Here is a 69434-nt window from a genome sequence, read left to right on the forward strand (position 1 = left end):
TATTGAAATGTATTAATGTAATCAAATACTGTGTGTATTGATACTTTTCATTAAATCATATTTAGGCTTACCCATTAAAATTTAAAATGGAGTCAGAAAGAATAAGATACCATCCTCATCCTGAAGGGGGCTGCAAACTAGTTCAAGAGCCCAGATATATAAATAAGGAATAGCTAGTAAGACAAGGCATCAGTGGCAGAGATAACACAAAGCAGTCCTGATTAGCTGCCTCCTCCTTCTTGTCAGTAACTGCTTTAAAGAGAAAATAATCAGTTCAATGATATTCTACGAGGAAGTAAATTATACCTCTAGACACCTTTAAGAAGATCATCCAATTACAAATGTAGAATCAGGGACTTGGTTAGGAGACCTTCAAGGAGCTTAAAGATTATTTAGTTTTTCTTTATTAGTTTTCAGGTAAAGAAATCAAGGCCTAAAGATAAGTGATGACTCACCTAACTTCACAGTAATAGAACCAGGACTACCAGATAATTTTAATGACTTCTAGTCTAGAGTTCTTTGTAAATAAACAATATTTCAATAATCAAAAAACCCCAACATTTTGACAATCACTACTTTGAACTTGAACACTATTTGCTTGCTTATGACTTGGCCATGCCATTGCTCAAAAATCATGAAATCACTACACATAAATTACTACAAATTAGAAGTAAAATATCTCATTTCAGAAAGATATGCGATCCAATAATTCTCACTCCTTTGCTGATTGAGAAATAGGATACAAGATTTAAGAAAAGTTGACCCCCTTCAGAAAAGGGGTTGAGAAATATTTTAAATATTATTATTTAAAATTTTGACAATTAAGCTTCAGAAGCAAAGTTTTATTATTTTTCTTTAAAATTAAGTTTGATCCTAGTCCCCACAGGTAAAGATAGTCATAAGATCCAGTATCAACGGGAAGCACAGTATGGATAGGAAAATGGTGGCCACTGGGCCTCTCCAACACCTTCAGTGGTTGTTAATGCTGCTCTTTTCAAGTCAACAGGGCCCATTTGTAGTCAGGTAGCTCCATTTTCCCCATGCCACGCTGTGCCACAGAGATCCTGATTCAAGTCCCAAAGCCATAGCACATAGTGCATCAGTTAGTTTTTCCGTGCAATAAACAACCTCCAAACTTAGAGATTTAAATAACCACCATTTGTAGTTAATGACTCTTTGGAATGACACTTGGGTCTGAGCTTTGCCAAGTAGGTTTTCTGACTTGATTGGGGTCATATACGCCCCTGTGATCAGCAAAAAAGCTCTGTTTCTTGTATATTGGCTGTTGGTTAGAGGGTGGGACAGGGACAGGGTCACATGTCTGTGATCTTCCAGTAGGTGTCTCAGGTTTGTGCACCTGGCAGGTTTGTAGGGTTCCAAGAGAAAAAGCAGAAACTCATACACGTGCAAGGCTTCTTGAGGCCTAGATTCAGAACTAGCATGGCATCATTTCTGCTGCATTATATTGGCTAGAGGAAGTCACTATTCAGCTCAGATTCAAAAGGTGGACTCCACTTCTTGATGAGAGGACCAGCATGTGGCAAACATGGAAGGTATGAGTCTCGTGCCATTGTCACAACCTACTGCACACAGACAGAGGCTGTGCATTTCCCGAGTCTCTGCCTCATTCCCCTTTCTAGGTTGCAGGGGTTCTATCCACCTCAGGGGATACCTCTTCAATATATAATGACAATACCTCAAATTTTCTCTTTGAGCTATCTTGTTTAATTAATGACATAGAAGTAAGCCTTTAATGACAAAGATGTGTCCAGGAAATTCCTGCCAACATACCCTTAACAGCTAATTACTTCTCCTTCTGGCTGTTCACCACCCTAAGAAGGTAAGGCTTCCTAGATAGAAGGACTCCCAGGCCTAGCCACCTGTCCTGTGAAGAGAATACTTCATTCTTCTATGATCCCTGTCAGAAAAAAAGGAGATACAATCATTTCTGAGGAACTTTTCAGTCATAGTTAATTCTTCTTGGTTAATCTCCTTGTTACAAGGGAGTTAGCATAATTATCACTGATTTCCAAAATAAATTTTGTAAACAATATTGCATCCACAAAGGTATTATTAATGTCCAACAAATATGACCCTCACAACTTATTTTTACTTCTATTTGTTCCTTTAGTTCCTTCATAGTCTAAGTATGTATGTGCTTCTGGGGGGAGGGATCCCACATCCTTACAAAGCACATATTTAATTCTAGTTGAAACAATTATAGTTGAAGTACACTGTTCTTCATATTGACATGACTTCTTGGAAGATGTAATTTCTTGATTTTATTTGCTAATGGCCCTTGCAGAAACAATAGTTTTCCTTTGTAATAGCAAAGACGTCTTCAAATAGAAGCTTATTAAACTCAAAAGTTCCATGAAGTGCAAATTCCATAGTAGCCTAGATGAACACCATGTCTTTAGGAAAGGCTGGAGTAGAAGAAAGAGAGGGAGTGGATCTTTGTCTGAGACTCACTGTAACCTAGGGACTGTGCTAAAGACTACACATAGTTTAGATTAATGTTTACACTGATCAGAGGTAAATATGATTGTCTTCTGTATTGACAGAAAAAGATAGCATGGCCATAGTGGGTAATTTGTATCAATTTAATAAAGGGACTATTTACAGAACCACAGGCAGTGTGAGTGGAAACCAACAGAGAGGGAACACAGTGCCCTGGGAATATAAGCAGCAGGGAACCCATGAAAAGTTCTAGCCAAATGGGTCAAGGCCCAGGAAAAGAGCATTTAGTGGAACTAGGAGAAATTACTACTGAAAATGGAGTCTGTAGTGGAAGCAAACAATCAATCTTCCCACCCTCTGCCTCCTGCCAGCTCCACTTTGGCTGAGCCCAATCAGAATCTGGAGCTGGAGCCTGTGGGTGCAGCTCCTGTCCTCAGCTCCCTAAGGCAGAGCCTTGTGGAGAAGGGCACAGAAGGAGGTTGAGCAGGAGATAGCAGCACACCTCCTTTTCCTGCAGTTTTAAAGAGGAGCAAATTGAGAGCCAGAGGAAATAGCTTTTGTAGGTCAGAGAGGTCAAATAGCATGTAAACTCAGGTCTCTATAATTCTCGTTGCATTTTATGTGTTCACTACCCTATCAAGTTTAGTAAAGAGAAAAAAAAACATTTTCACCATAAGTAGTATTTGCCAAAATTCGAACTCCATTCCTCCATTTAACTTTCACTTCCATATCATCCCCAGGACTACAGGGGATGATAGTGAGGGATGATTACATTTTTTTTTATCATATCATCACATTTTAACTGGATCCTTGAATTATCTCTATACATCATTTTTCTTTCATCTGCTTTGATTACTGTTTCCTAAATTAAATAACTTCACTACCAAATGTTTTATTTAATTAAGTCAACAAATACAGTACATATTTATTGATTTCCCGATATATGCTATAACTGTTTTTCCGTTTTTTGACATTGTAGAGAATACAACTGATACATATGGCATAGTCTGTACCTTTAAAGGTACAGTGCTTATCATCCTTTTTTTTTTTTTTAAGACACTACATGATATAAGAGACCAGGGATCTTCTCTGACTTTTTAATCAGTACATGGAAGAGTGCCTAGCACATAGTAGGTGCTCAACACATATTAATGAGTTAATGAATAATAGAGACATAAAATCCTGGGAGTCGAATAGGATGAAGTTTATAAATATGTGGCACACATAGTAAAAGTTAAGAGTCTTGAGAGGATGAAGATCAGGAATGATTAGCAAAGATGAAGGAAGCTTTCTTGAAAATGGAGGTAGACAGCAGAGCTTGATAGGATAAATGGGGTTTAAAAGATGTACTTATAAATGGGAAAAGCATTCCATAGAGGTCACTATACTTTTCTGGCAGGAAATCAGGGCAAACATGGTAAGGGAAAAATTTGCTCTGGAGGACCTGCCTATACCCTTCCTTCGTTCCCTCTCGCCCTCCCACTATGGTTTCCTCCTTTCCATGGCACTCTCTGCTGTTTTACGTTATATGACACCTGTATTGAGGCAAACCCACCTGCCAAGCCATCCCTCTCAGCATAAGGCTTTCTTCAGTGGCTTCTGGCACTAAGAATTTGCTTATTTTAAGATTTCAGCCTAGCTGTCACTCCTCTGGAGGAGTTTTTCTCAAGCCTTCAAGATGGCAGGAACATTCCATTTTGTGTCCCCATAATGCTTAGAGCTTTATGACAGTAAAGCTACCATGACAGTACTGAAGGGTGGACTGAAGTGGTTTGCACATTAGCCTCTCTCCCTATGGTATCAGGCAAGCAATCCAGGACTAGCTCACTGCTACCATGTGATATAGGATCAACTCTCTGTTACCAGTAAGCCACAGGGCAGATTTTAAGTTATTTTTATAAATAGAATTCTATTTATCTCTTCTCAAATGCTGTGATCCAAGCTGAATGAAAATACTTTTTTCGGTAAAGGGGTTTTTGGAACCCTGAAAATTACATGAAAGTTAAAACTAGGATTAGGACTAACTTGGTTTGGGAAATAGGATAAACGACCATCCAGATTTAACCCGGGCTGAGGAGAGGAAGTCTTGGGACTTAAGATTGTCAACATTAAATCCTAGAAAGACCAAGATAAACCAGGGCAAGTTTTTCCCATCCTATAGGAAAATTAAAAACAAATAATAGTAAGCTTCCTCTATGCCTTCTGCTATATTCATAAATGCTATCCAACATCATTATAACTTCTGATCTCACTTTCCCATCCTTTGATTAAGGGAATACTATGTCAATACTAAGGGAAATAGTATTCCCCAGGAAAGCACTCATCCTGTGAACCATAGCCAGTGGAGGCTGAGAATCCTTAGACTGTCAATTTATGTTGTTTTTAGCATACCGCAACAATGGATTCTCTCAAGCCACTCATTGTGCTTGTGATAGAACTGACTAAGAACTTTCAAGCAGGAAGCTTTCCCTTTAGGTGTTTCATCACAGATGGATTCATAAGAGGAGTTTTTGTGGGTGGTGGTGGCTATTCTTAACTCTCAGAAGCTACAAGATTTACCTTCATCCCTCAAGAGGAGAGATACTGTGTTAGAACATAGTATTCAGACTTCAGCACTTCAGCACCATTTGAATTGAACCCAAACAAATTGAATTTTGGTCCAAGTCACTCCATTATCTTTTTTATTGTGTTTCTTGGTTTTGTCTGGAGAAAAAAAAATGGTGTTAGTGGATGATAGAACAAAGATGAAAAGTGATAGAAAATTTTAAGAAATTTATTTTCTTATTCAGCAAAAAAGGGATGGAATATAGAATGTTGGAAATACTCTCTGGTCTAACACTCAAAGCCAGGAGGGAAGGCAGCTCTCATTCTCTTGAAATCCAAGAAATGATTATAAATTTCACTCATGCAGCTCAAATGATTTTCTAGAACACCAGGGATGAGAATACACAAGAAAAAGTTTTGCCCCCGGTGAACTCTATGTTTTACCAGCCTGCGGATGATTTGAGACTTGGACTGCTTGCTGACTTGTTGCCTCATTCTCATGGATCACAAGCACATCTCAGACAAAAGCAAATCTAAGTCAATCTTTTTTAGGCAGAAGTCTACCAGAATTCTGATAATAAGAATATTCTCTTATCATGGAGGTATCTGGTATTTATGAATTACTTTTGTATTGATTAGGTCATACATTTTCAGACAAACTTGGAGGAGAAGATATGCTGTTTTTAATTATATTTGTACTTCCATTGTTGGGGGGTGGCTAATGAGACATTGACACATAGATCCTTCTTGTAAGGATTGATAAATTTATATATAAATATGCAAAGGTGTTTAGGTATTATTGCATTAATCTCTGAATTATCCTGTTGTTTCTCATTAATTCTCTTATAACTGATTATTATAATGCTAGGAGTAAAAATTGGTAATTAAATGTTGTAAAGTAATATCCTTATATTTGGACTTTATGGCACCAGAAGAGTCAGGATCTAAAGCAGAAAAGTAATCACTGGGGTTAAAAATTATTTATTACTTGGTTTTCAGAAGGAACTAGGTATCTTCTGATAAAACGTTCATGAATTCCTAGAAAAATCATGATGTTTGCTGTAGATAGTAGAAGGCCCAAGTTTAATACCCAGACAAAACCAAAATATCCCTGAAGTCATAAACCAAAAAAATTTCTAAGTAGTTAGTACAAGTCAGTGGGTGTTAGAAAGCTGATTCTACAGCCTCCAAAGACCTGAATGATTGTTCAGCTACTCCATTTTCAGAGCGAGAAATGCCGATTGGTCTCTAGGCTACTGTGAGCTTTTATTTTTCTTCTGCAATACAAGGTCAACATAGTTTAGGAGCTATTTTTCAACGTGCGTCCACTGTAAAAGGCTATACTAATAGGATTGATGGTCAAAGGGACCAGACGGAGCTGAGGAGCCTGGACAAGTTATTGAACTCTGTAAGCCTCCAGGTGCTTGTCTGTAACATAGGAATAATGCTAAGAGCTACATCATAGGGCTTTCACTCCCCCACCCAAGATTGAATGAAAGGATATATGTGTGTGAAAAATGCTTTAAGCCTGAGAAACACGTGCAAGCCAGATCATATTAGTATAGAAAGAGATCAGTTACAACTTACAAATGAAAACACATTGATACTTTTGGATCCCAGTGACTTTCACATTCACACATGAATCATCATCTAGGTCATACTTGAACCTGATTTAAAAACCATTGTCTGCTGTTTTGAAGGCTCCCTTTTCTCCTCCCCACATTGAACAGGTTGGACTAGCTCCTGGTGATATCCCAGTCTCTTTCCTGCCCTCTCTCCACTGCCTCCCTAGGGATCTCATCCATATCCTAGCTCCAATTTCCATCTACATCACGATGGAAATTCATATTTTGAGCCCAAGTCTTCTTCTGTTTTTTAAACTGGCATAGCCCAGAGGTTGGTCGTTATCTCCATCTGTATTCCCACAGGTACTTCAAACATAGCAGATCCAAAGATCCCTCCTCTGCTCCACACTCGCTGTTTCTTCTGTGTTCCTTATCTTTGTGAAGGGTCCTGTCATCCACAGACTTCTTCAGGTCAGGAATCGTGACCTGACTTTGACTTTTCCATCTCCATCATTCCTCAGATCCATTCAGTCACCAAGCACTATTCACTCCAGTCTCTAAATACTTCTTTACATAAGTCCTTCTCTCCATTTCCACTGCTTCTCCCAGACCAGGTCTCCATCATCAGCCATTTGAAATATTTCTTCCAGTTCCCAGCCTCTAGTCTCTCCTGAGCTATTCTCTACATTGTGTTCTGAATGATCTTCCCAAAATCTAAAATTGAAAAGTGTTACCTATACTTAAAACCCTCAACTGATTTCCACATGCCCAGCAACTTCACACAACTCACAAGCCTTTACAATGTAGTTTCTGCTCATTCCCATAGTCTTCCTCACGCTCTATGCATTAGCTTTACAGAGTTTCTTCTAGTCTTCCACTGCTCCTTGTTCCCTCCCGTCTGTAGACTTTAGCACAGGGTAGGTCTTCTTCTTGGAGTGCTTTATCATTGCCCTTCCTGAACACACACACACACATACACACACACACACACACACACACATTCTCTCTGTCTCTATTTCTTTCACTTAGTTCTTGACTTAGTTAACTTTGCTAATTTTTTAACTCTCAAATGAAACTTTCAGTTCTCCAGGAAACTTTTCCTAGCCATACTGCTCTGAAGTTTGGGTTAGATATTTCCCTAATATATTCTCTGTCCTTTTACCATCATAAAATTACATTGTAATCACTTAGCTACTCCTGTGGCAGTTCTACTAAACTATATCACTGATAGGAACAAGGCCTGCACCTGTCTTATGCATCCCCCTCTCCTCAGGCATTAGTGGGTTCAACCATAGTAATAGAATTAGTAGGAGCTATATATATTTAATATATATTAAAATAATATATCATATATATATATAAATATTGTAATAAAGTTACTTATGTGATTGTGGGGACTGGATAGCCACATCTGAAACCTATAGAGTTGGCAATAAGGAAGGATAGGTTGGAACTTTCAGGCATGAGTTGCACTGAAATCTGCAACAGAATTTCTTCTTCAGGAAAGCAGCCTCAGCTTTGTTCATAGGGCCTTTCAACTGATTGAGTCAGGATGCCCAGATTATTTAGGATAATCTCCTCTACTTATAGTAAACTGATTATGGACTTTGATCACGTACTAAATATCTTCAGAGCAACACCTGGATTAACATTGGATTGAATAACTGGGGATGGTACCCAAGTCATGTTGTCAAATGAAACTAACCATCACGCTTTGGCACCTGGTATAGAGTGGGTACTCAATAAATATTTATGAAGTAGATGGATGTATGGACTATTTTGTTCAGTGAAGGCACTGCTGGGGGACGTGTGACATATTCTACTTTGTGCTGTTATTCATATTTCTTGTTCATCAAAATTTGTGTTTGTATTTCCACTACATTTGAAAGAAAAAAAAATTATATGATCTAGGCTATTTTTGATGCTTCAGGTTACTTCAGAAAAAATCAATTCACATCATTGAATGTACCAGACTTTGAGCTTCTTGAGGTCAGGACAGTGTTTTGTGACTTGTGTGCCTTCCCAGGCCTCCCTCAGTATATGTGTGTAGTAACTACTCAAAACATTCCTGTTAAAAAAACTAAATTAGCCTGTTTGGAATTTTTAAAAGATAGATTTATAGCATTTTATATTGCATGTATAAATACTTTTGATTGATCTTGGACTCATTGTAGTAAATGCCTTAAAAGAAGTAAAAATATGCATTTGGGAATAAATGAAAAAAATATTCTTCAGCATCCATGCAATACAAGATTACACAGTATGATTAGTAGTCATGAAATAATGCTTAATGTAGTCATAGTTTCTTTTACTTTATCTAAACCATAGTCCAAGTTCCTATTTTACAAACATATATACATATATATAGCAATACTGTGAATACAATGTAATAGTTTTCAAAAATCAGCTAGAACAAAAATGTTTTTAATATTACATACTCTTTGATTTGATCAGAGGCAAGGAGAAGGGAGATTAGCATATTTCATTGTTCTAAGATGCCATCAATTGAGTGCAAGATAGACCATTATTTTATTTACCATTAACAACAAAAGAAAAAATCTTTGCCAAACAACCCTGACTCCTTATCAACTATAAGTTGCATTCCAAGTTCAGATACATTAAAATGTAAAAAATAACATTAAAAAACTGCATCTCAGAATCAATGAAATGTGATGTGATTCATAGTAATCCTGTCTGTCCCATCAGAATGACAATCAGATATTGCTTTGCTTTGTCTTAACTAGAACATCTAATCAGTTATCATCTTATGCTCATCACCTGGTCACTTTTTTCTATATTGATAGTGAGACTCTATGTATTTTAAGTACTTTTAGGGGATGCATCATTCTGTCTTGGAACTAAGATAGAACTGCTGCTAGGCCATAAACTTGCCCATAAGACAGAATGTACATGTTGGACCGAGGAGATTAACATGCATCTTTCTTTCCCAGGAGGCTATAAAGAGCAGTGGTCTAGCCAGACCAACAGATCTTAGTTCTTTCTTTCTAGCTGTAAATTAACTCATTTCTCTGTGCCTTGATTTCCTCATCTGGAAAATGGGTATGACAATACATTACTCATATTTTATGAGTCAATAAGTTTACATAGGTAATGCTCTTAGAAAGAGTCTGATGCATAATATGTACCAATAAATGCCAGCTTCTGTTTAGTATCTTACTGGTTTTCAGAGAGGTGGGAGAACTTTAAGAAAATAATTTTTTCTTCTCTTATGCTGCTGTTGTAACCTCTACATAAAACAGGCTACTGATGAATAACTGGCTTCCTCAAATCTGACCACATAGAACACCTCCTAGCACAAGTTGCTACTGTGCTGTTTTCTGCTGAGAACTCAGAAGATGAATTCCTCTGACCAAGCCATTACCATGAAAATAGCAGGTTATTATTATTGCCTCCCCTTAGCTTCTCATGTCTTAATGTTTTTGTAGCAGTTTTCCAACGTTGGTCAAGCTGCTTTCACTAGAACTGCTACATAAGCGATCTACAGCATTAGTTGGTGCTGTTTACTCTCTGAGAGTGAAACTTGAGATACAGGGACAGGCTGCGGGGCAGGGAGTATGGAGCAGCACGCATTCAGTGTCAAGGGTTTGATCTGAGTAATCGGACAACCCGGAGTTGGAATCCTAATTCTATCCACGTGCTAGCTTTGTGACCTAGCATAAATTATTTTTCCCTGAATCGTGATTTTGGAGGTAACTTTTTTGTTTGTCACAGTTTAGAACTTGCAGAAAAGTTGCAAAAGGGCTACAGGAAAGTTCTCACATTCTCTTTACCTCAATTCACTGATTGACACGCTCACGTCTGCTCAATCACTCTTTGTGTGTGTTTGTGTACACATTGTAAATGTATAAATTTATAGATTTTTCCTGAATCTTTTGAAAGTGGAAAAGGATAATCTCTTATGTAACTAAAGCACATTTATCAAATTTAGGAAATGTCGCATTCATATAATTAATTCTGTTACCTAATTGACAGGTCATCTTCAAACTTTATTCAGTGACAAAATAAATAATATCATTTATTGCTCTTTTTCAAGCCCTAAATCCAATCATAGGGTTCACACATCTTACTGAGTTGTCATGTCTCTTTCACCTTTTTTTTTTTAAGACACAGTCTCACTATATTGTCCTCAGTAGAGTGTTGTGGCATCACAGCAACCTCAATCTCTTGCTTGGGCTTCAGCAACTCTTGTGCCTCAGCCTTCCAAGTAGCTGGGACTACGCCTGGCTATGTTTTTGTTGCTGTCGTTGTTGTTTAGCAGGTCTGGCCGGGTTCAAACCCATCTGCCTCTGTTTGTGTGGCCAGCACCCTAACTGCTGAACTATGGGCGCTGAGCCTCTCTTTCAGATTTCTTGAATCAGATTTTGATTAACTTTCTTGACCTTGACATTTTCAAAGCATAGACGTCAATTATTTTGTAAAATATCCCCCAGTTTGGGTTTGTGTGAGTTCTCCTTAGGATTAGCTTCAGTTATGCATTTTGAGCAGGACTAGCACTTGGAGATATGGACTCCGCATCCCATCAGGGAGTGCGTGAGGTCGATTGGTTTCAGTATTGGTGATATTAAATGAACGCTGGTTAAGGTTTTTACATTTTATAGTTATTATGTCCTATGTAATTAAAAACTATTATGTGGTAATATACTTTTTGCATAATGTGGAGATATCCATCAAACATTCACCAAGTAGGTTGAGAATCCATTGATAATTCTTACTGAATCAATGATAACTATAGCAGCAACAAAATAGTGATTTTTTTTTCTAAAAGAGGTGATTTAAAAACAAATTATTCTTACATCCACATTTTTTATCTGGATTCTATTGGTAAGAAGATCTTTCTCTTCTTCCATTTAGGAATTCCTTTATTTACTATCAGTGTGGACCTAATATTCTTAGTAACATTTTTATTCAACGATCTATAATTCCTCATTGTCATTATTAAGTTAATGTCCCTCATCCTAGGATCAATTTTCAAGGCCATTAATTTCCAAAGGAAATTTCTAGACAACCCCATGTCAAAAGAAGAAACCTTACCCTACTATCCACCACAAACAGGGCTGTGTTCTAAGCTGAATGCTACTGAACGCCAGTGGGAGGAGCAGTATTTTTGAAGTTGTTCTGGGTCCTTTTTTTTTTTAATTAAAGCATAATCTAGATACACCAAAATTCACCTTTCTAGTGTACAGTTGTGAGACTTCTGACAAATGCATATAGTGGTTTATTGCCAAGAAGGTTATCTGATACACATCTGTACATCCTGCCCCTTCCAACCCAAATCTAGCAACCAGTCTTTAGTATCTTCCTAGAGTTTTGCTTTTTCTGGAGTGTCGTATAAATGGAATCATACAAAACGTAGCATTTGTGCCTGGCTTCTATCACTTGGCAGAATGCGTTTGCAATTTCATCCATGTTGCTATGTTGGTGTAATTGGTTCCTTTTTCTTGCTTAGTGTGAATCTATCAGTTTGTTTCTCTACAGTGGGCTCTGTTTCTGATGACTCAGCCCTTAATTCTTCTCTTCACTCTTTCTCAATCCTTTCTTCTTTCTGTCTATCACCATCTTCACCCTCAAGGGAGCAAGGTACTATGTAGTCAGATAGGAGGAAGCGTCTTTGATCTTCTTTTGTGGTGGAAGCCTTGTGAATAGACACAAGTTTATGCTAAGTCCATTTTTTTTCTCTCAAAACAGAGTTGTGAACGTTAAAGGAGAAGACCTCGTCTGTCAGTATCCCAGCTCTGCCACTTACATGCTGAGTGACCTTAAGTTGCCTCATTTATCTGTACCTGTGTGTCCCTATACTTGGAATGGAGATGAGAACAACCTTTGGTCATGACCGCTGAATAAGTTCACAACTGCAAATGGCTTAGAATAGGGCCTGGCATGGTTAGGGCCGCCTGGAGGTTCCCCGGGCCCCCAGTTCCATGTTAAGAATAAGCACTAGTACAGAGTCAAGCCAATGACTGAGTGATCACAAACACAAAGCATCCCCCCCCACACACACACAGTTTATTACAGGAAAAAGAGAATGAAAGAAAGAAGGAAGTTACACAATGTGAAAATACACTCCAGAGAAAGAGGAATGGAGCAGTCTCTGGGAGTGGAGAAAGACCCAGGGTCTAAGCACACAGATGCCTTTTATAAGCTGGCTAGTTTGTCCCGCCTTTCTTCTGATAGGATTGGTGGTTGTTTCCCGCCTTTTGATGTGATTGACTGGTGGAGGTTATGTGCTAGATTACTTCACAGGTTTGATTAGATAGGAGTGAGCTCTAGGTCAGTCACAGGTCACAAGGAACTTTTATGATATATGTTCATAGATATATATTTCATTAAATACGTTCCCACAGTGCCTACCTGCAATTTGGATACTGTGAACTCTTAAGAAGTGTTGGCTGCCATTATTTAGAGCTATTATGACACGTGGGAGGGATTCTATTTTGAATAAAGATGTAGCATATACACAAATTCATTTGTGTTTGGCCCTATTGCAGGAGCAGAGCAGTCCTATGGACAGGATGGTAGGTTTGAGCTGAGGGAGAAAAGAGAGAAGGTCTCTTGGCCATGAGCTCTGTGGTGGCCCTGTAGGTGGGAATGAAGAGTTTTTGTATTCTTTGCCTCATTTTGCTAGTAGAAAGCTGACTAATACACCCTCATGCCGTGTTCCCATTGTCCCTGCTCTGAGATAATTGGATTGGCCTGGCTGGTCTAAGAGCTCTGTCTGGGTGAATTACGAGTTTAACATTTATCTGACTTACACGGTCCCCTTAGAAATAGAAGCACAGAAAATATTGCTGCCTTAATCCTTGTGTGGGCTCTCAGGTCGTGTCACTCCCGTGGACACCTTGCCACCTCTCCCAACGGTATTCTGTGCACATTTTCAGTCTTTGCTGGTTGCTTCTGAAAAACGACAGAAAGTATTATGGGCAAAAAATAATTTTATTTTCCCCCTATTCTGACCTCTTTGATCTTGAAATATTGATAAAATAAGTTCTGCCAAACTAGCTTGTAGTTCCTGTGCCCCAGTACGAGTTTTGTCAGTTTCACTGCTGTGCCTCCTTTCCTGGAAGATATTCCCTTTGTGCTTATTACTCAGTATGCCTCGTATTTACTTCATTTATACACTCTCCCTGTGGGATTTTAGAAGTGCGTTTTCTTTTTTGGATGTGGATCTATAGTCCATGGGCTTCTATTTTTATAAACAGCCTAATCTCTAACAAACCCTGCAGAAATCATAAGATAGTATCAGAATAAATTATCACTGTGCTACAAGCTTCTGATATAAAATGAAAATCTTTTCTGTTTTGGTCTTTTTTAAATGATAGAACATTTTTATACAAGTTACATGAATATCACTTATATTTTAAAAATTCATGTAAACAAAAGAATAAAAAATTACCTAAAGTACCATTGCCTGGAGATAACCACTTTTAACATTGGATTTTTTTTTCACAATTATCTATGTCTGTCTATGCATAAAGTAAGATATTTTTACCTGAAGTTCCCATGCCAATAAATGTTTCTACATGATTTTATGTCATTTTCATCATCTACTGAATAATACTAATATTCAGTAATACTAATATCTCTATGGATACTTTAATCTGCTTATTGACCTTTCACTATTTCTTCAACTTTCTGTGTACTCCAATGCTACTTCTTTGATACTTTAGTTTTAGTAACTTTATAGTTTCTTTAATGCTTGATTGAGAAAGTTCCCCCCTATTGCTCATTTTGAAAATTTTGAACTAGGCCAGGCATTGCAGCTCATACCTATAATCCCAGATCTCTCAGAGGCCAACGCAGGTGGATCACTTGAGCTCAGGAGTTTGAGCTGAGCTGAGCAAGAGCTAGACCCCATCTCCACTAAAGCTAGAAGAATTATTGGGGCATTGTGGTGGGCATCCCTAGTCCCAGCTATTCTGGAGACTGAGGCAAGAGGATCACTTGAGCCCAAGAATTTGAGGTTTCTGTGAGCAATGGTGCCATGACACTCTACTCAGGGCAACAAGTGTGAGACTCTGTTTCAAAAATAAAATAAAAAAACCCAGAGGATTACTGCTCTTTACGTGACATCTGTGTAGTCTTAGAAGAGAGTTGTAATTTTAAATGATACGCCTTTCACACTCCATTACACAGATTTCACAAGTGCATGCACACACATATACACACATGTGCACACACCTCAAAGCAGAACTACTGTAGGAAAATTAATACTAAATTCTGATAATTATGTACAACGGAGCCTTAATCATTCACAGAAGTTACTATTTGAACAGTTGATAATGAGTCTGGTAATGAGCAAGTGAAAGAATTGCAATAGGGAAGTGACTTTATAAGAAATTGTTTGGGCTTTAATGTGACCTCCCTGTGCAAGATAAGTTGCAAAGGAAAGTGACTGGCAAAGAAAGGAATCAGCCGGGTCAAAGGTGAATAATCCCGGAAGCATCTGAATCACCTGCAGAAGGCTTAATGAATGCCTATGCTTTGTAGACGGGGATAATTAACTCCCATCATCTTGAGGTAAAGGTTGTATGTTTATGTTTTATTTGTTTGTTTTAAGGCTCTCCAGGTGATTTTATAAGTTATTCATTGTGGTAAAATCCATGTAACATAAAATTTACCATTTTAACCATTTTTAAGTATATGATGACCCAGAGATTTTAATTTGGGTTTTAAAACAGTTTTAGTTAGGAAGATGGGGAAATGTATATGTATTAGGGAGGTGGAAAGCTTTTGAAAATACGCAGCTTATCCTTAAATGTAAATTAATCTACGACATCAGTGATTTTTAGCTAACCATGTGACTCTCACTACATAATAACAACAATTGAGCTATAAAGCCTAAAGAAGTAATAAATTTGAGCAAATCACTTACACAGGCAGAAGAAAACTTTACATAAATTATTTGTCCACCTCATGGCTTCTTTGGATTTATAAGCGCATCTCCACTTTAGTAATGAAGGCTTTTCACGTGGGATAGCCACATAATTTTACTGAGTTATAGCCCTGCTTTCTAGCAAACGCTACATGTTTTATATCTCACACTCGTGTGTGTGTGTGTGTATGTGTGTGTGTGTGTGGTTCTCTCAATGATTCCTTAGATTTTCACCACTATTGTTAAAATATTGCTATTATTGTTAAAAGCTGGCAGGCAGATGCCTTGAAGCAAGTATTCCCAACACATCTGTTAAATTTGCAGATGTAAAAGCTACGGTGTTCTCTCTCTTCCCTTCCACTTAGTTATCCTTACAAAGACAGCAGCCAGTGTTAATCATTGTAAATTCTGTTCTCAGGCCCCTTTCAGTGGTCATTAAACGTGCAGCATCAGAGTTTCTATGACAGGAGCAAACTACTATGCTCTATCAAAACCTCCACAGCTGAAGGTGGTAAGGAATAGTTCAATGTGGTCCTTGACTTTTAGAATAAAAATAAAAGAGACATTCTTATAAACCCAGTAGTAAATGACCCACTGAAACAAGGTATAAGGAATCAGTTACAGGGAGCATTTCGCCAAAGTTAATGTACAAGACATGTTCTTCCAGATTTGGAAGATCATGATGTCTGGGTCAGTTCTATTCAAATCAAGGTCAAAATCCTGAAAATAACTGCTTCTTTTTGCTCTTTTAGAGCAGCATACTAGAAATAGGAGGTTTGAGAAAAGCTGAACCAGGTACTCCCAAAACGATATCATGATGAAGGTAGGAGAGGAGATGACTGCCAGCTCAGTGACCTCTCTCCTCTGAGACACCCTGGAAATGGGATAAAGTCTAGTGAGGGCTATGACAAGCTCTCAGTGTTTGGCTAGAACCGTGGTTCTCAACCTTCCTAATACCTCCTAATACTGCGACCCTTTAATACAGTTCCTCATATTGTGGTGACCCCCCCAAACATAAAATTATTTTCATTGTTACTTCATAGCTGTAATTTTGCTATTGTTATGAATTGTAATGTAAATATCTGATATGCAGGATGTATTTTTATTGTTACAAAGGGGTTGCGACCCACAGGTTGAGAACCGCTGGGCTAGTAGGTGGTAGGGAGGTCTTTACCCCTTTTTCTTTCTGGCCTCAATGATTTGAGTTGCAGGATTTTTCTAGTCCACGGTTACGCCTCATTGGCATGTTCGGCAGGTTGTCTGGCTCCCAACCTTGGAGACACAAGCCAGTGCACACTTGTCTTCCCCTGCTGTTGGAGCGTACATGCAGAACAAAGCAGGCCATTAAGTTCTGTCCTGGACTATTCTATAACCAGACGTCTGAGTGCCCAGACACTGGCAAGGTAGACTGGAAGCCTAGGGCCTCAACCGCCCAGCTGACTCAGAGACTCAAAACCTCAGCATTATTATTCATGGGATACAGTGAAGCCTCCTCGGCCAGACCTCCCCTGAATAACGATGGGTATTATCAGCACTGGAAAAGCAGAGTCATCTTTGCCAGTATGTGATTTTCCTCTCAAGAGATGGCAAACACTGAGCATTTGTTTTGAAGCCGAAAAACATTGAGAAAAAAATTTCAGGTAAGGGATAAAAAGTGAACAAATAAACCCAGAAATGATTGTTGAAGCTAAACAGTAGAAAAGAGGCCTATACAGACTGTGTAGCAGATCGCAGGCATATAACGTGCCGGTTGTGGACATTACTGGCAAATATGTGCTTTGGTACTGATTAATCACCCCCATGGTTACCTCCCGGCTAATTCAACCACTCTGCTGAGAGCTGGTTAGCATTCCAAGTCCATTATTGAGTTCTGGACTGGGAGGGCCTCTAGTGGCTGTCCGCCTCATTAAGAAAAGAAGGAACAACTGCTGTATCCAAAAAATTTTGTGTGCAGAATTTAAAATGTGAGGTTCTCAGTGTCACCCCTTTTTTTGTGGTAGTTAAGGAGTTTTGGAGTGACTCAAAGGTGAGTGGATTCTATAACAAAAAAACAGTGACATTGGTACTACTTGACCTTATTTGTATGTATTATTGAGTTAGTTTCGCAAGAGGTTCTGGGATGAAACTAAGAGATAGTTCATATGCACTGTTCCAGAAAGTATAATTATACCTTCCTCTGGTGCCCTCCCCAGAATGCTGGGCTTGTGTTAGAAAGCTTTGAATGCATTTAGTTCAATCGGGTATACTCTCTGCTTATCTCTCACCAACCACATCCCCAGAAAGCCCCTAAGAACATTCAAGGGAGCAAGTAACAGCAAAATGCACCCAAGCTTTTTCCTGTTTGATGCCTACTGATTCTAGAAGGGTGGAAGAAGAAGTGCATTCTTCTGAGAGGTGCTCAAGTCAGGAAAGCTGATAGAACTAAGTGGGTCTGGACTAAACGGAATCTTGTAGGACAAATCCCTGTCATGGGAGCCATGTGCCTCTGATGCTTTGTACATAGAAAACATTCAAAACATTTTTTTCCAATAAAAGGATGAAAAGAATATTGTGGTTATTAGAACTAGCTCTGTTCAAGGCTATATGGATTGGACTGTCTATACAGTTCTTTACTATCTAGACAATATCACCAGAGTAAGAGACTAGATTGGGATTTGGGGAAGGGGGAAGAGAAATTTTAGTTAGCAAAAGAAATGTTCATATTGCCAAATATCCCTGGAACTTTATATTCCTGGAGTTACTACATTAATCAAAAGAAGACTGAATAAAGATGAAGCTTCCTTATATCTAAAAGGTATGAATTATACATACATAAGCTACCAAAAGACAGAGAAAGGGCACTATACTCCTTACTATTGACAAACTCAGAACAAAATGTCTTTACAGTTTAATAAACCTCTTTGTGTATCATACTTTATTCTTGGGAATGTTGTAGGACTAATTCACTGAAACTAAAGTGTGTTAAAATGTAGCTGAGGTCAACCAAGGAATCCTTTTGAAATATATCTCCAACAGTGCTCACTAAAGACGGCAGAATGGACTTCCTCGCTTCTCTCCTGTTCCTCCCAAGGAACTCATTCAGTCAGTAGGAAAGGAATAAAAAGTGTCTTTGCCTGTAACAACATACAAAATGGGAGAGGCTATCAACTGAAAAGAGATTTCAGTAAGTTTCTGGAAGGCAGAAAGGTAAAGAAAGGTGCCGTTGGCTGTAGGGACTAAGGGGGAGAAGCTGCCACCTGGAGTCCGTGTTGTAAGTGCTGCCACAGAGAAGTGCACAGCCTGCAGGGGTGCACTGGGGTGGGTTCTGCTCTGACCAGCACACAGCCTGCAGAGGTGCCCTGGTGCAGCTTCAGACCCAGAAGTAGGAGTGTGCACGGGGGCCTAACCGAAGCTCTGACTACAGAATAGCTGATTTCCCCACTCCATCAATCCTGGCAGGCAGAAGACAGGTGTTTATCTCAGAGGGGAGACATGAGGGATCTTCCCCAAAGATACTGAACAGAAACTGGGGGAACCATGGAAGGCCATGTGAATATTGTTATATTAAAGAAAAATCTACTGCTTCCTCCAATGGGGTTGCTACCCAACCTAACAAACGTCTAGCTTCTTGCCCACTCCCCCTAAAGCAACAGTAATTATTGACATACACCACTCAGTCACAGAACCCCAGGTTAGCCTTCAGAACTGGTTCTGAAACACAAAATGACCAGGTAAAAAGAAAGGAAAGACTTCTAAATGAAAGCAAAGGAAACAATAGGCAGATGTTAAGAATTGCTCAGACATTGAGGTTATTCTTGGAGTAGAGTATCAAATTGGCATCTTCAGAGAGATTGGGGAAGATGTGTATTCACAAAGATGAGCAAGATACTATGAAGAAGGAACTGCAGATTATGATGGAGATCTCGTAAACTAAAAACGTGATTGAAAAGTATACAAGCCACTATCAGATTTTAAAGACAAGGTCAAAGAACTTTACCAAATAGCTTACATTTTCCAAAAGCCAGGGACTGTTGTGTTTTATCAACACAGTGAGCCCGTCATTTAGTTAACAGTATGATGTTCATATTTACTACATATAGCTGAGGCATAAAGAAAGGCTATACCTAAAGTGAGCCCTTCTTTATGCCCCAGCTATAAATAAGAACATCATGCTCTTATCTATATTCACAAGCTCACTTAGCTCAGGAGCCAATATTAAAACCCAGTTAATCTAACTCTGCAGTCCATGAACTCAACTAGCATGTAATGCACACTATTTCTAGTAATAGTAACTACCATTTCTGAAGTGCCTACTCTGTGGCAAGCACTGTAATAAATGTGATAATTCATTTAGTTATCTGAGCAATCCTATGACAGCCAGCACTATCAGTCCAAGCTATAGATGAGGATATATAAGCAAGAAAAGTTAAGAAACTGTCATGGCTCAAACAGACGATAGGTAAGGAGATAAGATTAGAATCCATGCAGTCTTGTCTCAGAATCCAGTACGTTTCCAAAGGACAAGAGAGTAAAAATATGGGAGGAATGATAAGGTTTGCAACCAAGCGATTTAACATCTGACTTTCAGCAGTTTCAAAAAGAAAGACCAGAGAAAATAGAGGTGAAGAAATCATCAAATATATTTTTGAAAAGTTCCCGAGATGAAGAAAGATGTGAAATTTCCTATTCAAGAGGCTTACTAGAATATCTGATTTTAAAAAGAATAGTATCTAAACATAGATATGAAATGTAAGAGCAATAAAGAGATTAGAACAAATTTCTCTTGGTGGTAGAATTATGCTGATGGAAATAGGCAGGAAAAAAACAGATAACGTGAGATGTGACAGAGAACAGACACCTCCTTTACTGTAGTGAATGCTAGAAAACAGTGGAGCCAGGACAGGGGTCTGGGAGGAGCCCGTGGTATTCAATGGAGAATTCTGGTTTCTACCAATGGAAATTTGAGGACAAAGAGGAAACAATTTGCATGTGTAGGAAATGAGAAAATTTATCTCTTCTTGTAAGTACTTGCTTGAGGTTCTGCTCCAACCTGGCAAGATTAGACAACAATTATTTTTTTAAAGCATGAGATTCAGAAAATAGTGGCTTCAATCTAAGAAAACGATGAGGAAACTCCCCAAATGCAGCAGGTACTAAGATCAATTAACTGCTCTCCAAATGAGAGTAAGAAAGGAAGAGAGGAAGAGAATACAAATGTTAAAATGGCAAATTCAAAAAACCAAAGAAAGGATATGTAACCACAATTTTTTCTATAGTGAATAATGTATTTTTATAGTAATATAAATGTCTTACATTAATATTCAACCTATATATAAAATGTGGATGATTGTGGTTATAAAATAGAATAGAAATATTGGCAAGTAAAGTACATTTGATACTAGTGAGAAATGAAAGGGGAAAGAGGGAAAAGAGAAGGGGATGTCCGGGCTCAGTGTGTGGTTGCACAGTTTGTGCACTGCACAAAGGTGCCCAGCTAACACTACAGTGAGGGCTAAAAGCTAACATCTGGGAGATGGGCCATGTTTCTTTTGTACACAGGCGCTCCCAGGCATGCCTACATGGGTTGAGTCCATCTGAAATAATATTGTTTCCTAGTTGATACAAATATGCTACACGTACTCACAGGTGGCCTTAGGTAAAAGGGGCACTTAATTTAAAAACGTTAAACCTACTATGTATAGGTGAGAGAATGAAAGGTTCAAGCATGCTATTTAATGTTATAATGGAAATGGATGTAAAATACATGTATATGTGTAGGAGGAAGAGGAGAGATCTTGGGTGGCAGTCAAAGTGAGATAGCATCTCATCGACATATGAAGAGCCAATAAATTGTGATATAAGCATATTTAGAAATGCGATAGTATCTATAAAAAGATCTAAAAACTGTTAAAAGTGCTTGCAAGTAGGGAGAGAAATAGGGCTGTGACAAACATGTAGGGCCAATTATTTCTTTTTACCACAAGCTCTACAAGCTCTTCTATAGATTTGATTTTTTTAAAAATACAGTGCCTGCATTATTATGACAAAGCAGGTATTTTAAAGCAATACCAAAAAGTATTTGAACTTAGTATATGTTCTCTGACTAATCCTTTTTCTCTTTGTTGCTGTATTTTAAGCCTAGAAAATCTGGAGATTAGAGGATAGAGAAAGAGATAGAATAGGATTGCATGCTAGTTAACAAAGATTATGTTAGAAAAATTACCTGAAAGCAAAGAACCTTTAGAGGCAGAGAGATTTGCATAAGAATAATAGTAAGAGAAAAACAGAGCAAACAATCTGGGTGAAAAAAAGACAGTACTTTAATTTTTTTTTTTTTTTTTTTTTTTTGCCATATGGTTACTCATGCATTCAAGAAACATGTATTGAGTATTTACTCTGTGTTAGGCACTGTGATTAAAGAAAAAAAAAGAAGTTGACCTAGATATGATTCCATCCCTTTGGGAACTTTACTATTTTATAGGATTGGTACAAATAGACACCAGTATGTATAAGGCAAGCCGTGGAATACATATCACAAGAAGGTACAAATAAAGCCCTGTAAGAGTTCAAAGGAAGGTAAAATCTCTTGACGTGACAAATTATCAACACAGCTAATGCTAAATGTCACAGAGACATTCCAGGACAAGATAACCAGGTAATGACCAAATATCTCCACTCTTAGCCATGACTGCAGAATATTTGAGGACATCTTAAAGGAAAATATCAAAATAACAAATCATTTTGAAAATACATGCTGAAATAATGACAGATGGTAAAAGCTCCCTTGCCAGGAATATCTACTGGAATTTTAAACACTTCCCAAAACCACAATCAATAAAATAGAAACGATCCTCTCCTGAAGCATCAACTGAATCTTCCTGAACCAAGAATTAAATTTGGCTTCTAACAATTCTCTAGAGAAATATATTTCTGGAGTATCTTCTCTTTTTTAGGCCACAGAGCTTCCCATGGTACAATCATGGTTTTAAGTAAAACTCAAGCATATTTCAAGGGGTCAACAGCAGAGTCTTCCAATATAGTTATAATAAGCAGAGTATCTAATCTAACAAGGCCAATGGTTAGAGCCGTGGTGATATTGTCTTTCTGTTGACTTCCCAGGTAAAGGTTTCTGTTGATTATTCAGTAGGATACTTTTATATCCCATTAGGTTTTCCTTTCTTGTAGAGGGACATTCTTTAGCTTTTCACTTCTACCTTCTCCTTCTCTCCGTCAGGGATATTGGTGACTTGAGAATGAGAAACTGGCATAAATGTCTCAGGCCCTTTCTTTCTCTTTCCAATTGCTCACAGAGACACCCACATTTTACTTTGCTTTGAGCCCAGTGTTTTATAAAGACAAGCTCCCACAAAGAACAGGGCTGGATATCGAGCTCTGCTTGTGACTGAGTATGTAAATCTTCCAATTTGTGAGTGAAGTATTAGCAAGTCTGCTTGTCTAATGGACCCCAAACCACTTCTCCAGTTGATCAATATCAGTAATAAATGATGGATTTTATTCCCTATCTTTCTGATTCTTCTGAGCTTCTTAGTAAATTCAGAATTTAAGTAAGCAAAGGGATTAATATTTATTAGATCCACTCAAAATCCAACAACAATCTCTGATTAAATGTACACAGGATGAAGCATAGAAGCATCTATGATGCACTAATGATATGATCAGAGCGTAGTTAATTATGCATGCATATTAAGAGGTTATCCAATTTTTCCTATTCCCCTCTACCTTTCTTGACACACACAGTCCACTTTTAATTTTTCCCCACATCCACCTACCTATATATACTTGCATGGTATTGTCTACATTGGAACACTTCAAATAAGGAACAAAAAAGAAAAAATAATATAATGAACTCCATATACCTATCATTTAGTTTCCATAACTAAAATAACTTGAAGAACTAGCTAGTCTTATCTGAATCACTTTTGACCCAAATCTCCCACCACTCAGTCCCTGCCTCTGCTCTCTGTGACCTCCAGAATTGTAGACAGAAAACAGAGAAGACAGAAAGACGAGAAGGACGATATTGTCTAGTGATTTGGTGTAACTAGGCCTGAGCTGAATCAAACAGACACGCTCCCTGTCCCCAGGCAGCTTACATTATAGAATGAGCATAGAGAGATTCTATACAACTTAAGACAGATGCAAAATTAATGCAATTTGGAAACGATGTTACTAATAAATTACATCTCTTCGTTTTAAGAAGATATGCATTGGAATCAGCTGATCTTTCCTATCCTAAAACATTAAGCAACGAGTTTGTGACATTTAAAAGTCTAAGTTATATATTAAAATATCTTTCTATGATTTTTCTCTGGAAAAAATATTTGACTTTTAATCAACATTCTGTACTCAATTCAAATTTTGTAATCTCTAATTTTGCTGCAAAGGCAATTGGTGAACATTGCTGTCTGCTTTTGAGTTTGTGTTTTCCTAATAAATCAATATTTAGAAGTAGGGTAAGCTTATCTTCTCCTCCAAAGGGAAATAACGAGGGTATGATTTCTACCTGGACTAAATCAGGTTTTTCCTACTAACATCAATAGTCGTAATGAAATTACAATCTGTTTCAATCTCGTGGGGGTAAAGTCAATGCAGGCAATGGGAAAGAGAGAACAAACCTGATAAAAAGAGAATTAAGATAGGATTATTCCTTTAACTCTACTTGTCGGGCCAAGACTAAAAAAGGCCCACAGTAGTTGCAGTTAAGAAAAAAAATCTCTTAAAGATATTCTTTTTTTTTTGGCCGGGGCTGGGTTTGAACTTGCCACCTCCAGCATAGGGGATCGGCACCCTACCCTTTTGAGCCACAGGTGCCACCCAAGGTATTCTTAAAGTAAATGAACATTTATTAGACGCTTATCATGTGCCACGTCCTTTTCCATATGACATCTTTGGGTGGGTCAGATTTGTTGAGGTACAATTTATCGTTGGTGCACAGTAAATGTTACCCTTTTAGTTCACACCCTGATGAATTTGGGCAAATGTACGTGTAGTCATTGCACCATCACTACAATCAAAGCTTATCACTCCCCAAACTTCTCTCACTGCCCCATCCCAGTCTCCATCAGCCATTGATTTGAATTCTCTCTCCCTTGCGTTTGCTTGTCTCCAGATTTCATAGATGGACTCAACTATGTTTTCCACTTAACATATTGCTTTTGAGATTTATTCATGTTGTTGAATAAATAAATAGTTTGTTCTATCTTCTTGCTGCATAAAATTCCGTTGTATGGACAGACTAAAATTTTTTAATCCATTCGGCAGTTAATGGATATTTGGGTTGTTTCCAATTTGGGCTACTGTGTATAAAGCTGCTATAAACATACAGGTCCGCGTATGGCCATATGTTTTTATTTATGTTTAGTAAACAGCTAGCATGCTGGGTCTTATAGTAAATGTATGTTTATAACAAGCTGCCAAGCTCTTTTCAAAAGCAATTATGCCATTTCACATTCCTGCAGCATGAGAGTTCCAGTTGCTCTGAAACCTTGTCAACATTTGGTGTTGAGTCCAGTTGTGTCCATTCTAGTGGGCTTACAATGGTAACTTGTTTTGATTTCCATTTCCCTAGTGACAGATAGTGTTGAGACTATGGTTTCCTGTGGTTATTTGTCCTCCATATGTCTTATTTGGCTAAGTGTCTCTTCACATCCTTTGCCATTTTTTATTGGGGATTTTTGTCTTCTTATTGAGTTCTAAGATTTTATTATGTATTCCAGATACTGTGCAGTATCTCCAAATCTATGGTTTGCTTTCAAATGTTCAGCTTTTTCTACTGTATCAGAAAATTACAAACTTAGTTCCACGGGAGGTCAGAGTTCTGCAGAGCTGCTTACGGCTGCTGAGGTGGGTGAGGGGTAAAGTAATTCTGCTATTTTCCATTCCATCTTTCTTTCCTTTCTTCTTCTCGTTCTCTCTCTCCCTTTGTCTCTCTCTTTCTCTCAGTCTTTCTGTTTATCCATTCACATATTTTTAACAGTAAAAATTAAACTATCGGGTTTTGCATAAGATTTCATTTTAGCAAAACTTTTGAAATTACCACTACAACATATCAGCTTGTGCTTTTGTTTTGTTTTCTTTTGTTTTGTTTTTTCTGTCCAAGAGGTCCTTGCAAAACCAGTTTATTGAGAGTTAGGTAGACATTTCTGTATATTTGTAAAAAAGTGGGCAATAATTTGACTCAGAGACATAGAAAGAAATTAAAATCAAATATAATTAAAAGGCATTTAAGAAACTCAGAGAGCAGATAATTAGTTTCATTTGACAATTGGATGGGCAATGATTTTCTCCCCTTACTCACCCATGTTCATCCACAGGCAATGCTTTTGCCAAGATGTTTTAATAATTCTTTTTATTTTTTAAAATTTCATATTAATATGGAGGGTACAAATTTGTAGGTTACTGTTAGGCCTAGGTTATTATGGAAAAATACCAGGTAACTCCTGACAAATTCCTGGGCTGCAAGCCCTCAACAAAATGAAGTAAGTCTGGTTCACTCCCAAGATAGATGGGAAAGTTCTCTCTAACTTCTTACTTGACTAACTCCCTGGGAAATGAACTGACTATCCCTGGACTGACCTTTAAACAATGCCAGGTGGAAAGAATACTGAGACAAAGATGTACAGAGGAAAATATTAAAACAAAAATGTATGACGACTAACTAACCACAAAATTCTGCTTCTGTACAATGCTTGCTTGCTACCCCACCCGAATGCACCTGGACAGCCTGCGTGCCAACCAGGATGCAGACCAAGCCTTAAAAACCCAACTCCTTAAGCATTCAGGGCTGCTCTCAGAAACCCCATGTTGAAACACTGAGGCAGTCACTGGCCGGTTCTTCAATAAAAGGACTTGGCTGTAAATTTGGCTTGTTTGGCAGTGTGGTCTTTGTGGAACTCTTGGGCACAACAGTTGCATTGTTGTCATTTCCAAGGAAAAGTTCAAGCTATAAAGAGCCCGAGCCCTCCACCGAGGAGTGTGCTGAACACCCTCACATTGTGCCATTTATGTGAGATCCTGCCAATGGCCCTCCCTGCTCTCCCTCCCCTCACCATCCTCTCCCCTCCCCTTGCTAGATTGTATTTGTGTTTTGTTGTTTGTGTGGCCATGTAATTGTTTCTATATTAGTTTCAAATTAGTATTGATGTTTTTTCCATTCTAGAGATATTTTACTCAGAAGAATGCTTCAACTCCATCCAGGCAAACATAAAAAGATGTAGAGTCTCCATCATTTTTTATGGCTGAATAGTACTCCATGGTGTACATATACTACAGTTTGTTAATCCGTTCATGTGTTGATAGGCATTTGAGTTCCTTCCATGACTTGGGAATTATGAACTGAGCTGCAATAAATATTCTATTGAAACAATCTTGTGGCAAAATGATTTTTGTTCTTCTGGGTACCTAGAATGGAATTGCAGGATCAAATGGAAGGTGGACTTTTAATTCTTTGAGAATTCTTCATACTTCTTTCCATAAAAGTTGTATTAGTTTGCAACCCCACCAGCAGTGTATAAGATTTTCCTTCTCTCCACATCCATGCCAGCAACTGTAGTTTTGGGATTTTGCAATGTCAGCTAATCTTAGTGGAGTTAGGCAGTATCTCAGGTTGGTGATTAAAGATGATGAGCATTTTTTCTTGTTTTTGGTCATTCATCTGTCATCTACAGAGTCTCTTGCCCACTTATAAATGGGGTTGTTTGCTCTTTTCTTGTTGATTAATTTGAGTTCTCTATAGATTCTAGTTATCAGGCCTTTGTCAGATTTGTAACATGCAAAAATCTTCTCCCATATTGAAGGCTGTCTGTTTGCTTTAGTTTTAGTACCCTAAACTGTGCAGAAGATTTTTAGCTTCATCAAATCCCATTTATTTACTTTTGGAATTGCTATAATTGCCAGAGGGGGTTCTTCCTCATAAAATCTTTTCTCAGGCCAATAGTTTTAAGCATTTTCTCCACACTCTCTTTCATTGTTCCATGTCTTAAATTTAAATCTTTTATCCAGTGAAAATCAATTTTTGCAATGGTGAGAGGTGCAGGTCCAGTTTCAGACTTCTACATGTAGCTAACCAGTTCTCTCAGCACTAGTTATTAAAGAGGTATTCTTTCCCCCAGTGCAAGTTTTTGTTTCACTTATCAAAGATTAAATGGCAATATGTAGCTGGGTTCAGCTCTAGATTCTCTATTCTATTCCATATATCTATGTCTCTATTTTTGTGCCAATCCCATGCTGTTTTGATCACTATAGAGTTGTACTATAATCTGAAGTCTGATAATATGATGCCTCCAGATTTGCTTTTAATTCTAAGAATTGTATTGGCTATTGGGTTTTTTCTGGTTCCATTAAGAAACGAAGTACTATTTTTTTCAAGTTCTTTAAAGTATGACATTGGTACTTTGATGGTGATTGCATTAAATCTGTAGATTGCTTTGGGTAGTATGGAAATTTTAATGATGTTGATTCTTCCCAGACATGAGCATGGTATATTCTTCCATTTGTTAATATCTTCTGCTGTGATTTTTCTCAGGTTTCATAATTTTCTTTATAAAGATCTCTCATGTCCTTTGTTAGATATATTCCCAGGTATTTCATCTTCTCTGTAGCTACTGTAAAAGGCATAGAGTCTTTGATTTTATTCTTGGTTTGACTGTTATTAGCATATATGAAGGCTACTGATTTGTGGGAATTGATTTTGTATACCAAGATGCTGCTATATTCCTGATCACTTCTAAGACCTTTGTATTTGAAACCCTAGCATTTTCTGGGTATAAGATCTCATCAGAAAGAGTGAGAGTTTGACATCCTCTGTCCCCATTTGAATATACTTGAGCTCCTTCTCTTGTCTGATTGCAGTGGCTAGGATTTCTGGTACTATGTTGAATAGCAGTGTGACACTAGGCATCCTTGTCTAGTTCCAGATCTGAGTGGAAATGCTATAAGTTTAACTCTTTTCAATGTGATATTGTGTGTGGGTTTGTTGTAGATGGCCTCTTAAGATATGCCTTACCTAAGCTTATTTTCTTAAGTGTTTTTATCAAGAAAAGGTGCTGGATATTGTCAAAACCTTTTCTGCATCAATTGAGAAAATCATATTTTCTTCATTTTATATTTTATTTTTGTGGTGAATTATATTTATGGATTTACATATTTGAATGAACCTTGCATCCCTGGGATAAAAACAATTTGATCATGGTATATAACTTTTTTATTGTGTCACTGATTTCCACTTGCTAAGATCTTATTGAATATTTTTGAATTATATTTATTATCATATTAGTATATAGTTTTTTTTTTGTTGTTGCATTCTTACCTGGTTTGGAATCAGGGTGATATTTGCATCATATAATGTGTTGGGAAGATTCTTTCCTTTTCTATGTTTTGAAATAGATTATGCAATATAGGTATTAGTTTCTCTTTGAAGGTTTGGTGGAATTCTGGTTTGAAAGATTTTGTATAGTTAATGCTATTTCAGTACTTGATATAGGTCTATTCAAAATTTCTAATTCTTTCTGGTTGAAATTAGGAAGATAACATAATTCTAGGTATTAGTACATTTCCTCTACATTTTCATATTTCTGGACATAGAGGGTTTTTTGTAGTAACATTGAAGATCTTTTGTATTTCTGTGGTATCTGCTGTTACTTCCCTGTGATTGTTTCTGTTTGAAGTTATTGGAGACCTTACTTTTCTGTTTATGGTTAGCCTGGTCAAGAGTTTATCAATTTTATGAACATTTTTCAAAGATCTTTTTTTCTCTGATTTTCTGAGTGATTCTTTTGTTTTCAATTTCATTTCATTCTGTTCTATTTTTGTTTTATTTCTTTTCTTCTCCTGGGTTTGGTGTTAGATTGTTCTTCCTTGTCCAGTGGCTTGAAATGACCTGTTAGGTTATTGGCTTGCTCTCTTTCTGTTTTCTTGATGCCAACTAATGGCATAAATTTTCCTCTTGAGACTGCCTTTGCAGTATGCCACAGGTTTTGATAGCTTGTGGCTTCATTATCAGTTTTATGAAGAAATATAATGATTTCCTTTTTACTCTTGTCTTTGATCCAGCTGTCATTCAGCATAAGGTTATTAAGTTTCCTTGACTTTCTTTGGGTATGAAGATTTCTATTGCTGTGGAGTTCAACTTTTATTTCATGATGATCTGAGAAGATAGAAGGAATAATTTCTATTCTTTTGAATTTGTCGAAGTTAGATTTAAATCTCCTAAGATATGATCAGTTTTGGAGAATGATCCATGGACTGACGAGATGAATGTGTATTCAGTTTTGTTAGGATGAAATGTTCTGTATATGTATATTAAGTCCATTTGTTCCAGGGACATGTTTAAGTCCATTATTTATTTGTTTAGTTTCTGCTTGGAGTATCTGTCCAGTACTGCCAGTGGGGTGTTAAAATCTCCAACTATTATAATGCAGGAAAATATCATATTGTTCAGATCAGTTAGGGATTTTTTTTTTTTTAATACATCAAGGAGCATTTGGATAGGGTGTGTTTATGTTAATTGTTGAAATCCCTTCATGTTGTGTCCTTCCCTTAACAAGTATGTAGTGTCCAATCTTGTCTATTTTTATTGGTTTAAATCCAATTGTACTGGCAAGTAACATTGCAACCCCTGCTTTTTTCTGATTTCCATTTGCCTGGATTATTGTTTTCCATCCCTTCATCCTGAGTCTTGTTTTATCCTTTGAGGTGTGTTTCTTAAGGACAACAGATATTTGGCCTGAGCTTTTGCATCTGGTCAATCAGCCTGTGCCTTTTTAGAGGAGAATTTCAGCCATTCACATTTATTGAGAGAATTGATAGGTATGGTAGAGTTTGGTTGTCTCATTTTTCAGAGGCCCAGAGCATATTTTTATCTCTTTCACCATTGTGAAAGATGAACTTTCTTCCTTAAATTGTGGGATGTTTACTTTAGTGGTGGACCATTGTACTGGTCATTATGAAGAATGGGTCTGAGTACTTCCTGTAGGGCTGGTCTAGTTACGTAAAATTTCCTCTATATTTGCATGTCAGTAAAATATTTGATTTGTCCTTCACAAATGAAACTCAGTTTAATGGGATACAGGATCCTGGATGGAAAATTATTTTGTTTAAGAAGCTTAAAGGTCAAGGCCAGGTGTGGTGGCTCATGCTTATAATCCAAGCATTCTGGGAGGCCAAGGCAGGTGGATTGCTTGAGCTCACAGTTTGAGACCAGCCTGAGCCAGAGCAAGACTCTGTCTCTAAAAATAGCCAGGCATTGTGGCAGGCACCTGTAATCCCAGCTACTCAGGAGACTGAGGAAAGAGAATCACTTGAACCCAAGGGTTTGAGGTTGCTGTGAGCTTTGATGCCATAGCACTGTACTGAGGGTGACAAGTGAGACTCTGTCTAAAAAATAATAAAAAGAAAAGAAAGTTAAAGGCTGATGACCAGTCTCTTATGGCTTGAAATGTTTTAGCTGAAAGATCTGTAGTCATCCTGATATTTTTCTCTTTGTCAATAAGACTTTTCTTATGCTTGGCTGCTTACAGGATTTTCTCCTTCATATTAACTTTGAGAAAGTTAATTCCTATGTGTCTAGGAGATACTTTGTATTGAGTCATGTAGGGATTCTGAAAGTATCTAATATCTGAATTTCTGTGTCTCTTGCAATGTTTAAGAAATTCTCCACCATAACATCTTGGAGTAGACCATCAGTGCCTTTAGGACAATTCTATTCTCCTTCAGGAATCATTATAATTCAAATGTTTGATCTTTTGAAATAATACGATAATTCTCTCAGGGACTATTCTGTTTTTGTTCTCCTTTTTTCTATTTCTTTGAATGATAGGGCTAGTGCAAAAGTCTTGTCTTCAATTTCTGAAATTCTTTATTCTCCATGTTCTTCTCTATTATTGAGGGTCTCTTCTTTGTTTTGAAGTTCCTCAAATGCCTTTTTCCCTTAAGTTCTGCTATAGCTTTCCTCATTATGTTCAAATCCTTCATAATTTTATCTTTGAATTCATTAGTTTCTTGAGACAACTTTTGAATTATTTTGTGAATTTCTACTTCCATTTTCTCCTCAATTACAACCATTTTATTTGCCATCCATAGTCTGAATTCTATTTCTGACATTTCATCTGTTTCTCTATGGATGGTATTTTCTGTTGTATCTCACTTATAATCTCTTGGGGGACTTGATATGCTCTGATTTATCATGTTTCCAGAGTTCTCTGCTGGCTCTTCCCCTGAGTATTTTCAGTTTTCTAAAAAGTGTATTAGTTTTTTTTTTTTTTTTTTAGTTAAAATGATAGGATGTCCCTGAACAGTTATTAAGAGATAATCTAACTGGGGACCCTTAGGAAACACTGCATTGACCTATTTGGCAATTAAAAGCTGGTGGGGTAGGACTGGATCAGGAGGTCCCAGGAACTGGAGTTAACCATCTCTTCTCTAATAAGCTGGAGCTTGTGATTGTGGCTTTTATCTTATAGCCTCATAAAGGTCCTTTTCACAGCCATTGCCAGAGTCTCTGAGATCTGGCTTGGTGAGATAGCATAACCTGGCTCTGTCTTGGTGTCATCCCACCCTCTACCCAATCCTAAGGAGTCTTGGCATTTCACTGGAATCTCTGCAGGACAAAAATATACACATCTGTGGTCCCACCCCACTATGGGTGTAGCTGGAGGAGGGGAATCCCCAAACAGACCTTCTAAATCAGCCCCTCACTGCTGCAACACCCTCATCACTGCTCAAACAAAGGCAAACAAATGGTGAACCTGCAGCCCCAGACAGCGGCATCTGGAGCACAAGAATCTGTGGAAACCTCTGGTTGAAAGTTCTAGTCAAACTCACTCAGGCAAAGTGAGCAACACCCACATAAATGAGTTTAGAGGGTCACTAGGTGCCCAGAGAGAAGAATCCACAGGCAGATTGTCTGAAAGTTTGGCGGGAGTGGGGGGTGGGGGTGGAGTGGGGAGGCAGCTGGAGAAGGGTCTTTTCTAGTGGGAAGGGGAGTCAGGAAAGATCACCCCTTTCTTAGCCAAAATCAGAACTGTGGTGCCACTGTTTCCACAAAATAGCTCAGGAGCCCACACATTGCTGGGCCTCTCAGAAAATTCACCAAACACTCCAGCCTCTGCAGGAGGCAGTCCATCAGTCAACCAAGATAGGGGGCAGGGTGAGCTATGGACTCAAGATTGCAAAGAAAGAATATTTGTTCACTTTTGTGCCAGGCAGGATGGGGCCTGGGTTCAGGATAGAACCCCCAGGTGTAGGAGGACCAGGACTTTGTAGCTTTCTCCCATGGGGTGAGGTGAGAAGTCCTTTGTTCCATGCTGTCTTAGGGAAATCCCACTGGGGGACCTCCTGGTTGGGAGAGAATTATCCTGTCCCCTTGGCAACAGGCACCTTCCAACTAGTTGCTCCATATCTGATTGTTATTATTTTTCTTCCTTTTTCTTGGCCTTGGAGCTTGTCTCAGCAGGAATGATGTGCACCTTACTTTCTTCTCCCTGTGCTCAGCTCCCCACCTTTGGCTTTTCCAAGTCCACTTCAGTCCAATTTCTCTCCCTCTGGCCAAAACTGCTTCTAGTCAGCCATCTTGACTCCTCCCCCCAGGTTGTGGTTTGTTAGGTCAACCACCATCTGATTTTCCAGACTTATATTAAAGCCTTAGTGTGTACCTAATGGAAATTTGCCCTAATAAGGATAATTTAAGACATTGGTAGACTTTTGGTTTTCTAAAGTTTGGTGGTATCCACATATTACACTGTATATATTAAAATTACCCACATTAAATATATTTAAATTTTTATTCAATGACTTATTTATGTCACCATCAACTCATGGCTATTGAAAAAAATTCTTTTTCAAAATATTAAGGGGGTACAAATGTTTTTCTTACATAAATAGCTTTTATAATGCCTGAGTCAGAGAATGGAGGAAAAAGTATCCAATGTACTCAGTACTTCTGTGAAACCCACTTATATTTACTTACACTTTCTTATGAAATATAGAACACAACTATAGCCCAGGATGAAGGAGAGAAATAGAGTGGGAAAGGAGGGGAGGAGGGAGGCTTGAAAGAGGGAGAGTAAAAGCCGGGACCACACTTATGGAGCATATGACAAGGGTACAAGTCAAATCTGTGAAGTGTAGAACATAGATGTTTTGGCACAATAATCAAGTAAATGAGGTGAAAGCTATGTTGATTGGTTTGATCTAACCATCTTGTCTAAAAAAGAATCAGCACATTGTACCCCACGTATGCACGAGTGTATTCATTATCTATGTGTATTTGACTTAATAAAATTTAAAAAAAAAATGCCTGAGTCAGGGATATGGCCTATCCCCTAAAATGTGTTCATTGTACCTGCTAGGTCGGCTTTTACCCTGGCCCTTTCCCCCCTCCTTCCTCTTGATTTCCAATGTCTTTTAGGTCTTTTTGAACTCACTGATTAGTTCCAGCTTCTTAGAGAATTCATATGGTGTTTGATTTTCCATTTCTGAGATATTTCATTTAGCATACTCATCTCCAGTTCCTTCCATATTGCTCCAAAGGATATTAAATTTATTTCTTTTTATGGCCAAGCAGTAGTTCATGGTATATACATATATATATATATATATACCCCATTTTGTTAATCCCACATAAGATTTCATGAACAGCTATTTATTTTATACCACAGATTATAATCTAATACTACTTTATTTTGATGTTCAAATTGTTTTGCCACTGGAGCTCTTTCATTTGATCCCTAAATATATTTTTTGAATTAAATAAATTGTAATGAATTTTATAATTTTGCTTTTGCAATTATTTGGCTGTGGATAATGTAGTTAACTAATATTTGGCTGTGATTTCTCAGTAATCATCATGTATACTTAGGCATTTTCAGAAAGTAAGGAAAAGCTATTCTACAAATTATTTACAAATGTAACAAAATTTTTATGATTATTAATAGTAACAATTATGTAAATGTAATATACATTTAATTAGTCCTTATTAATTCTGATTTTGCAGTTTTATTCGGTATCTTTTAGGGTTAAAATTGCTTTGTTATTTGTCTAAAGGCCCTGGTTTCTTGAAAAGGTCACAGACTCTAGGCTGCCTACCTAAATGAAAGTGTACAGGAGGAAATAATCCACCCCTTGTGCAGTGAGTATGTGAGATAAATGTTAGCAGAAAACCAGGGACTTCATAGGTGTCCATATTAAACATAGTACTTCTGTCTCTGCTTGGCCATTGTCTTCTGTCTCTTTCTCCCACAAAAATGACAAGGCTGAGGAGGAGACAGTAACAGCTGTAATTAAGATTCAGGAAAGAGAAAAGGGAAAAAGTTGTAATCAACTGAGCCCACATAATCACTGCAGGATATAGAGGAACAAGTGAGGGAAGGGGTCATAAAATTAGAAATCAGAAATTATTTATTCTGTCACTATTTCCCTAGAAGTGTTAGATGAGCATGAATCTAAGAGCTGAGAAGTCTCACATCCACTGTGAATAGAAGTAGGTAGAACTTCTCAATTCCTTCCTGGTGGGCACCCTGCTGGTTGATTAGAAATAGGCAGAAACCATATTAGGTTAATACCTAGTAGAAAGTAAATTTGCTAACACAAGCCTCTCACATCATGAATTTCAACAGCCTAATTAAACCTTTGCTTCATGCTTCCAGCCAATTAAAAACAAAGAAAAAGAACCTAGAGATTGAAAAAAAAAATTACAGATGTATTGGTTATAGCCTAAAATATTTGGATTCCGTCCATGGAGGAACTGTCATAGTTATAAGAGTCCCAGAGATTTTTGATGATCAGTCAAATATTTAAAGTACTCATTAAAGGCTGGTTGTCGTCAGTCTGTGAGGAGACATTTTGTATGGGGTTTGAATCACAGTGGGAAATTGTGCCTCTGGGATTTAATATAATTTGTAATTCTTTAGAAGTAGACATTCTAAAATTTTGACCCTTACTTGGGATACATAAAAAGACAAAGAAATTAGAACCTTAAATTTTAATCTAATAGTTCACGTACTATAGGTGGAACTCAGTATAAATGTGCAGAGTCCAGTGCAAAATAAAAATGGGGTATCTTTTCCAAAACTGATTGAGACATTCCAAACAGCCACAAAAGAGTATTAAACCAAGTCTGAGGCTCTTCTAATCACTAGGCCTGGTTCAACTGCACAGGGGCTACCCACAAATGCCTTAATGATGGGATTCAGATTCTGGAAAACTACATTCTGTCAATAAAGCTTTGAAAATTGAATTGCTTTCGTGATTAAGGGTAGACTTGATTGCTTAGAAAACATTGTAAAATGCTGCAAATTATCCTTTGCTTAAGCATTTTCTTCCCTAGTATGTAATATGTATCAGACTTGGAACATCAGAATGTCCTGTTTGTGTAGAAGAAAGTCTTAGTGGTGATGAAACTTCGTATGTTTAAGTTAGAAAATATAGTATGAATTCATGCCTTCAAAAGAAGCATGTTATGTGTACATTGTATACACACACACACACACACATTTTACCTGTGTAACTAATGAAAATGAATCAGATGCAAAAGAAACACTTCTGAGTGCCACCAGCATTCTTGTGTAATCCTAGGCCCTATTTCTTTATTCTGTTGCCATTCTCAACTAAAAGGATGGGAATATTATTGGGATGTACTAAGTTCCATGTCTTAGAGAAGAGAAATGTCTGGATATGTCCAATTATCACCAAAAATCAAGGCAATGCTGAAAGGACAAAGAACCTACAAAGAGTGATTTCATTGGTTAAGTTGTGACAACTTAAAGGATAATACTTGCTGTTGTGTTAATTTAAACAAAGTTTGCCATAAAGTTCAATGAGTTCCTCATACATTCCAAAAAATGGTTTTGTGTAAATGTTATAAAAAGATAGTTAGAGGTGGTGCCTGTGGCTCAAAGGAGTAGGGTGCTGGCCCCATACACGGGAGGTGGCGGGTTCAAACCCAGTGCCAGCCAAAAACTGCAAAAAAAAAAAAAAAAAAAAAAATTAGAGTATTAAAGTGGTGACTATATCAGGGTATGTTTAATTTTTATACTTATTTTATCAAGCACAGAGAAGTTACTATTGTACATAAAGGAGTTCAACTTCTTCTGTCTTCTTATGAGTTCTTCATATGTCTGTAAAGAATAGATATGCTCTTTCATCCATCTGTGCATAGTAAAAAGAATAAAGAGAAAAGCCTTTCCAAGAAGTCCTGGGGAAAAAAAAATCTGTAGCAGCTGAGGAAGGAATGAGCAGTACGTGTGAAACAATATAAAAATCAGGTGTAGAGGGCACTAAACAGGCAGTCAGAATCAGTGGCCACAAGCAAACCCAGATGGAGATGTATATCTACATCATTCCAGGATAATAAATAAGCCAATATTCTTTAGAAATTTTTTTAAATTTCCTATTGTTTGGGATTTATTAAGAGTACAAAGAATTAGGCTACACTGATTGCATTTGTTAGGTACAGTCCCTCTTATAATTGTGTCCCACCCCCAAGAGGTGTGCCATACATCATGACTCCCCAACCTCCTCCGACTTCCCCTCTCCCCTCATTCCCCTACACCCCCCGCCACGTATTAGGTCATCTACTGCCTTCATATCAGAATTGAGCACAGTGGATTCTTGCTTCTCCATTCTTGTGACGATTTACTGAAAAGAATGTGTTCCACTGCAATCCAGAATAATACAAAAGATGTAAAGTCTCCATCTCTTTAAAAGAAACCAATATTCTTAAGGAGAGCTAACAATTTAGAATTCATCCATCCTGTATCTTCTTCTAGAAGGTGAAGTTCCAGTATAGCACCATTGATAATAGTAAAATTCTAACATGGAATAAATTAGTTCTTCTTTTTTTTTTTGAGACAGAGTCTCACTATGTTGCCCTCAGTAGAGTGCTATGGCATCACAGCTCACAGCAACCTTAAACTCTTGGGCTTAAGTGATTCTCTTTCACAGAGGCACCTGGCACAACATCAAGCTATTTTTTTTGTTGCAGTTGTTTAGCTGGCAGGGGCTGGGTTTGAACCTGCCACGTTTGGTGTATATGGCTGGTGCCATAACCAGTGTGCTATGGGCACCGAGCTAATATGTTAGTTTTTAATAATGCTAAAAGACTAGTCAATATATCATAATGACAAGATAGTGGGTTATGTAATACTAAGTGAGTATTCTAAAGTATATTATGCCTGGGGAAGATACCAGGAGACAACATAATGACAATATTAATATCCGTACCAAAAATAAGATCTTAAAAAAGAGTATTAAAATAACAAATAAAATGTGTCCACTCACACATTGTCCACTAAAGGGAAGCTGGGAAAATATTTTGGGGAAAATATCCAACTTCTTCATCCCATTTCTTGATAATGAAAGTTCGTGGCTGCTCTGAGAAGTCATTATTTCATTTTTGGATCTGGTAAGATTAGTCCAGCTAGAAGAAGTTATCAAAATAATATTACTGCTGCTGTAAGTATATATCAAAATTAGTATAGCTATACCTCTAGCAACATAATTAATATTAAGTATGAAACAAGAAAGAACTGAATTAAACCCATAATATTAAAACTGTAGAACAGGTTTAAGAATTAGTAGAGTGATAGATGTGCTAAGTTTGTGTTTGTGTGTGGAAATATATCTTTATGAGGGGGAGATTGTAGTGTTCAAAAGAGTCAGTCACTGTAAACTTGTGTTTTCAGTTTAAATTGAAAGGAAATTTAATCACTTATTTATAGTTTAAATGCTTGTAAAACTTCATTTGAAAGTTGTATTTATTAAATGTAAATTTTATGAATTGATCATAAAGCTGAATACACATAGTTATGGGTATCCTTCTCCATGAGGTATACAGAATCAATTAATTAATCAATCCATCTTAAAGAATCAATTGATCACCGCTCCCTGGAGAAATAATGTTCCCACCACATCACAAGGTAGCATCTTGGTGCTCCAGAGATTTCTTTTAAATAATTTCCACATAAAATACAAAATGAAATATCATAACCCATTAAGTTCTGTAACCTATCATCAGGGAATGTAATAGTGGTAACACTCCATATTTTTATTAAAAGAGAAACAATCTGTAAGCTTCCTCCTCCACTAATATGATCCACCACTAATAGGTTATGTCCCCTGAGCTAACTGGTTTTGCTGGTGTCAAGAGATGACAGTGTGGAGTGTGTCTAGAAGAAACACCTCACTATGCAGTATTCTCTTATACTTTTTGAATTTTGAACCCTAGAAGTATATAGCAATTGAATTTTTAAAATTTGCCTATTAAAATTGCCCCTTTACATCAATTGCCATTTCATGACTCATGGCTGTATTACAGAAGTGGTAGTTATCATAAAAAATGGATGAAATAGTGTAACCAGTAGGCCACTAGCTAGGAAAAAGTGATGGGATAGTCCAAACAGATATCTGAGGGAAGGGCATACCGGGAAGAGGAAACAGCTAGAAAAAAGTCTAAAACACTATCCTGAGATTTCTAAAATTACCTTTAGAACTGGAGATTACGGTCAGATTCTTACTATTCCTTAAATGTGTCTATTAAGTGGAACACATTATTCTTAGTAAAGCATCACAAGAATGGAGAAGCATGAATCCTATAGTACTCAGTTTTGATATGAGGACAGTTAATGACAATTAATGAAGGGGGTGGGAGAAGGGAAGAGCAGAGAGATAAAGAAGGAAGGATGGGTGGGGGGATGGAAGAGCAGAGAGAGGGGAGGAGAGAGTGGGTGGGGTCTTGGTGTATAACACACCTTTTGGGGGCAAGACACAATTGTAAGAGGGACTTTACCTAACAAATGCAATCAGTGTAACCTGGTTTCTTGTACCCTCAATGAATCCCTAACAATAATAATAAAAAAAAAGCATCAATACCATGAAAATTCCTTCTCAAATATCCAGCAGGGATAGGATGCATTTACAATGTTGCAAAGTAATTGTAAGTATAAAAACGTTGCTTTCTTTGGTCTGTTTTAATTAAATCATAACTGTGTACATTAATGGGGTACAGTGTCCTGATTTGATACATAACCTGAAATGCTTACATTGAACTATGTAATACATCCATCTTTGCTTTATACTCTAAGTCTTTTTATCACTTGATTCCTCAAACTAGACTTTCAATCAAGTGGCACCAATTACCTCTTAAAACACACCCTAAAGAACATTGTAGAGTTGTGTGCCACTAACATCCTGTACCTTGAAAAATTAATGTTTTGCTGAGAAAATAGAAATGTAAAAGCAAAAAACAAAATAATCTTGCTGTTTTTAGTTTATTTTTAAAAGTTAATCTTTTAAATAACAACAAATGTATTAATAATTAGTTATTTCTAAAAGCAGTCCTCTTTCATAAATTAAATTGAAAGCCCAGACTTTCTTTGGCTCCATATCTACTGTTTTTTCCAATTAAGTTTCCCTGTTCTTATTGTTCTCTAATCTTTAGCCATTTAATCTTCTTCTGAAGCAGATGCCTCTTATTTTTCTATCTAAGTAAGTACAATAAAATATATTTAAACAACCTGAACAGCTGCTTATTAGGTTTAGCTTGGTTACTTTTTATTGTCAGACTTTGGGGTTGGAACGATACAATTTATTTTGTACTCAAGTCTTTAATGGTGAAAACTAAGTAGATGCAGTGACTGCCAAAAAACTTTTTTAGAAAGAGAGAGAAAACACAAATGTATGAAATAAGAGGATATGTTGTTGTTCAATTCTATTGGTTAAAAAAGAGATTGGGAAGTCTCCATGGGGCGGGGCTGACCGAGGCTGGCAGTGCTGGGGGTGGGGGGAGGGGCAGTAGCGGTGGCCTCCAGAAGGTTCCAGAGCTGCACATGTGCAGGACAGCGATCTGGGCAGGTGGGTAGTACCCGATGGCTGTGGGCACTGCCACTTGTGCGTTGGGATCTGCCCTCGGAGTGATCGGGCTCAGTGCTGCATTTCCTGCTCCCGCGTTTGCACGGCTTGGGCCTACCTGGCTTTGGCTTTGGAAGAGCTACAGAAAGATCTAGAAGAAGCAAAGGTGTTGCTGGAAAAAGCCACTGGGAAAAGAGTACGTGATGCCCTTAGAGCTGAAAAATCCAAGACTGAAACAGAAATCAAGAACCAAATGCAACAGAAATCACAGAGGAAAGCAGAACCTCTCGACGACGAAAAGCCAGCTGTTGCGGTCACTCCATTACAACAGGATATACAGTGAAAATCAGTAATCGTGGATGAGATCAGTCAGATAAGTGTGTGGAAATCTGTATTACCTTACCCGGCGTTTATCAGGTTGCCACTGAAAATGTGCAGGTGCATTTCCCACAGCGGTCATTTGATCTTTTGGTTAAGAATCTGAATGGGAAGTGTTACTCCATGACTGTGAACAATCTCTCGAAGCCCATCTCTGTGGAAGGCAGTTCAAAAAAAGTCAAGACTGATGCAGTTCTTACCTTATGTAGAAAGAAAACAGGAAATACAATGGGACGACTACCTAACTCAGGTTGAAAAAATGCAAAGAGCAAGTAAAGCCCTCCTGTGACACTGGAAGGGATCCTAGTGAGGGACTGATGAATGTTCTAAAGAAAACTTATGAAGACGCAGATAATGATATGAAGCGAACCATTAATAAAGCGCGGGCGAATCAAGACAGTAGCAAGCCAAAGGAAACACAGAATTTTGAAACTTTAAAGTCCTTTTGAGAACTGTGATGTGGATGGTCCAGAATGTTGGTGAGCTGCATATATAAATTTGAATAACTATGTACACAACCTTCTTCTAAGTAAAAGCAATGAATTTTTCATTTCCTACTGGAGGATTTATTTAAATAAAATATTCTTATTAAACATTTCCTGAAAAGATGGCAAAAAAAAAAAAAAAAAAGAGAGATTGGGAATGGAGGAGACTCTTTTTTTTTTCTGAGATGATGATTATTAGCTTTCTAATTAGCTAGTTTGGAAAGGTTTACTTCTTAGCTGACATCACTCCAATTTATTCGAACTTTCCCTTATTCGTTTGCAGTATACACTTAGAATGATTTCAGTTTCCCATAAGCAGATATGACTATGTATGTAGGTAATGGTGAAGATAAAAGCAAGTATGTGTGTCCTCTGTGTTGTCCTTTATTGAGAGTCTAGAGGAAGGAGATAAGGGCGGGATAGTCTCAAGTGTGGACATGAAGTTGCTGGGTAGTGTCTATTACCTCTTGGCTCCACAATCATTTTCCTATATTCTCCTTTGTACTGCTGGGAACAGGGGCCTGCACAATACATTTCTCAAACTCCCTTGCCAGTTAGATTAGAAGGTGGGATGAAGTAAGAAGCCGTTACTTCTGCTTTCTGTGGGTTGCCCTGAGGCCATGGCAGCAAGAGTAGTGGTTGAGGAGTGTCACCTCCTGGCTTCCAGAACACACAGCTTGACTTTATGAGCAGAACGCTCAAGGTCATGGCAATTGTGGGCTCTTGGCCATTGCATTTTACTAGCTCTCTCTGCTGTACAGGACGGAATGGATTTTTACAGTTACTGCTCTTTTGAGTGAACTTATCTTCTTTTTCTTCCCCCACTGCCCTCCAACACATTTGTAATCAATTTCCTTATGAAATTCTATATAAAGTCGCTATATTTACTCACATACATTTTGTACAAATACTAGCAAAGATTTGTGTTTACCTTTATTTTAACAGCTTCCTACTTCTCCTGCATGGCTTTCTTTTCCACTTTTAGTGTTCTCCAAACATCAAAACTCCCCTGATTGCTGCCTGCCCAGAATTTGCTCTTTATTTGCTCATGATGGCTTGGGGAATTCCAGTGGGCCATGTTCAGATTACCTTTCACGTCAAATATATTTATGTCTTGTCTATTATTTCCAGTGACTTCCAAGGTCATAAAGTCTTGGGTTGGCCCCCAAACTCAGCTCAGCGTAACTTTCTTTCTGAAGATACATTGGACTCTTTCAGGCAGAATTAGATTTCTTCATCATGTTCTGATCATGTAGCTGTTAATCTGAACATCTACTGAAATGATTCATTCATTGTACTAAAACTGTTTGGTTTACATATGTACATGCCTTTGTAGTCATGTATGATTTCTTTGTCATTGTGTCATCATAGTCTAGAATGGTCCCTGGTATATGGACAATATTCTTTTTAATATAAACCAATGAACATTATACTTAGACTAATATTGGGCTCCAAGAGTTTTCAGGCTCAATAAAGTGAATTACCAGGTGTGTGGCCATATAAGTCCATGTTATAAGGCTCATTAGACTGCAAACTCCTCAAGGGAAGAGACTTGCCCTTCACGGATTTGTATGTTCTGCTTGATATGGTGCTGAGGAATTTCAAGGGCTAATGCTGTCACTTAAACAGGATAAAAAGTCAGGAATTAAAAAGGACAGTTAGGGACTAGGAGGTAGCAATTTCAAAGCAGTATGAGGGCATTCCATTAACTGCTGCAATGACATCTTTTCAAACAAAATCACATAATCTTGAATCTTCCCCTTAAACTCATACCAGACTCCCAGAACTCCTGCACTAAGCTACCACTTGTCTTAGAAGAACCGATTACTTAGTTGCTCAAATGTTTCATACATCTTGTTCAAATCCTTGTTACCAAACTGAAACATTGCCTCTTCAAAGTTTTAAGCAGTAGATAGTGGTTTAAGAACTCATCATATAAAGATAGATACATTTAGATAAACCCTACAGACTCCAGGCACAGGGGAGAACTCTGTAATAATGTACTTTTCATTCTCTGTGACAGGCAGGAGGGATGGGTAAGTGGGACTTTTGATACCTTCAATTATCTAGACTCAGCAGCAACCTCTTCTGCCAACTTTACTTATAGGCAAGTGAACACACTCACACTAGCAAATCAGCACAGGGGATAATAACTACAGGATTTATCACCAGTCTTGGTAAATAAAAAGAAGATACCTCATGCCATCCTACTGTGGTCCAAATAATGGCAGATATACTTTTTGAGATCATTTTCTCTGGAGGTATTATTTTTGCATCCATTATGAGACTTTCTCAAGGCACTCAATAGTGCTCTATGGAGAAGGTCACAAAACATAGCAGCCACGGAGATGCAGCAAGGTACACAAAGAGCGAATGACATTGGAATGTAGACATGTAGTCAGAACTGTGCATATTTGTAATGTCCTTTGTATTGGAACTCATCAATGTGTGACAGCTTTTAGAAGATGAGGATTGGCCAGGGGCCGTGCCTCACAACTGTAATCCCAGCAGGAGGCTGAGGCAGGTGGATCACTTGAGCTCAAGAGTTTGGGACCAGCTTGAGAAAGAGTGAGACCCTGTCTCTACTAAAAATATAAAAACTAGCAAGTCACTGTGGCAGACCTCTGTAGTCCCAGCTCCTTGGGAGACTGAAGCAAGAGGCTTACTTGAGCTCAAGAGTTTGAAGTTACTGTGAGCTATGATACCACAGCATTCAACCCCAGGTGACTAAATGAGATTATGTCTCAAAAAAAAAAAAAAAAGAAAGAAAGAAAGGAAAGAAAAAGAAAAAGATGAGGACTGTTATAATAGAATCAGACCTAACATTTGAGTCAACAACGTAGAAGTAGATTCCACAGAAACTTTTGAAACAACAATGAAGATGGTTTTGAATTCATACGTAAATCTTCCTAGAACACATTTAGTTGATCTTTTTTGTGCATTTGAACTCAACTAAGGCCTTCAGGGCTGTTGGAAGAATATATATCTCATCTATCTCCTGTCTCACTTCCTTTATCTTTGCTCTTGGACCAGCGTTCTTATCCTTGATTTTCCTGAAAAAGAATTTGGACAAGAACTGCTTTGCAGGGTCTGTTCACATGAGGAGTAGCTATTTTGAATTTTTTTTTAAAAAAAAGAAAGAAAATGGTACAATCAGTTTGTTAAATAAAAAAAAAGTCAGTGTAATCATGTTGATCAGAAGTCCTGATTATTGATTATCAGTGAATGACTAAAAATATTATATATTAAATAAAGTTTATTTTATTGAGCAAAAGATTGGAAAGCATAAAGTGTTTGACATATAAAAATCCTAACGGGTAAGGTGGCATCTGTGGCTCCAAAGGGTAGGGCGCTGACCCCATATGCTATAGGTGGTGGGTTCAAACCCAGCCCTAGCCAAAAAAAAAATCCTAAAGGGTAGTCCTCAGTGGTGGTAAGTCTAACAGTAGCCAGGAAGTACAACTGAGACAAATAATATAGGAGATTAATGTTTTACATGCATCTCAGTTACTGAATAACTTTAAAGTTTGTGGCATTTTCACACATAATTACATTCAATTTTCACAGTAACCTCTCATGGTCCTTACATTACTATTTCTCATCTGAGTATTTTCTCCGTCAGAGAGGATCAGTAACTTTTGCAAGGCCACCCAGCTAATATCCATCAGAGCTGGGATTAAAATATGTCTGCTGTATGTTACAGCATTTACTTTTCCACTCTGTCACACAGCTGGAAATATTTAAGTCCTTATCCGATCTGTTTAAAAAACTAATCTGTAATTTTCTCAACTAATATTTTCAGGTTTCTTTCCGATTATTGTTACTTGCCGATTACAAATCCCTCAAAGCAATGTGAGATGTTGCCCTTTCTTTTAAATAAGCAAGTCAACAGAAACGACACAGGCCCGTAATAATGGGCCTCTTTTGTCACAAGGTAGTCATTAATTCTCATTTTCTTTCTAGGTAAATCCTGCTTATATAATTAACCTTAGTAAACCTGTTTAAGTAGCCTGCCCTGATTCCTTGAATACGTTAAGTTCAGGTTCCTCTATTAAAAGCTTTCATATCACCATGGCTCTTTTCTTCATAGTATTTATTTACACTTCTCATTATGCATTTATTTGTGTGAATTGTTTTGGTATTTCATTTAGGCTGTGGGGATGGTATGTGTTTATTCACTGCTGAATCCCTATCACTGCACTCAATAAAGAAGGGCCTATTAGTTGGTAGGGAGATAGTTGGACGTGTAGATAGAGAGATACATAAATAGGTAGGGAAAATAAGGAAGGAGATCAGGAAGGGAATAGATTGTTTGGATTGCTGTATAGATAGAGGCTTTATAAACGAGCCAGAATTTAATCTGAATTTAGAAAAGGAACCAAGAGCAAGATCTCAGTCCATATATTGAAAATAAACTACTACCTTCACGACAGTTTTTATTTCTTTCTGCCAAGTGCAAGATGACACGTACTAAATTAAGCCTCATGGCTTTTGTTTCAACATGTGTGGGAGTAAGTATATTCAGCAGCTCAGCTGATTCAAAGAGGAAATGAAAATTATTTTTAAATGAGCAGAATCCCACTTCCCCTCCGGTTTCCGTTAATACCGTGTTTCTTTGAACTACAAATATTTCTTTATAAATAACCTTTACTAAAAGGTAAAATTAAAGCCACATTACTCTTTCTACAGCCCTCCATGATGCATTAGCAATAGAAGAACCAAGCAAACTACGTCTTGGTTTAGAGCTAAGGGACATATTGGTTTGATTATTGTTTGGCTCGCGTCATATCTGAAAAGACAATCCAACCATACAGACTTTTCTGCTTCCTCACCGTACAGAACCCTTGGCACTATAGCCGTTCAGTAAGCCTCATTCAGGTGCCGGGCCTAGCCATTACAGTTGTCTGAGTTTCCGTTTTTTGGCAGAACTTTCTTGCTTTTGAGTACCACCGAGATTACGTAGCTCTATCCAAGCCTTCTTTGTGTGTGCATCTATTCATTTCCTTTTCCCAAATTTTCTGTCTCCCACGCACTTTTTTGGTCATTGCTCAGACTTTGGTTCTAAGCTTCAATTGGTTGCTCTAGCAATTTAAAAAATAATTGTTGCTTTGCTACTGTGTCTCCATCAATCGATTTTAAAAGGAGACTTTTTCTGAAATGTAGTATCTGGTTATTCCTTGCCTAGGTGCTTTAAAACATTCTTCTTGATCTTCTGGATAAAGAGATAGCTTCCAGACTCCTTCCATGCTGGCCCAAAGAGGGTACTTACTTTGTCACTAGCTGTTTGTTTGAATGTATTTTTCAGCCTTCTTACTGCAATGCAGTTGTCACAGACGCATCCCCCACTCTCTCCCTTGGTTTCTCACCAGGAATGTTCCCCTCCTTTTGGTTATGCTTTCACCTTATCAGATAATTGAGTTAAAAGTGTATATAGTCTAGACAAGTTCTGCCTGATGAGACAAGATGACAAAGGAGCAAATTTCAAGAAATAATGACCGGAAGAGGACATCCTGTACAGTGGTCCACTCCTGAGTGATTGCCTTCATTACTTAGCTCCAGCCACACAAAAGCCACACGCATTAAGAAATCTATACACTCTGCTCTCAGGCCTGCCTTTGCTTACCATTTGGAAAAATCAGCACCATTTCCTGATGCAGAGAAGAGAATAATCAGCTGAAATGGAACACAGAAAAAGCAAAGTTCCCACAAAATGAGATTCAAAGGGACGCTATGAGGAAGACTCAGGTTAAAAAAGAGACAAACAAACAAAAGCAAATGAAAACAAAACAAACCACTTTTTAGTTTTGCAGTCAATGGAGAGGCAGACGAATGTATTGAATGTGTTGAAAATCACCTTGGAGCCAGGAGCCCTAAATTCTATTTTTTTAATTAAATCATAGTTGCATACATTAAAGCATTTATAGGGTACAATGTGCTGGTTTTATACACAATTTGAAATACTTAGAACAAACTGGTTACCATAGCCTTCACCACACTTTCTTAATTATTGTGTTAAGACATTTATACTCTACACTTAGTAGATTTGACATGTACCCTTGTCTGATTCGGGTTAGTCTTTAACTCACTGTGCCACGTTAGGAAAGTTACATAATTTTTCTGGTGCTCATTGTTCTCATTTTCAAAATAAGGAACTCAACCAAATGATTTCCAAATTATTTTGTAGATGTGAAATTTCTTGATACTAAAACAGGAGATATTATCATCTGCTAATATAAAGCTAACATACCATAATATAAGTAAAGTCACTCTGATCAGGAACACTGGGTTCAAATTTTGTCTCTAATTTTTATTCACTCTAAGATCTTCGATTAAAAATTTAATTCTCCAAGCTTTGATCATCTCATCCATAAAGTAAGGATATTAATAATATGGATGGGATTGGTTTGTTGGTGAATTAAGAAAGACAAATTCACATTAAGCCAAGTTTGGCACTTGGAAGAAAAAATAAGCAGAAAGCTGTCTCGATTTGTTGTACAAGTAAATTTCAAATCTTCTAATATGATATTTAAAAAATCACATGTTGTCCAGGAGTGGTGGCTCATGCCTGTAATTCCAGGGCGTTAGGGCACCTAGTTGGGAGGATCACTTGAGGTCAAGAGTCGAAGAATAGCCTGAGCAATATAGCAAGACCTTGTCTCTAAAACAAGCACCTTTTCTGTCTTTTTTACAAAAGCTATATTTATTTATTTATTTCATAATTTCTATTTATTTATTTATTTTTAATATAGCCTTCATGGCATTTTCTTAGTTATTGCGTTAAGACATTTATATTCTACATTTAGAAAGTTTCACTTAAAAAATTATTCAGGAGTGGTTGTACCCACCTGTAGTCCGAGATGCTTGGGAAGCTAAGGAAGGGGGATGGCTTGAGCCCAGATGTTTGAGGTTGCACTGAACTATGATGACACCACTGCATTCCAGCCTGGGTGACAGAGAGAGACCTTGACTCAAAAAAAAAAAAAAAAAATTGGCGTGAGTCGGGCCCCGCGAGCTCCGGAGCGCCCACGAGCTCTCCGCCTGCTTCTCTCCAGCTTCTTCCTGCTCACTACCGTCACTGTCATGCTGGGCACTGCTCTCCGCGGCTGCGCTGTCCGCAGCCTCCCGGCGGCCCTCGAGGCCTCCTGCATCCCCCCCACCCCAGTCCCCGTCCCTGGCCCAACCGCTGCTATCCAGTCAATTGGCTGCTATTCCCATGGTTCACATGAGACAGATGAAGAGTTTGATGCTCGCTGGGTGACACACTTCAACAAGCCAGATATAGATGCCTGGGAATTGCGGAAAGGAATGAACACCCTTGTTGGCTATGATCTGGTTCCAGAACCCAAAATCATTGATGCTGCTTTGCCGGCATGCAGACGATTAAATGATTTGCCTAGTGCAGTTCACATCCTAGAGGGTGTTTAGAACAAAGCAGGACCTCAGAAGGAAATCTACCCCTATGTCATGCAGGAACTTAGACCAACTTTAAATGAATTGGGAATCTCCACTCCAGAGGAACTGGGCCTTGACAAAATGTGAACCCCATGGATGGGCTCCCTAAGGATTTATTGATAATGCTACTTGGTTGTAAACAGTCGGCTGGAAATACTGATGATAACATATTACCTTATTCAAACAAGTTTTCCTTTATTGAGTACCAACCTATAATGGTAACTTGGGTTTTAATAAAAGGGAAATGAAGTTTGAACTGAAAAAAAAAATCATATGTTAATTGACCAAACCTAGTTCACTATATTGTTCCTCCTACATTCTGGCTATCACTTACAATTAATATGTCAGTCTAGTCTACAGTGGAGCTGGGGAAGTGGGCCTGAGGCAACAGCCCAGCCTTGCCCTTCACGGACTTTGACAGCCTCTCAGCTTCTGGGGACTTTACCTCAGACCCAGGTAGCCATTGTCTCTGCCCCTAACAAGAATCTAGGATACTTGCAGCAAAGGATGATGCAACTTCCATAATTTGCAGTCTTAGCTATTCACTAAAGCCCGTCTGTTCTTAAAAGGGAAAGCACTTCAAGACCACGGAGCTTTGGTTTCCATGGCAACAACACAGGTCAATAGCGACAGTTACACCTTCACCAGCCTTGATTGCATTCTGCAATTTACCATCTCTGCGCTTCCTTTTGTTTGAGTCTCTCTCATTTGCTTAATTCCCTTCTCTGTTGGGGGAATCTCAAAATGCAAAATCACAGGAACTGAATACAAATTAAAAGCCGTGGAGGCTTTAATAAAATGCTATGGGCACTGTTTATCTTATAATTCCTTGACATGTGTTTCTTAAAATTGAATCCTACATCCTCAACTTTACAATCTTGCTTGCTCTATCCTATTGCATTTAGAAATTTTTTGCTTGTAATACCCTGTAGCCTTTTGAAAAACTCAGCATCATTTCTGCCTTCTAAGATCACATATTATTCTGACATGATGAATATCAGATTTGTTAGGATAAAGTCCAAACTCTCTGACATATTATATAAAGTCCTGTATCATCTGACCTTTACTTACAGATCCTTCCTTCATCTTGTCCTTTTCCTTCTCCACATTATCCTCAAGAAGCGTGTTTTTTTAGTCTTCTCTTGGGTTCTTGAACACACCAGAACACAAGCATCGGAACTCCTTTGTCACACGAGCCCTCTAAGTGCTAGGACAGTGTCTGTTTCTACATTTTTCACTCACCAAACCCACCACTGAATTCCCAGTGCCCTTCCAGGGCTCGATACATCCTAGGCACTGGATAACTATTTGTAAGGTGACTGAAATCACTGTAACTTATTTGATCATTTCAGCTATACATTGCTATACATTTCATGACCTTGGTGTTCTATGACCTCTGTCAATACCACTAGAAGCATCTCTGAGAAGAAGCTTCTCATTCAAGGTATGTTTGCAATCTTCCCATCCTCCAGAAGAATATCAACGCATAGCCACTCACTCAACATGGACACGTTCCAAAATCCCTGGTCTGGTTCATTGTTTCACAACAGGTTCTGTTAAACATTGATATCAAGGACTAGCTCACTGCAGTTCTTCAAACAATATATTTTAAATTTAAGTAATAAATAAAAGTGCTAATTCAATAAAATAAATGGCATTACTGAGCCATGCACCCGTAGGTATCAAATAAGTCCTCTAGCTTCCGTCCTTGGGCCTGAGGCCACTTCTTCCTACGACATACACAGTATTGCAGTAAAGAGCTCATCACTTAGAAGGCAGGGATGACATGTTGTTTCCCAAACATGACACCACCTGGCTTCAGGGACTGGGATTCACAGGGACAAACCTCATTTGTTTGGGGCAGGCATTGATGTTGAGAACTCAGCACAGCAGCCACCTCATCCCCGCCCCACAATTTTCCGTGGTTGCAACCACTCGAGGCTCCAGTGACCAGTGATCAACCATTGTCTATGCATGTGAAATGGAATTCCTAAATAATTCATAAATCTTGCACAGTCCTGCTCCATCCCACCTGGGACGTGGATCACCCCTTTGTCCGCTGTTCCCACTCTGCCCGTGTTCCCTTGCTCACTGTTCACTCATCAGCGGGCTCACTTATGAGATCCACTGCCACAGTTTGGCAGGACTTGTATTCAAGTCACCCTTACTTGACTTAATTATGGCCCCCAAATGCAAGAGTAGTGAGGCTGGAAATTTGAATACGCCTAAGAAAGTCATAAAGTGCCTCCCTTAAGTGAAAAGGTGAACATTCTTGACTTAATAAAGAAAGAAAAAATAAATCATATGCTGATATTGCTGAGACCCATGCTGAGGAAGAAATGTCTATCTGTGAAGTTGTGAATAGCATGTGGTTATAATTGTTTCATTTTATTATTAGTTAGCTTTGTTAATCTCTATGCCTAATTTATAAATTAAACTTTATTATAGGTGTGTATGCATTGAAAAAAGCAGAATGTATGTAGGGTTTGGCTGGTGGTACTGGACCCTATCTCTCATCGATAAAGGTGGACTATTGTACAGCACCTATTTGATACTGTAATAATTTGAGGTCAATGTTGTTAACACGAACATTTTTTGAACTGTCAGTTTTCTTTTTTAAATTGTTACCAGGTAACCTGTGTAATGATATCCTCCCCTCATGTCTGAGTCTTCTATTTCACCACTAATTCAATCTCTGTTCCTGAGTGACACCCCAATCCCTGAGTTTGGTCTATGTTTAATTTCAGATATTTGAAGGACACTGGATACAAATTTACAGTAGAAGGCCAGGCATGGTGGCTCATGCCTATAATTCTAGCACACTGGGAGGCTGATGCAAGTGGATTGCCTGAGTTCATGAGTTCAAAACCAGTCTGAGCAAGAGTGAGACCTCATCTCTAAAACGAACTGGGTGTTGTGGTGGGCACCTGTAGTCCCAGCTACTCAGGAGGCTGAGGCAAGGGGATCACTTGACCCCAAGAATTTGAAGCTGCTGTGAGCTGTGATGCCATGGGACTCTACCAAGGGCAACAGAGTGAATCTCTGTCTCAAAAAGCAAAAACAAACAAACAAAACCCCCCAAATTAACAGTAGATGCTGAGCTATATGGGTGAAATGCTTCAAAAAAACATTGGAGCAGGAGAGTTCAAGTATGAAAGTCTGGCCTAGCCCTAGACAAAGAGTGGTGTGGAAAGCAGCGGGGAGTCAAGGAAAGGCCACAAAAAACATGAACAGCTGTGCTGAGCTTGCACAAGTTAAAGGAGGCTTCAAAGGCGCCAAAGAAGGGAAGAAGAGGAAGCCAGAGTGCAATGCTACAAAGTGATCCTATAAGACAAACACTAAAGGGTAGATACTGGATGTATCACCCTCTGAATTAAAAAAAAAAGTAGTTATCATGATTTAGAATAGCAATTAAAAATGTATCTGCTGGGTGATAGAACAAAATACTATAGACTATCAGCCTAAAACCACAGGCATATTTTCCTCATCAAGATCAAGGTGTGGGCTCGGTGCCTATAGCTCAACCTGCTAAGGCGCCAGCCACGTACACCTAAGGTGGCGGGTTCGAATCCCCAGCCCGGACCCACCAAACAACAATGATGGCTGCAACCAAAAAACTAGCCGGGCGTTGTGGCGGGCGCCTGTAGTCCCTATAGTCCCAGCTACTTGGGAGGCGGAGGCAGGAGACTCGCTTGAGCCCAGGAGTTGGAGGTTGCTGTGAGCTGTAATGCCACGACACTCTACCCAGGGGGACAGCTTGAGGCTCTGTCTCAAAAAAAAAAGATCAAGGTGTGCAGATTTTGTTCTTGCAAGGGCTCATTTCTTGGCTTGTAGAGGGCTGCTTTTTGCTGTGTCCTCTGCTGAGAGAGAGAGAGCAGGGGAGGGGAGAGGGGGAGAGGGGGAGAGAGGGAGAGGGGGAGAGGGGAAGAGAGGGAGAGAGGAAGAGAGGAGAGAGAGAGAGACTCTCTGTTTTCTTCTTATAAAGAAACTAACCCTATCATGAGAAGCCCACCCTGACAACCTCATCTAAACCTAATTACCTCCCAAAAGCCTTACCTCCAATCGCCAGCACGTTGGGAGACAGAGCTTCAACATATGAATTTCAGGGGACACAGCATCACGTCCATAACGATGTGGACATCATCTCCACACTCTTGATTATTTCCTTATTCTCTCCTCCATGGAGCCCACTGCTTGGTCTCCTCTCCTTCTACTCTACCTGGTCTAAGCAGTAATGGGAAGGTTGGAAAGCAGAGCTTTCAATAGGCTAAGCCAGTGTCCTCTTGCTGTGGAGATCACCTGGCTGATGAGTAAGGAATAAGGCCGATTGTGGTAAAATGTTTCCAGGTGCAGGCTGAGAGCAAGGTCGAGGAGCCAGGTGTTCCTAGTTGCTAATGGGGGCCACAGAGCTTCACAGAGTCTGGCCAGGAATGAGAGACTGTGAGCTCTCCCACATTCCTGTGAGTATAGAGCAAAGTCACACTCAGTACATCTGATGTTACTCTCTCCCTCCCCCAACCAATATTCATCTCCCTTTAATAGTGGTGCACATGGCTACTTTTGCTCCTAGTTTATCCCAAATACAAACTGCTGCTCTCAATTGATTTAAACCAACTTTATTATCTTTATCTTTCACAGACAATTTTTACTTTTAAGATTTTAAGAGGGGAGAGAAATAGTGTCATAGAGCAGTGGTTGGTCTCCAAACTTTTTGGTTGGCACCAAGGATGGGATTCATGGAAGACAATTTTTTCATAGATGATGTGGGAGTGGGGTGGGACAGGAGGTAGAGCTCAGGTGGTGATGCTGTGCAGCCCAGTTCTGAACAGGTCACGGCTGGTACTGCTCTAGGGCCCAGGGGCTGGGGATGGCAGGCACAGAGGGTGACAGTGAAAGGCAGAGAGAGACGGAGACAGAGAAGGGAGGAGGAGAAGGAGGAGAAGTACTGGTGAGGAAGGGAGGGGGAGTGAGAGTGGGAGAGGGGAAGAGAAGAGGGAATAGAAGAGGGATGGAGAATGAAGGGCGTGTATAGGAAAGAGGGAAAGTTGGATGTCTACAGCCCTTACTTCCTTCAGCTTCCCACCCCCCAAACTGCTGGTAAGGTAAGGAGGGAGAGGTTTTCAGTTGATAAAAAAGCTTACAATTAATTTTAAAAGGATGTCATGGTAAGAACATGTTAGGGATCATTGACTTTTTACTGTCTTTTCTGGTGAGAAAGGTAAAAGAAAGATAAATATTCATTCTCTCTCTTGTTAAATGAAATTTATGGGTGTCCACTGATTTGGACCGAGCTTCTGCACTAGGCCCCCAAGAGACCCAAATAGTCATCATGTTAAAGTTCATGCTACCAAAGTGAAGCTCATCCATCTGTGAGTGGTTTTCCAGACCTGAAAACTCAGGAGAGAGGTCATGCCCTTTCCCCTTATTTCTTCTTCATGGCTGAAACATGGATGTAAGGGCCGGAGATTCAGCAGCCACAGGGTAGCCATAACATAAGACATACACGGAGATAAAAGTTGAAACTCTAAAGATGGCAAAGAGAAGATAGAAAAAGGGCCTGGATCTTTCCATATGGCATCACCCAGCTTATGCTAACTATTGAATGCCTGCCTGCTGTCTCCTTTTTATGGAAAATGAATGAAACGTGAAGAGTCTGTACAGTCTGGTTTTCTGTTGTCAGCATCCCAACTCATTCCTTACCGATACAGCCACCAAACCTATTTCCTCTTTAAGTCTTACTCATCTCAGTAAAGTAGCTTTACAATTGCCTCTGTTGCTCTAGCCGGAATTAAGGTGGCTGTCCTACAGCCACCCCCCCCCCCAATATTACCCTCCTCCACCAACACACACATGGAGTCCATCAGTAAGTTCAGTGCCATTTCCTTGAAGAACATGCCAATAATGTCAAGGTCAGTATCTGCACTGCAGCCATTCCACCCTAACTTAAATGGGAAAGCTTCCAAACTGTCCTACCCACTTCCACTTTGCCTCATTGAAGTCAAGTCCTAGCCTAAAACTCTTTACTGATTCCAGTTGTCCTGTAATAGAGTCACAGCCACAGACCAAGACCTATGAGTAGCTGTATGTTCTACTGTGCCCTCCTTCACCAACCCCCAGGGGTTAGTCCAACCCTCTCCCTGGAAGCTCCAGACATAGTGTCTTTTTTTTTTTTTTTTTGCAGTTTGGCCAGAGTCAGATTTGAACCTGCCACCTCCAGCCTATGGGGCTGGCACTCTACTCCTTGAGCCACAGGCACTGCCCCATAGTGTCTTTCTGTAAGTTCCCAGAGCACAGTAAATTTGATTATGCTTTAGGTTCTTTTTACATGCTTAATACTCAGCCCATCTCACTTATACAGATAGCTCCTTTTTAAACCTTCAAGTCTCAGCTTAAATTATCCTTACAGAGGGTTCCACTGACCATCCTATTAAAGTTAAAATCCTCTTCCCCACCCAATCCCAATGCTCTCAAAACCAGAAAGTTTTTGTTTGTTTGTTTGTTACATCTACTACCATATTTATGTGTATCATACAGAGTCCACTTGGGGAAATAGAAACCAAGTGCTGGTTTTAACAGAGGTAATTTCATATAGAAAATCAGCTGAATGGGTATTGACAAACAAAAAGGGGGCACAGTACCACAGAGATAGTTACTGTGGGAAGCAGCTGCCATAGGTAGGGTGGGGTTATCAGAACCCAGAGGGGAAGCCCCGCAGAGCTGGGGCTTAGGACTCTCAGGCTGCCTGGTGTCTCCTACTGGTACCTGGAGAGCTTGGAGGATGGCCTGGGAGCTGGTTCTCTGGCGTCTAAGGCAGGGTGACACCTGGCTCATGCTGGCACTTCTGATGAGATATAATTAGGGTGATCAGATTTTAACATCTGTAAGGTGGGACAACATGGCCGGGGGGCGGGGCAGGGCAGAGCCTGACAGCAGTGCAAACTTTGATAAGCAGTTCTCGATAATCATTTCTCAGCAATTGTTTGTTATTATTACAGTTTAACATTATAAAATTAACAAAAATAATATAAAACTCAAATTCTGGCAAAATTGCCACATGGCAGCTGAAAACCGTATATTCCCTTCATGTTCTCCCTCCCATTCATGCATTCTTTCCAAAAATCGGGACTTTTTAAAAACGCAGCAGGACATGGGACAAATTGTTCAAAAGCGGGACGTCTGGTCACCCTAGATATAATGAAGCTAGGTCTGGGCGTGAGGGAAGAAACTTAGAAGACTGTAAATAGCCAGGGATCCTGGAGGAAATTACATGGCAACAGTACCTGCTGGGGACAAAGAGGACAAAAAGAAACAAGTTCCTTTTCCTCCCTATTGTCTTCCGTTTTTCCTTAGCGCCCCCTGTTGGTAGATCCTAAATAGGTCCATCTAGCAAAAGAGAAATGTTCGCAGTTTCAGGCGAAGCAATTCAGAGACCTATACAAAAGAGTGGATTTGGAGATGATTTACCATAGCTTCATAAAATACATAGTATTTATTTGTTTGTTTATTTGTTTATTGCCTTTTTCTTGCTACTGGATGGTATGTGTTCAGGACTATGTCTTTTTGCTTTCGTACCTCCCCGGCCCCATGTGCCCGGCACGATAACAATCAGATACTCAATAAGTATTCCTTGGACGGATGAATAATGGATGGATTTATTAGATTTTTATCAAAACCACTTAGGAAAAGGTACAATTCAATTCTTGTCAATTGAATAAGTATTGTGCCTCATGTGATGTTGTAGGCATGGGGCTAAGAATCTGACTTTCTCTTTAGCTGGCAATCTAAGGCATTCTCATATGAAGTTAAGTAATAAAATGTCATTCAGTAAAAATCATATGTTTAAATGCCTGAAGAATTCAGGAGGTAGCAAAACGTACAGGATAACAGAAAAGAAGAAAAAGTAAGTGTAGGTTCGGAATGATTCAGAACACTTGTGGAAGAAGCCACACTCCGAGGCAGGCTCAAGAGGAGGCAGGCAGCCGAAACTCTGGAGGGGGGATGACTTCAGCAGGTTTCAGGATAATTCTGATGGAGAAGTGCTGAAATAGTAGAACTCACTGGGAAAGTAAATTGGAACCAACTGTGGAGAATTATGAATTCTGGAATTATAATCTTAATTATGTCTTGTGCAAAGATGGGATATTAAAAGGTTTTAAGTAATATAGTCATATGGACGTTTTTCAGAAGATAAATCTGTATCATGGGAAACTGATTAAGTAGAGAGAAAGTAGAGATGGGAAGACCAGTGAGGACACTGACAATAATTCTGAGCCAGAAAAAGACAGTGAAGGTAGAAATAAAAGAAAGTGCCAACAGGTAACAGTTAGAAGGAAGAATCAATATGCATCATGCAGCTGTCATCCAGGGCAAGGAAGGTGGGAGGAGGCTTAGAATGAATCCCACAGTGATACACACAGAAAGAATTTAGAAAGGTGGCAACAGAGAACAGACCATCTACTTTCATCAGAACTCGATTAATAATGGCATCATGCAATAAAGGTCACAGTGAACATTATCCTCTAATAACAACACTCGCTATTTTGAGAACCCAGTATTAATCTGGAAGAATGTATATATCTTCATCTTGAGGAACTTGAGAAGTGCTAGGCTTCTGGAAGTTGTAATACTCAGAGGATGTCTCATTTCCATAGATATGGTCCTGGAAGTTAGACTGCCGAGTGTTTTCATACAGTTCCTTGTCGGTTTCTTCCATAGCCTTGGGAGGACCTGTTTGCACATTTTCATAGTTCTCTTGGATGTTATTTCCCTCAACGGTGGAGCTGCACCTTTGGGTTTCAACTGAGGTGTTATGCTTTAAGCCAAAAATGCGAGGACTCAAGATGGATGTTTTGGTATAGTCTTTTTTCTTGCTGCTTCTTCTTTGCAAAACCTTTGGTAAAGTAAATCGCATGCTATCGTTGTGTTTCCAGTGCCAAACACACCCAATTCCACAAATCATCACCAGTAAAAGAAGGGCAGCTCCTACAAGAATAGCTGCTGAAGTATTTCCATAGCTCTTCAGCATCTTTGCACAAATAGTACTCTTTAGCAGTTGGGTGTTCCCCTTAGTAAATTGACAGGTGCAGACCAATGTAATTCCTTGCAACCTAATATTGTTCCAGAATGAGTTTGAAATCTCTTTGAGGCATTTCTTTTGCAGATCTGGAAGAACTTTATTGGTAATGTCCTGCTGCAGTTGAAGGAGAGACTGTATAAACTTATCCTTGGTAGAGGGCTGTTGGAGCCCTCTTGGTAGAGGGCTGTAGAGTGACGCTGTTCACACTACAACTGTTAATGTGTCATTGCACCATATCAGGACTGTTTCATTCCATTCCACTTCCCTTTCTGTCAATGAATCACAAAATGAAGCAGAAATGAGTGGAAGATAATAGTAAACTAGAAAAGTCAAGAAAAGGGAGGTTGAATGATCTGCCATTCAGAAACCTGCTATAAATTAAAAATATATTAATTGCATATTTATTTTATAGCATAACCAAAAATCTACAGTTTTTACCAATGCATTAAACATGAGCATTTAACGACTTCTTTTTTTTTTCAAGACAGAAACTAACTGTTGTGAACAAAGAAAAAGTGTTAGAAGAACCTGTCCGTGCCCAATAAAACCAAGTGGTTTTATTACTTAGATCTCAACATGGTTTTGACAGTAAGAATAACAATTTCCAAGGGAAAGGTAATGTTCTGAATGCCATAGAACTAATGGGACAAGAGCATGCACTTGCAACCTCTCTGTTTCCTGTCGCCTCCTCTGGGAAGCCTTGCCTGTCCTTCTTTGGAGTGGACAGGGCCAATGTCTTTTCCTTCAATGCTCCTTCCTCTGGATCCCATATCAATGAGTCTATGCTCTATTATAACGTAATACCCTCAATGATGAGGGAATTGTATGTCTTCTTACTTGATTAAGTGGTGGGCAAGGATGGAGTTTTTCATCTTTAGGAAAAACCTTTATTTTTCAAGGATAATATAATCCCTATCACAGAAAAAGGCATTCAATCAATATTTATTGAATGAAGAATTAAATTTTAAAATGACTCCAGAGTTTAGCATCTAATTTCTTAAGACTCTAGTTTAAAACTCAAGATAATATCTTTTCAAAGGTATAATTTATGCTTAAAACATGAAAAGTAAAACAAAATATTTTTGGAAGCCTTCCATTTACAGGTCTTTTCACAACTTTCAGTGTCTTTCATTCAATAATGAATGAGTTTTAGATTATTTTCTGTTCATGTTTTAAAATGAAAAGGAGGAGGAAAGGAGAATTGTTCAACTAGGCTAAATATGCTATTATGATTTTATTAACAAAATATATACAGTAATAGTATATTTTCAGTCTAGACACAGAAATAGTTACAACCGACAGTGTTAAGGGTGCTTGTGGGATGGTTATTATCATCTACTGAATGTTGTCTTCAATAATATTCAGTTAAAAGCTTATTTTGGGTGAACTTCTAGCCTATATGGATAATCTCATTTAATCCTATAGCTGCCATATGAAGTAGGTACAATTGCTGTTCTCATGTTATAAATGAGAAGAGAGGATTAAAGTGGTTAAATAACTGTCTCAATAAGTAAAATATGATTGAATGAGGATTCCAGTAAAATTTGCCTTAAGATATTATTATCTGTTAAAATATCTGTAAATGGCTATCAGGTGTATCCATCACTAAATTTGTATAGCTTGATTGGCTCTGCGGTTCTTGAGGGCTGGAAACCATATATAGTCTATCTTTGTATTACCAGCAGCAGCCCCAAACACAGAATAACTAACTGGTGAAATGTTTTTTAATAAATGGAGCAATCTGCTTGCAGAATAATGATAGTAATGAAAGAGAGGGGGAAAAAAAACCAGCGGAGTGGTACCTTCTCTTGCTGAGTATTCATGTACAATAATACACTTTTATAAATTTGTTCAAGGTTTTAAAAGATCAATGTGCAAATTTTCAGTCTGGAATTTCACATGACCAAGTGAATTGAGTTATTCAAATTAACCAAATTCAAGTTAACTTATAAAATGTGTTTGATAAAAATATTGGCACAGACACTTCGGATCTAGACACCTTTTAATTTCCTCAAAACTTTTGGGAGTAAGGCTGGGGTTGAAAACTGTATCATCTACCCCATAGATTTACGATCTGTAGGGCTCTTCCTCTAAAAGGCAGACAGTGTGCTTGCATTCCAGGGCAAAAGTTTGACAAATGACTTTAACCATGAGGACCTACTTCCTTTCTGCAATAGATTATATATGTGTGTGTGTGTGTGTGTGTGTGTGTTGTCAATTATTTCTGTAATTATATGCCAGAATATTTGAAATAAAATTTAAAAATAAATTTCAAATATTGATGGAAATTAATCAACTTTTTTAAAAGCGCTAGGCCTGCAGTGAAGCAAGGACGACAGTTGGAGAAGGCTAAGTAGGATCCCCTGAGCAACTGAGGATAAAGTTACACATTGTCTTTTTAGCTTCCAAGAGGAGAATTTACTTTTACTATCTGTACCATCCTCTGTGAAGGAGGCATTAAATGTTCAAATTGTTTATCTAAGAGGTGTTCAATGAGCTAAAGCCAAGAAAACATTTTATAGGAAAGGAAATACATCCTTTCCCTTTCTTTCTTCAAAATAACATCGTAGGAAAAATCCTGAGGGACACAAACACAGACCCACTGTAGCAAGAAAGGAGTATTTTGAACAGAGCCCTTCACATGTGGCTTAACACCTAAATAAGTTTCACCTTGTCCCATTTGAAATAAGATTCTGTTTTAATTTTGGAAAGCAGTTCCAACAGGTTACCTAATAATTAACCATTTTTCTTCAGTCATAAATTATGGATTACCTTTCAAGGCAGTTCATGGCTTTCTGTTTGGAAACAAGGTGACAGCATAGCAGAACCCTATACTTGTTAGCATATACACGCATAAGGAAACATTAACACTGTGCTCAGTTTGTAAATCAGCCCCCGCCCCGTGGCTCCCTAAAGCAATTTTTCTGAAAACCGAATTTGACAAGACAAAAAGTCATAGATTAAAGACAACAGTGGTTTTTACGGTTTTTCATGCCCAAACACCTTAAATCAAGTTTTTACTTACCTTCAGGTTGGTGTGCCAAGCCTCTCTCCTTTGTTCTTTTGGTTTATGTTTTAAACTTGCTTTGGTTAAGGACTTGTTCCTCTTTTTCACTCTGGCCAGTGACTTCCTTCTTAACATAACTCCTTCTTTCAGATTATTTAATACTTGCAAAGTTTCCTGGCTCTGGCGGAAGTTCTTATCAGATGCACCAGAAGCAAGATAAACGTCCTGAGCTTTGAATAAGGAAGTTTGGCCCTTTGTGTTTAATAAGTAACATTTGTCACCTGGGTCAGAGAATGGTCCATACAGCCTGGATGGGTTTTTATTTGAGCACATTTGCAACCCTCACTTTCACGTGCACTTCAAATTTTTTAGGAAGGAAATATTTTACGGGTAGTAACCCGTAGATCTTGTTTTGTTATTTGTTTGTGTGATTGCTAGAACGGTCCTCGCTTCAAATAGTATGTACCAATGCCCACAAGTTACAGCTATAGAAGTGAAACCGATGTCCCAATTTTGGTTCAGAAAATGTTAATATGCTTTTACAATTCTTAAATGGGCGTTTCCTAAAGTGTACTCTGTGGTTTGTTACTTGTGGGATAGGCTACTAGGCCTTCCATTGAGTAAATTTGGGAAACACTACTTACCTGAAGTTTCATGGGCATATCAGCATGTTAAAATCTCTCAGCAGCCCTACAGCAAGCAAGCAAAATACAGCTAAATGTGAAAGAAAAACTGGGTAATTTTGCTTAACAATAGTAGTCAGCAAGCTCTTAGCGCTTACTACATATATTAAGCTTTTTGTGTCATACTCAGTAATGCTTGATAACAAGGTGGGGGAGGGGGCTCTGTTATTAGTTCTCTTTTATAGGGTAGGAAATGGAAGCTCAGAGAAGTGAAATAATCACTTGTCTACCATGGCCTGCAGTCTGCCCCCAGCACCTGTGTCCTACACCACTATATTTCCTGCCTTTGTAGGTTGAATAACATATTTTTAACATAGAACTTAGTGACAATATCCTTCAGAGTCCAGCTGCATGAAATACAAAAGTAGGAGATGCTGAGTGAGACAGATTATGGATGAATCAGACAGATGGGAATAAAAAACCATGGAAATTTGCCTTTTAGGTTCTAATGGGACATTTTTAACCACAGAGGATTCACCCTGTATAAAGAGGTTTAAAAAAGAGGAGTTAGCTGCTGAAATATCTACTGGGCATTGGAAGAACAGCCCATATTATTGATCCATATTAAGCATCAATGTTGTTCTGGCCATTGTGCTAAGTGACAGAGATGTGATAGTGAGCAAGCTCCTTGTGGCAATGAGCCCAGTTAAGAGACTGTTGGCCACACAGATCATTTCAGATCATGTGATGAGGGCTAAGAAGGACATGGTTATGGACAGACAGGGACAGTACGGTCAAGGAAAAGAGGTATCCAGCTCACTGTGCTCAGGGAAGGGAAGACCTGAGCTAAGCTCCATAGAAGGGAAGAGTTAAGACAGAGTAGGAATGTTCTGGGAAAAGGTCCCCTACTGAAGGAAGTTATGAGGTTGTGATGCTATAAACGTGGTGTGCTTTGCAGTCTCATCAGCATATTTAACTGCAGTTTTAGCCACCTGTCTGAATGATACATATGCCTGCCTGTGCAGAAAACCTGCACATAATAAACTCAATAAAATATTTGCATATAATTATTTATTCCAGAAGTCAGAATAACTGGGTGTTCATCCAGATTTTTCCTTTTCAACTTAGGAAAGTGGTTTTAATACCTTATTGCTTAAGTTTTTCAATGGGTAGGTTAGGCCCAGTGGCTCTCACACCTGTAATCGTAGCACTCTGGGAGGCCGAGGCAGGTGGATTGCTTGAGCTCATGAGTTTGAGACCAGTCTGAGCAAAAGTAAGACCCCATTTCTAACATTAGCCAGGTATTGTGATCCTCTTCCCTCAGCCTCCTGAAGGGAAACGTGAGCCCAGAAGTTTGAGGTTGCTGTGAGCTGTTATGACACAGCACTCTACCAGGACAAGAAAGTGAGACTCTGTCTCAAAAAAAAAAAAAAAAAAAGATTTTCAATGGAGAAATAAAATAGAGGGATGTCGGGGGATATTGGCTGCCACTTTACTCAAATAGGACATATTTAAGATAATAAACATTATTCTTCTTCTGTTTTACAGAATAAATAATGCATATATTCAAATAGAAATATTGAATAATTATCATTGAATGGATTAGGTTCTATGTCTTAAAATCTATGTTTTTCTACTTTCCAATCTTTGGCCTAGCAAAGACATTTTTACTGTCTTGTTCCTATTCACGCACAGCAATTATGTCTAGGTTTCTGTTTCCTGGTTTTTCTTCTACAATTATACAGTTTGGATAGTAAAGGACTTAGGCAGTAGTTTGTGTTCTATTGGGTAATTTGGACAGTTTATCCAAGTAAAGCTTCTTCTCCTATTAACAAATGATATCAACCACTTTACTTGTGAATTAAATTTCTAGCAATTCCTTTTGGGTCAGTTAGTATCTATTCTAAACATGTCTACTTTTAAATTTTTGAACTGAGTACTATTAGTGACAGTAGACAAGGAATTGTCTTCATGTGTATGGATTTTATTTGAAAGTTTGCCAGGTTAAAGGCATCTTTCTGGATACTCTGGAAGGAACCCCCAAGCCCTATGTGACTTACTAAAGGAATTCTGGGGATCTACACTTCAGTAACATTTTGCTAACTGGGTAAGGTAACATATGGTAGCCAACAAATACATTGTTAATGACGTTAACCAAAAGGGAACTAGTGATTTAGTAAAATGTGCCACTACCTCCAACCTTCCAATAAAGTTTTGGAAACTTTCCAATAAAGTTTCATTGTGTGAGCCAAGGAGTTATGAAAGTTTTTAACTGAGAAAATGAAGAGCTGAAGAAGAGAAGACCTGAAAAGGAAGAGGTCAAAATAAAGCCACTGTTGGGCAGCACCTGTGGCTCAAAGGAGTAGGGTGCTGGCCCCATATGCCAGAAGTGGCAGGTTCAAACCCAGCCCCGGCCAAAAACTTCAAAAAAAAAAAGCCACTATTCCTCTGGTTATGCTCAGGGCTCATCCTAATAGAGCTGGTATACTTAAATCACATAATTTATAGTGTAGGGTATGAATTTATTGAAAGAGATCTCAGGTATCAGTCAAGGGATTCATTCCCAAACCTGAAAGTCTCAAAATCACTCACACATTTTTTTTTTTCAAATGCAAATTCCTAGGATCTTGAAGACTCTGCTTCATTAGGTCTGAAGTGGGGCACAGGGATCTTTATTTTAAAAGTTAAGAGCAAGACCAAGGAATTTATGGGAGGGAGAATGGTATATTAGACTACAAGGAAAGGAATTTTTACTTTTTTTTACAGTCTTTTATATTATTTATCATTTTCTGTTAACCTCTACCACTTTTGTAACAAAAAGAAACATTAAAATCTCCTTAGATAAATCTGATGTGCAGCTAGGTTTTGGAAGCATTGATACAAATGAACTCTCTGGCTAAGATAAGTGATGTTGTTTACTCCATAGCCTTTAGGCTAGAAAGTAGAAAATTAGTCTGGATATAACAAGCCAGGCTGTCATACTGATCCAGTGCATCTCTGCCTGCCATACACTACTGTGTTTCCCTGAAAATAAAACCTACCCCTAGCAGGATTTCTATGTATTTGTTAAATATAAGCCCTACCCCAATAATAAGACCTAGTGATGGGTGTGGCTATGCAGTGTATCATGCATTTTGGAGCAGAGAGGAAGACATCCCCTGAAAATAAGCCCTACTATGTTTTCCTGAGAAAAAATAAATATAAGACAGTGTCTTATGTGGGGGGGGGGAGAACACAGTATTTCAATGAGGAGTAGATGGAAAGAAAGTCTTTAGATGTCCCCTTCAAGAGTCTTTTTTTTTTTAAACTCTTCTCACATTATCAGGAGATGCGTATATAAAATAGGAAATTGGGGAGAAGAAAAGGGAGAGAAAAATTCATCAAGGGTGCTGTGGGGAATGAACAAGGAAATGTATAATCCTATCGATGCACTCTTGGAAATCTAGCCCCTGGAGGGGGGTTTAATCTAACCTCTCAGGCCTAAAATGATGCCTATTTTAAGGGGTCATGTAAAGGGTAGATTATGCTTCAGGGCTAAAAAGAAGACACTGAAAGAAAAACAAAATAAAAAGACCCAAGAATTCCCCTCCTAGGTGTGTACTTAAGGGAAGCACGTACCATTTCTCTTTATGACAGTTTCAGTCATACTAGCCCAAAGAAACAACTCAAAGGTCCATCAGTAATAAAATAAGTGAGTAAAATTTAGTGCATTCACACAATGGAGTTCTACACAGCAATGAAAAAGAACAAACCACTTGTACACACATCACAGACAAAGTTCACAAACATAATGTAAAAAAATTAACACACAAGACTATACACTGTATGATTCCATTTGTGGGAGATCAAGATCATGTAAAGTTTATCTATAAATATATAATGATAGAGGTGGAAGAGTTGTGGTTCTTATAGATAGGGAGGTGTAATAGGAAACCTTTCTCAGATTAATGTTATATTTTGATCTTGCCTCTCGTATGTACTCATTCAAACTGCGTATGTAATGTATGTAAAGTTCATGTGCATTTTATCTTAACTTTTAAAAAAATTTGAAGTGGACGGTAAAAGAATTAAAGTCATGAAAATTGAGATAATCAGATATACTTTTTATTCATCCAGATTAACATCTTCTTTGCTAGTTACAGTGAAGGAATTCTTTGCTAAATTGTAGGTAGACTTTGCACTAGATGAATTCTAACTTTACCTGGAGCTAAGCCTGAAAGATGGAAGTTACTAATGAATTTTGAACTTCAGCCCAGTCAAAATGGGGCCTTTCTACTTTTTGAGATCATGAATATGGTCTCCTATTGGCACACCTTAACTTACATGAGGAACATGCCCCCACTCAAAAAACATAAAGCAATTTTATCTAAAATCTTTTTTTTTTTTTGCTGTTTTTGGCCAAGGCCGGGCTTGAACCTACCACCTCTGGTATATGGGGCCAGTGCCCTACTCGTTTGAGCCACAGGTGCCACCCTTATCTAAAAACATTATTTTGGCATCTTGAGCAAGCGGTACAACTGCTTTGAATCTTGCTTTCTTCATCTGTAAGACAACAATAGATGGGATTATCTTTGAGGTGACTTCAATTTCTATCTTCATCTTTGGAAGAAAAGGTTTGAAATTGGTTTTCATGCTTAGTATATACTTCCTTTTAGTCCAATTCCCTTTTTTCATTATAAGTCTTTCTTAATTGCTGTGCAGATCAGATAACATAAGGTTTGCTACAACTTCAACTAACCAACACACCCTCTTCCTCCCCTGTTCTTTCCCTTTTTAATCCTTATGGTGAAAATAAATGGACATTGAAAAAAAATTGAGTAGCCATTGAATAGGATAAAATGTTTGACATTTTAGTTCTTCACAAATAAAATCGAAAATGCCACAATTTAGTATTACTATAGAAGAAACACCATTCATCTCAGACTGTGTATACAGTTTCACAAGTCATATAACTGATATACTATTGAAACAGGTTTGTTGTTGTTATTTGAAGAGGAAAGTTCTATGAACTAGGTTTCACGACAGATGCCAAATCAGTCATCATTAGATTCTGCCAAACTTCTTTGGTTCTTGCTGAAAGGCATAGTATAGCATATCCTAATTTTAAAATAACTAGGCATATTTCGAAGCTACACACTGTAATGAGGCCAGTGAGAGCTACAAGATTCACAGAGAGACTTTTCTCCCTGGACAGCATCAGGCACTATTACCGTCTCAGGCCAGTGGGGCTTGCTTCTCAGGGGAAAGCACTAATCTGACCCCTTTCCTTTAAGACCCTGTGTGATCTGACTCTGAGTGAGCGGGGCGCAGGGAGCAGTAACTGCTTTACATACATTTTTCTTTTTCTTTCTCTCTCTCTTTTTTTTTCTTTCTTTTTTTTTTTTTTTTACAAACTGGGATGGTGTGCCCTGTGTGACTCTTTACATAAAGGGTAGAGCAGGGGGAAGGAAATAAGAAACAAATACCAATAGGGTCCTGGGGCAGGGGACCTGGCTAGAATGGCCATGATAATCGTAGTCCACTTTAATGCCATGCTTTGGAAGCTAATTTATCTACAGATGAATTTTGGTAAACATTCACTGAGAACTTGAGAGTGTCAGTGTGGGTCCTAAATGCTTAAGAGTCTTGGGTATGCCAGTGTGCTGCTCCTGCTACGCCTGCTTCCTGTTGACCATGACCTTCTCTTTAGCTCTATCAGCAATAGATTAGGCTAAAGCCACATTATTCTTTCTTTCAAGATGATGTGCTCCTTGCATTATTTACATTGTTCAAGTCTGTCCCCTTGTTGTTCGGAGTCTATTCCTGCCTCTGATATTAACTAATTTGGGCCAGTCATTCAATCACAGAGCACCTGAACTTCCTTATCTGTAAAATAGATTTTAATGGGTCAAGGATTCTTAAGGCTAGTTGCTCATTAGAATTTCCAGAGGACCTTTTAAAAAGCAAATTATAGCAAAATCGCTGACAGTGTAACTTGAGCATTAGTATTATTTTTAAAAGTTCCCCAGGTATTTAAAGGTCTTCAGCAAGTTAGTGTTGAACACTGAAGGCTTTTTGGAACAAATATTCTATGACTCTGTGCTGTATTATTTTCAGTAAACCACTTAACTCTTTGGTTTTCTTCACTATGAAAAGGGAAGTTGAGAGACAGTGTTGCAACAGAAAGCAAACAATCTGCAAAGTGCTTAAAGTTCAAGTGAGGACCATAGGCTACTAACCCCTCCCACAGAAATTTGCATACTTTCTAAAATAGCACTAATACTTCACATTTATTGAGCACTTGAATGTGTATGTGTCAGACATTTCTTTACTCCCTTTGTATGAGTTTTCTTTTTTAATATCCACCACATGCAAAGGGATGAGTACTATTTACTAGTCTGGAGGTAAGAAACTGAGGCATAGACAAATTTAATTACAGGAAATGTCAGAGCTTGAATCCGCCTTAGACCACGTGGCCTGAGTCCGGAGCCTGTGCTTTTAAACTGTGCAGTACTATGAACTCCCCTCTTTCTTTTAAATGATGCATCCATCATCCTGTGATGAAGTCCAGATTAAAATTCTCTGTTCCAAAGGGTATACAGTTGAATCCCTTCCTATTTTAGAATATTTGACCTAAAGATAGTAGCCCTGACTGTGGAGGGTTATATAGCCTGGCAGGCCAGAGCAGCAGAGATCTTGCCTGGGTTTTAAGGAAGTATGAGGGGTTTCAGTAAGTAATCGAGGAAATACAAAAATGAGAGGCCAAGCTTCACTGTCATGAAGCTCATTTTAAGAATCTCTCTTCTGTTCAGTTCACAGTCGGGGTGGCATGCTCTAAATGGGGCCAGATTATGGTAACACTTGGCACTTGGTACTACCATGTAGAATGATGCAAATTAGTTCAGGTTTAGCTTTTTTTTTTTTTTTTTGGAGACAGCGTCTCATTTTGTCACCCTGGGTAGAGTGCTGTGGTGTCATAGCTCACAGCAACCTCAAACTCTTGGAGTCAGGAGATCCTCTTGCTTCAGCCTCCCAAGCATTTAGGACTACAGGCACCCACCACAATGCTGGTTACTTTTTAGAGATGGGGTCTCATTCTTGCTCAGGCTGATCACAAACTTGTGAGCTCAGGCAATCCACCCACCTCAACCCACCAGAGTGCTGGGAACAGGCGTGGCCACTGCACCTGCCCCGGTTTAGCTTTGACTGGACTTAGTGAGCTGCTCCAAATAGAGACTGCCCTCTTCTCTGCATATGCAAAGACATGTCCATCCCAGCCCGCACTATCTCTTTCCTGAACAACTGCAATAGCCTCTTACTGGTCTTCCTGTCCTATCTTGGTTATCCTACAATACTTAAGGTGACAGAGTGATTATTTCTCAAACTGCAAATCGTATCACATCAGCCCCCTGCTTCAGCTCCTTTGGTGGCTTCTTATATTTTTAGAATTCAAGCCCAACTTCTCCAGCAGGCTACAGGGCTCCCTGTGGTCTGGCCCTGGCCTCTGACTGTCACTTTCTCCTGCTTCTCCCCTTGCTTGTTGGCCTACAGAGACACCTGCTGCTCTCTGCTGGCCAGGGCACCACTTGGCCTTTGCCTTGGGCCCTGCCCTAGCTGTGCCCTTCCCATGATGTCCTCCTCAGTCTTCCCAGGCCTGCATCCTTCCTCCTACTCAGGCTTCCTGCTCCACACCTCCTCAGCAAGGGGGTTTCCTGCACGACTCCAGTTTGCAGTACACCCCTAAACATGCTGTCGCTAGCCATCACATTGTCATTCACTGTCACTCTTCACATTTTCTGTCACCCTACACTTACTCTCTTTGTCACTCTAAACATTATCACTCACTAGCTCCCCAACACACGCTCTCATTCATTCACCTCACTGTCACCTCCACCCATTGTCACTCACTGTCACCCCCTACATGCTCTGTCACTTGACACTTGCGGTCCCTGTCACCCTACACATACTGTCACTCACTGTCAACCTACACGTGCTCTCACTAGTTGTAATCCCATTCACGTCATTCACTGTTACCTACACATGCTTTCCTGTCACACCTTCATATGCTGTCACTCACTATAACCCTACACACATTGTCACTCCCTGTCACCCTTACACATGTTTTCACTGTCACA

The 69434-nt window shown here is 38.6% G+C and overlaps 1 protein-coding gene and 2 pseudogenes across 1 annotated transcript; 2 read left to right on the forward strand and 1 right to left on the reverse strand.

Annotated features, from left to right (window-relative positions):
- Nucleotides 1-40537: 40537 nt before the first annotated feature.
- Nucleotides 40538-41107, forward strand: LOC100943491 (annotated as a pseudogene).
- A 7135-nt stretch (nucleotides 41108-48242) lies between these two features.
- LOC100954865 lies at nucleotides 48243-48701 on the forward strand (annotated as a pseudogene).
- An 8419-nt stretch (nucleotides 48702-57120) lies between these two features.
- GAPT (GRB2 binding adaptor protein, transmembrane) lies at nucleotides 57121-57639 on the reverse strand. The gene has a single exon (XM_003782745.2). It carries the CDS (start codon nucleotides 57637-57639, stop codon nucleotides 57169-57171), a length of 471 nt encoding a protein of 156 aa, XP_003782793.1. The 3' UTR covers nucleotides 57121-57168.
- Nucleotides 57640-69434: the final 11795 nt, after the last annotated feature.

The sequence above is a fragment of the Otolemur garnettii genome, unplaced genomic scaffold (genome assembly GCF_000181295.1).
Source record: "Otolemur garnettii isolate 467f Iridium unplaced genomic scaffold, OtoGar3 scaffold00005, whole genome shotgun sequence".
NCBI classification, from domain to species: domain Eukaryota; kingdom Metazoa; phylum Chordata; class Mammalia; order Primates; family Galagidae; genus Otolemur; species Otolemur garnettii.

Coding starts and splice junctions, on each gene's coding strand:
- GAPT (XM_003782745.2), bottom strand. CDS start 57,639: ATGCTGAAGAGCTATGGAAATACTTCAGCAGCTATTCTTGTAGGAGCT.